Source organism: Borostomias antarcticus (genome assembly GCF_949987555.1).
Source record: "Borostomias antarcticus genome assembly, chromosome: 32".
Taxonomy (NCBI): domain Eukaryota; kingdom Metazoa; phylum Chordata; class Actinopteri; order Stomiiformes; family Stomiidae; genus Borostomias; species Borostomias antarcticus.
The window spans coordinates 4,496,757-4,568,845 of record NC_140265.1 but is presented as its reverse complement, the minus strand read 5'-3'; the positions used below and the strand labels follow the sequence as shown (position 1 = coordinate 4,568,845).

The 72,089-nt window shown below is 48.4% G+C and overlaps 1 protein-coding gene across 1 annotated transcript; it reads left to right on the top strand.

Moving 5' to 3' along the window:
* Positions 1-41,662: 41,662 nt before the first annotated feature.
* Positions 41,663-54,023, top strand: LOC311327435 (3-hydroxyacyl-CoA dehydrogenase type-2-like; the record flags this gene model as incomplete). Its single annotated transcript, XM_084460472.1, is given in 7 exon segments — positions 41,663-41,686; positions 43,830-43,994; positions 44,355-44,483; positions 52,254-52,362; positions 53,828-53,853; positions 53,855-53,905; positions 53,907-54,023. Coding segments are annotated over 7 exon segments (621 nt in total).
* Between the last annotated feature and the right edge of the window lie 18,066 nt (positions 54,024-72,089).

The window sequence follows — 72,089 nt, the reverse complement described above, 5'->3', positions numbered from 1 at the left end:
GAGGGAAGATATGTAATCAGAGATGATAATAATGATATTATATCGATGGGGAATGCCAGAATGACCATCATTACCCATCCTGATGTGAAGTGCAAAACCAGGAAGTTAGCTCAGTCTCTGATACCAGCTGAAAAGAAGAAGAAGTAGATGAACAAAAAGGGAAAGTGTGGAAGCGACAGTGACTCTTCTGTAGATGAAGGAGTGGATATTGGAGGATATGATGAAAGTATTAGAAAGATTATGACAGGTGCTGTATAGAAAGGAAGCGTTGCTAATGAAACAGACTAGTAGTAGTAGTGAAGAAGTGAATGAGGAGTCTGACTTGAATGAAGATGATACAACATGGACCAAGGATGTACCAGTGGAAGTAGAATTGAAGAAGAATTGAAGGAATTTAGGAAGTAGTTGAAGGAAATTGGGAAGTAGTTGAAGGAAATTAGAAAGTAGCTGAAGGAACAAGATGCTGAGCTGAAGAGGAAACTCACTCAAAGTCAGTTATTGGATGGAAAATGGAAAGTAATGGAGGAGAAACAAGTTGTTTTGCAGAACAACAACGACAACAACAACCAATGATGTAATCTTCACTCCCGTTCCCTGTTTTCCAACAGCCTCAGACAGGGGGAGATTATTAATTCTGAAGAATTAAAAAAAAAAAAAGGGGTGAAGAGGAAGTTGGACATGTCATTGGCTAGATGTCATCAGCAATTTACAATACAATAAGTATTTCTTACATTTTTAGAATCAATTTTTTAGAAGAATGATAGCGGTGATAACCTACGTTGTCACCTCTGAGCCTGAGTTCATTACTGAAGTTGAAGTGATGAGGAATATTTTTTTATTACATCTGTGACATTCTGGAGAAACACTTGTCTCCAGAAGATTATTATAGAAGCAAACTAGTTGAATATAGACTCTGGAGTATGAACCATCTTTTTGTTCAGAAAAACAAAAACAAAAAGTCATGTGTGTTGAATGGTTATCAATGATTTGATGCTAAGTTCAGTTTATTACAGGAATTCATAATAGTAGGAGTATTCAGTTATGGTTTCATATAACATCAGTTTAGATAATTGGTTTACAAGGTTGTTTAGTCAATTCAAATAGGTTATGTTTCTCACTTTGATTTAGGAGTTTGTGTTTCAATAGTCAATGAATGGCCATAAGCTGTTCGTTTATGCATTCTACTGTATGAATTTCATTCACATAATGATGATGTGTTTGTGAGGAGTTGGCTTTAGGCCTTCTCCTCTGCTATTTGACCCCAGTCTGTGTTGAGTGTTGTCTTTCAGGTGCTGTGGACCCTGGACGGCAGGTCTTTGAGGAGCCTGGATCGTGCCTTCCTGGGGACTGCCTGAAACCTGTTGTTTGTCTGTTGACTATTGTTTGTCTTGTCTATCTCTTTCTGATATGTGTTGGAACATGAGGTTACTGAATGTTTAGCATTATATGTCATTTCTGTTTAGGGTTTCTTGTTCAATCAAGCTTGAGGATGTCGCCTACATTTCACCTGTGTTTTTGATTCAGGTGTGTGTACGCGTCTCCTTGGTTGGATTGTTCTGTTTTGTAGTAATTTAGGTTTAGTCTATGTCTATAGGATGTTCTGTGTTTTGTGTAGTTCTGTGTTGATGTTTTCAGACTATCCTGGAGTGCATTGTGTGGGCTACCAAGGAGTGGTTGCCCCTCACCAGCATGAAGCTATGAACTGTGCGGAGTCACGAATGTCTTGAGGTCATTCTTGGACATTCCTGGAGTGTTCTCCCTGTTTCGAACGGGGTGAGCTTACCATCTTGCTACGGACATTGTTCTCTGGGTGTCAGAGAGGATTGCGACACCTGGGGGTTTGATGTCTGAAGATTGCTCCAGCATGGGACGAGGAGATGAGACAGCGCTGAGGGCTGTTCTCTTTCGGTGGGGCTAAGTGCTATTAACCTCTGGCCCCCGATTTGCTTTGTTGCTGTGTGATGATTTGGTTGTATGTGTTTTGGGGATTGTTTGTTATGTTTAATGTTGTTTTGTGTCGAGGCGTTAGGACGCCTCGAAGGGGGGATATGTAGTATATTTTTATACGGTATTACATCAATACATTTGGATTACTCTCATGTAGTAATCCATTTACTAAGAATAATGAATAAACTTCATTTCAGTAGGAACTTTGTTAACTTAAGTAGTTTAACATGTAGATGACAACAGATGCCCTGTCCTGAGTAAACATTCCTTTGTCCCTGAGTCAATAAAGATAACACCTCTGAAGAAGAAGTCTACAGTTGTAACGTGACACAGGAAGAACCCCAAATTGCCCCATGTCCGGAGGGGGGCAGAGCCCAGTGACCTATTGACCAATTACAAGACTAGTTGACCAGATCTGTGTTAAATGTACATCCCTTGTATGCAAATTTGTTTGTCATGTGAAACCTGGCCTGAAGCCAGGACATATAAACTCGGATACCACCTTGTGAACTTTAGTACTGCCGAAATTCTGACCTGTTTGGCGTGCTCAATAAATTTGGTTTAACTGCATTTTGCTCCTGAAGATTCTTTCACATTTTTCTGCCCAAAAGTCAAGACGAGAAGAAACGACATACTCCTTATCGTCTTAACCAATCAAAGACCCCCCACCTTACTATAAAGGTGGCTACACCCCAGCAATCTCCTCTTCCGTTTTTAGACGAGCTATCAAGCACCTGAAGACCTTTCTGAAGTATGAAGAGAATGCATAAGAGCGAGAAGAACGGCGGCGGTGACCTACCTCCGAGGGACTCCGGCGCCGCTGGATCCCCGATGGACGTCCCCGATGGACGTCCCCGCCCCTCCTCTCCTGGAAGATGCTCCGCGGGTCGAAGACTGCGGAACCAAGACTGGTTCCTTGGACCCGGATGACCGCCACGACCGGTGTGTGGCGTGCCTGGGGAAGAGCCACGCTGAAGAGGGAGTCTCTCCCAACCTGCCGTGCTCCCAGTGCGCGCTGCTTCCCTCTGAATTCAGGCGTGCCCGCCTCGCCTTCTGGCGCGCACGGAGCACCGTCCCCTGTCCTCTCCCCTCTTACGAGTCCGAGTCTGCCGACGACGACTCTGGGGATGGAAGTGACTCGGAGGACAGTGGGGAGTTGCCCGCCTCCCAGGGTGCCTCCCCACGCACGGGCTCATCCGTGTCTGATTCCGAGCCCCCCTTTTGGCCCTGTTTTAAGGTTACTTATGATCATATACAATGGTTCAGATCAAAACGTTGACAAAACTAGCACTTTTGAGAAAGTCTGATAATTGCTTTACCACCGTTTTGGTCATACAATGGATGTGGGTGGGCACCGTGAAAAATCATCCAAAAAACATGTTAGGCAAAGGACAGAAATTAAACCACTAAGGTTACTGCTGGACTTAAAACAATTGTGCTAGCCTCGTTCCATATGAGAACACTCCTGTGTCCAATTTGTACAGTAGATCAGCCTGTGTCCACATAGTTGCTAGCTAACTGGTACAGTAGTTAGCTAGCTAGCTGACCCCTGACGTCAGACCCCTGTGTCACGTGGATGGTGTTTGTGTACGTTGCATGTCTAGCCTACAATAGAATGCCTAAGCGGAAGCAGGAAAAGACGTCCCATGGATGGGACCTTAATTCGGAAAAAATATGTACGGTAGTCAATGGCGATAAACAAATAATTTCTTGATTTCTTGATGTATAATGTAATACTGATTCTGGTTACATACAAACTTAAGTTCAAGATATTACAGAAAAGGTAATTCCTAATCCTACTAACATGACAGTTTGAAATACAACTGAGAAAGATGAACTGCATGTTACCTATAGTTTTTTAACTTTCTTTTTTCCTGGCAAGATAGTCGGCTCTTGCTGCAGGGTCTGCGTTGACCCGCTGCCTGTAGCGAGCAGTCTTCTGTTTGCTTGTTTGTGGTGCCATCTAGAAAATAGGTTAAACTAGTTAAATATGACTAATACATGTACAATTACCTACATGGAATGTCATGCTATACAGTTTTAAAATTTCTCTCATGAGATTGTACAATAATCAAAAAGAAACGTTCATTCCTAAATAGGAATGGAAAATGACTGAAATTTAGAAAAATATATCTTAAAGTATACAAAGAGTAATGCTAAAACAAAGAACCTTATGTATACATCATGAACACAATATAAATATATAGAAACTACAAATACAGGACATATATCTATCATGTAAAACACTCAGCAGTGGTCGCCCCACACGATACTCGGTCACCCCAGATGATATTTTCAAGTTCAGTCAAATATTACAGGCTAACAGTTAGCTACAGAAACCAAACTTGCTACTTCTTACCACATGTCACTATCAAATTTATCATCAAAATATAGATTTGCAGATAAAAGTTATTATTCACAGTTTTGGGGAGGTCGTCCCACATGATATCCAAAAGTGGCAAGTACATTACAGCAGTTATAAAAGAGATGTATTTGCAAATATGAGAGAGACTTACTAACCTGCCAGTTGTTTGTCTGGGTCTCTCACATGTGGCTGGCTGATGCACCATCTGTCCTTGAGGTGGTTTCAAAATAAAAGTCCCACAATTGAGTTTTCTTGATGGTCGCCCCCGATGATATTTCATAAAGTGAACATATTCGGACAACATTCGTTTGTATATTATGATGGAAATATATGTCCAAATGCTTCATAATTGTGTCAATGAATGCAAAACATGTTTGAAATTATGCCAAATAGGGCAAGGGATATATTTAAATCAATTTAAAGTGATTTTAAACCGGTTGTCCAAATAGAAGTCAAGGCTGGACGGTCGCCCCACATGATGTTTTGACACTTCAGATAGCAGAAAAATGACCAATAACTAAAATGTTTGGAGAGGTTAGAGTGGGTATGTATATGGGGAAGGTATTAGAAATACATGTTATCTTTTTAAGTATTCTGATGTTTTTTTTAAGGTAAAAAATTCAGTTGGACAGAAAAAGTAGGTGTCACGTCATTGACCCATTAGGGGTTTCCGCAATAAAGAGCATATTCCTGTGTACACCACTTGTGTCCTTTCCATGTTCGACAGTCTGATGCTATGGTTAATGTGTCTCTGGGTTCTGGTTCTGAGCTGGTTGCCCCTCCACTCTCTGCCGAGAGAATCAAGTCTGTGGAGGGTAGCGCTACGGGCCAGTTCATCCACTCAGTTAGCTAGCGCTAGCCTGGCTACTCGTCCTACCCTGGCGGGGATATCAAGGAAAGTTGTCGGGCAGCCTTCCCCCTCCACGGGTCAGCTTTCGGCAGCTAAACTTTCTGTTTCCAAGAGAAATGCTCGCCAGAGAGTTAATCCTGTGTCTCGCTTGGTGTGTAATACTGGGAAGGCGTATCTCGGCTACTTCTACGGTGAGCGCCGGTGTTCGTGTACCGCGCCATCATGAACGACTGGGAAATGAAGCCTCTGTGTCTCGTTCGACTAAGGTACTCTCGCCCGAGAGACGGTTGATGTCGTTAAGACCGTTAAGCGAACTTCGTTTGAAGTTGAGCGCTCGCTCTGCTATACTTCAAATTTGAATGATCGTACGTGATTGGTTCCCTCCGTTGCGCTGCATCGGTATGGGTCGTCTGCCTCATTTGCATATGGGAGCAAGATTCGCGGCAAGTTCAAAGGCGTTTGCCTCCACACAGACTGAGGCAGCGGCCTCATTTGCATACAATGACTGGGCTCCGCTACTTCAGTCGTCTGCCTCATTTGCATATGAGGACGATGCTACTTTTCCTTGCATTGTGAGCAATACGAGGGCTACCGCTACACAGGTTGGGTTGGTGGCCTCTTCATGTGCTTACACTGACGCGGCCCCACTGTCTACAGACATGAAAGTTCCTTTTCACAACAGCTCTCGGGCTACTTACAAGCTTACGTCTCCATGCTCAGGAGGACGTTTACACTGTTCTGACATTGATCTCGCCCGCACTTCAAGTAAGTCGGTGTGTGATGAGTGTCTGTGGTTCGTTTCTGGCGCACGGCGGCGGGCCCTCTCTCACGATGCAGAGTGGCGTGATAGCAGTTGCCATGCCTCCCTCGCTGGCTGTTTCGCATCCTGACATCTGGGTATGCGATTCAGTTTGGTGCGCGGTGGCCTCCTGCACATGCGTGGCTTACGTTGGTTCGCACGTCTTCGTCTTAAGGTCAAGGTCAACTTTATTTATAAAGCACGTTTAAAATCAACCGAAGTTGCACCAAAGTGCTGTACAATATATAAACTATATATACAACTAAAACAAAAAACAGAATAAAGTGCACATAATCACAGAATAATAAAAGGACAGGACACAAAACAGGACACAGGATGTAGGCTATCATCGGCCCTTACCAAAAAAAAGTGTAGTTAAGTGTACTATTAGTATTGTTGTGGTCCCAGCCCAGGCCCCGCCTCACCCAGGGCCGGGGCGAACGAGCGCTGGGTCACTCCCGGGAACAAGCCCGAGACCACGGCAGGTGCAGCCTGTTACCAATCAGGCTCACCTGCCGCAATCATCACGGTCGGCTACAAGAAGCCAGCAGCCCCGCCGCTCAGTGCTTGGTTATACTGAGATCTTGGGTAATTATTTTGCAAAGCTCCCAGCTGAAAGAACGTCCTTTGTTGTTTTCCTTTTGCCTGTTAACTCCTCGTTTCCCTCTCTCCGTTTTCCCCTCCAAGACCCCGTCTTCGTCCCGCGCCTCCCTCTGCGACTCTGCTCTCCCGGCTCCCCTGCGCGCCTCCCTCCCGCTTCGCGATTCGCCCTGCCTACCGCCTCAGCGCCGGCGCCCGCGTCACCAACGCAGCTCCCGGACTACCCCTCTCCACCGGCTCCCTTCCTCGCTCGCCTCGTGCCCCTCGGACCTGACCTTAGTTATCCCCCTTTTTGTACCTTTTGTTTATCACATTTATTAAAACCGCCTTCGGGCTTATTTGAGTTTACACTGGTGTCCGTCTGCTTCTCTGGGTCTGCTGCCCTGGTCCGGTTCTCTATTCAGGGGTCCCCCCCCTTCCCTGGGGCATAATAGAATAACCAAGCCATTATGGACCAAAGCAGACCCGGTGGGCAGGCGGATGCAGCTAAGCCCGCAGTATCCCCACCCCCAAGTCCCTCGGTCCTGGAGACCGTAGTCCGTAGCCACACCGTTCAGCTTAACAAGCTAACCTCAGAGCTCGACAACGCTTTTGCCCGAGTCACATTGGAGATGGGGGAACTGCGGACGGCCTCCCATGCCACGGCGGGCGTGCTCACCTCCCTCAGGTCTCCAGCCTGGTGGAGATGGTGGCCAGACTCACTCATCTGCCACCCCCCGAGTCCGGTCCTCCCCCGGAGCCACGCTCTTCCCTGCCCGGCCTAAACGACCCGGCTCCCCCTGCCCCAGGCCATTCTCCGGGGAGTTTGATCTGTGTCGAGGCTTCCTGGGGCAGTGTGAACTACTTTTTGCCACCAGCCCTCAAGATACCGGTCAGACGCCGCCAAGGTGGCGTTGGTAATGTCACTGCTCTCAGGGCGGGCCTTAGCTTGGGCCATGGCGATGACGAACCACAACAACGGGCTCTCTGCTGACTACCAGAGTTTTGTCACAGAATTCAAGCTGGCGTTCGACCACCCGGCAGAGGGGGCAGACGCGGCCGGGCGGCTACACACCATCCAACAGGGGTCGCGGTCAATGGCGGACTACACACTGGAGGTCCGCATGCTTGGCGCCGACAGCGGGTGGGATGACGTGGCGCTCCGGAGTGCTTACAGGCGGGCCCTCAGCGAGACCGTTCAAGACATGATCATCCGAGACCGTCCCGCCACCTTCGCTGAGCTGGCCACCCTTGCCCTTCAGGTAGACGAGAGGCTGCGGGAGCGGCGTCTGGAGCGCGCCAACCGTCCGGGGCCACCCCACAAGCCGTTCGCAAACCGGGTGCCCCCCAGGGATCCTGCCCATCCCTTCCGGGACCCCTCGCCCCCTTCTACGGCCTCTGGGGCCCGTCACCTGTCCCCCCCTGGGGCCGAAGAGGAGGCCATGCAGCTGGGCCGGTCACGCCTGTCCCCGGAGGAAAGAGAACAGCGGATGCGTGACAGGCTCTGCCTCTACTGCGGTAAGGCGGGCCACGTCATCCGCGCCTGCCCCTCTCGATCAAAAGCCCCGGCCCACTAGATGGGGGCGTTCTAGTGAGCCTAACCACCCTGCCCCAATCCCGGAGGGAGCCTAACCATCTGTTCCCAGCCACTCTTTCATGGGGAAAGGAGTCGCTCTCTGCAGAGATTCTTCTGGACTCGGGCGCCGACGAGTGCCTAATCGACTGAACCCTGGCCCAGCAGTCAGGCATCCCCCTCGTCCCCCTTGATACCACCCTCTCGGCGCAGGCGCTAGATGGTCACTCTCTGGGTAAGATCACCCATTGCACCGCACCACTCACGTTAACCCTGTCTGGCAATCACATAGAGACGGCACGGTTTATGGTACTGAACGCACCCACAGCTCCGTTGGTCCTGGGAAGACCTTGGTTAGACAGACACGACCCGCACATTTCATGGTCCTCTGGACGGATTTTGGGCTGGAGCGTGGCCTGTCATGCCAACTGCTTACGCTCCGCCCACTCTCTGTCCAGTGAGATCAAACGCAAACCCTCACCCCCTGACCTCACTGGTGTACCACCCGCGTACCACGATTTGGCACCCGTTTTCAGTAAGGACAGTGCATTCACTCTCTCCTCACCGCCCATATGATTGCGCCATAGACCTCCTTCCCGGGGCAACCCTTCCCGTCGGCCGGTTGTACAACCTCTCAGTCCCGGAGAAGGAGGCTATGCGCAATTATATCACTGAGTCTTTGGCCTCAGGAGTCATAAGGCCGTCGTCCTCCCCAGTTGCCGGGGGCTTCTTTTTCGTCTCGAAGAAGGACGGCAGCCTGAGGCCTTGTATTGATTACCGCCAGCTTAATGACATCACCATTAAAAATAAGTATCCACTGCCACTCCTTAGTTCCATGTTTGAGCCACTGTCCCACGCCACGGTATTCACCAAACTTGATCTACGCAATGCATACCACTTGGTTCGTATCCGTGAGGGGGATGAATGGAAGACAGCATTAAATACCCACCTGGGGCATTTTGAGTACCGTGTGATGCCCTTTGGCTTAACCAACGCCCCAGCTGTCTTCCAGGCTCTGGTAAACGATGTACTCCGGGACATGCTTAACATCATGGTCGTCGTTTACCTGGACTATATCCTGGTCTTCTCCAGGACGGAGCAGGAGCACATCCAACACGTCCGCCTGGTCCTCAACCAACTGCTGGAGAACAGGCTCTTCGTCAAGGCGGAGAAGTGCGTTTTCCACTCCGCCTCCGTGGAGTTCCTGGGCCACATCGTGGAGAGCGGGCAGGTGCGAGCCGATCCCAAGAAGGTGAGCGCGGTGGTGGAGTGGGCACGCCCAGTCGACCGGACTCAACTCAGGCGTTTTCTCGGGTTTGCCAACTTCTACCGCAGGTTTATCTGAGGATTCAGCCGAGTTGCTGCGCCCCTCACCGCGCTCACCTCTACCCTCAGCCCCTTCTTCTGGACCCCGGAGGCGGAGAGGGCATTCTCAGCCCTTAAGGGCCTGTTCGCGACAGCTCCGGTACTCATCCTCCCCGACTCCTCTGGACAATTCATTATAGAGGTGGACGCCTCGGATTTGGGTATCGGGGCCGTCCTGTCCCAGCGGTCGGAAGAGGACCAGTGTCTCCACCCAGTGGCGTTCTTCTCCCGACGCTTTTCGCCTGCGGAAGGAACTATGACGTGGGGAACAGGGAGCTCCTTGCCGTTCATGCCGCCTTGGAAGAATGGAGGCACTGGCTGGAGGGGGCCAAGCTACCCTTTGTGGTCTGGACCGACCACAAAAACCTCCTGTATATACGAACGGCTAAGAGGCTCAGCCCTAGGCAGGCGCGCTGGGCCCTTTTCTTCAGCCGGTTTGACTTTACCCTCACCTACCGCCCGGGCTCCAAGAACATCAAGGCCGATGCCCTTTCCCGACTCTTCCCCGAGAGTGCCCCCAGCACCACAGAACGCCCTGATGCCATCCTCCCCCCGGCCCGGGTGGTGGGTGTGGTCACTTGGGGAGTCGAATCGGTGGTCCGGGCTGCCCAGCGCGCCCAGCCCGACCCAGGCGGTGGGCCCCGGCATCGCCTCTTCGTCCCGTCCGCCGTCCGGAGCAAGGTCCTGGAGTGGGGCCATGCCAGTCGGTTGGCCTGTCACCCTGGGGCCCATCGGACGGCGGAGTTCATTCGGCGGCGGTTCTGGTGGCCCACCTTGGGAGCCGACACTCGGGAATACGTGGCCGCTTGTGACATCTGCTCCCGTAGCAAGGCCTCCCACCGCCCTCCAAACGGCCTCCTCCGCCCCTTGTCCATCCCCGGTCGACCATGGTCACGTATCGCCCTGGACTTTGTGACTGGCCTTCCGACATCCCAAGGCAACAACACCATCCTGACCGTGGTTGACCGGTTCTCCAAGGCGGTCCACTTCATCGCTCTCCCGGGACTCCTGTCCGCGGCTGAAACGGCAGACCTCCTCACCACCCATGTGGTCCGGTTGCATGGCATCCCCCAGGATGTCGTCTCGGACCGGGGACCCCAGTTCACCTCGAAGGTATGGCGGGCTTTCTGTCGGGGAATTGGGGCCACAGCTAGCCTCTCTTCAGGATACCACCCCCAGACCAACGGGCAGGCGGAACGGGCCAACCAGGCCTTGGAAATGACCCTCCGCTGCATAACGACAAGCAACCCCGCCACCTGGAGTCGTTACCTGCCCTGGGCTGAATATTCCCTCAACGCCATGGTGAGTTTGGCTACTGGTTTGTCCCCGTTTGAGTGTTCCCTGGGCTACCAGCCACCCCTCTTCCCCTCACAAGAACAGGAAGTTGTGGTGCCGTCCACCAGGGCTCACCTCCGTCGGTGCCGGCGCATCTGGAAGAACGCCCGCACCGCCATGCTTCGAGCCAGAGACCGTGCCCAGCGTAGCGCCAATCGGCGGAGGGTGCCGGCCCCTGCCTACCACCTGGGGCAGAGAGTGTGGTTGCTGGCCAGGAACCTCCCCGTCCCTGGCGTCTCCCGGAAACTGGCTCCTCGGTATGTCGGGCCCTACACTGTGGAGAGGATCATCAACCCCTCGGCTCTCCGGCTGCATCTCCCGGCCTCCCTCAAGGTCCACCCAGTTTTCCACGTTTCCCAGGTCAAACCAGTAGCTAACTCAGCCCTGTCTCCGCCTGCCCCTGCGCCGCCACCGCCCCGGGTCCTCGAGGGTGGCGACCTGGTCTGGGAGGTCAACCGGATCCTCTCGGTCCGCCGCCGTGGACGGGGGTTCCAATACCTGGTGGACTGGGTGGGGTATGGGCCGGAGGACCGCAGCTGGGTCCCCCGCTCCTATCTGGCCGACCCTGGCCTGCTGCGGGAGTTCTACCGGGTCCATCCTGACGCCATCGGTCGGTCGCCCGGTGTCTCCCGTGGGGAGGGGGGTCCTGTTGTGGTCCCAGCCCAGGCTCCGCTTCACCCAGGGCCGGGGCGAACGAGCGCTGGGTCACTCCCGGGAACAAGCCCGAGACCACGGCAGGTGCAGCCTGTTACCAATCAGGCTCACCTGCCGCAATCATCACGGTCGGCTACAAGAAGCCAGCAGCCCCGCCGCTCAGTGCTTGGTTATACTGAGATCTTGGTAATTCTTTTGCGAAGCTCCCAGCTGAAAGAACGTCCTTTGTTGTTTTCCTTTTGCCTGTTAACTCCTCGTTTCCCTCTCTCCGTTTTCCCCTCCAAGACCCCGTCTTCGTCCCGCGCCTCCCTCCCTCCCCCCTCGGCTCTCCCGGCTCCCCTGCGCGCCTCCCTCCCGCTCCGCAATTTCCCCTGCCTACCGCCTCAGCGCCGGCGCCCGCACCACCAACGCAGCTCCCGGACTACCCCTCTCCACCGGCTCCCTTCCTCGCTCGCCTCGTGCCCCTCGGACCTGACCTCTCCCCCTGACGCTCCTCCACAGGGATCTCTCCGGCTCGCCAGTCCCCGCGGTAGCCTAACGCACGCACACTGACAACATCCCTCCACATAGCCATTTGCTCTCACGCATCCATTCACTTAATTTCACATCCCATTCACACGCACACGAACGCACACATACATTCCCCCCACCTTAAAGTGGCAGTCCGTCTGTGTTTTTGTGTTTATTTTTTCTCCCGGTGTGGTCACCGCAGTACCTTAGTTATCCCCCTTTTTGTACCTTTTGTTTATAACATTTATTAAAACCGCCTTCGGGCTTATTTGAGTTTACACTGGTGTCCGTCTGCTTCTCTGGGTGTGCTGCCCTGGTCCGGTTCTCTGTTCAGGGGTGCCCCCCCTTCCCTGGGGCATAACAATGAGGTCATTTTAAGATCAATCAAACATTCAGTTCCGAGTCCGGGTCCAGAACCAGGGCTACAGCCAACAGCAGGAGGAGGCGGACTGGACTGGGAAGGTGTTTGCATAGTCCTTGAACTCTGCTCCCTTCTTTTCTCCTCCAGATCAAGGTACCTAAGAAGACAGTTTCAATTGCTGGCGATTTAGACTGTTGGCACTTATAGTTAGAATGAGGAGGCCTTCAGGTTTTCAATAGCGCTGAAGATGGAGAGCAGAGACATTCACACTTGGGAACCATCTAGTCTACGTATTGTCTGGCTGAAGTGGTCGTCAGTAGTCTTGTGTTCACACCTCTCATATTAGAATGAATGGAAAGAAGTAGCCCTGATCCAGGTCCAGGACTAAAGAACAAGAAGAGACTGCACCTTTTTATCTTTGGAAAACAAGGAGGAACATGGTCAGCAGTGGACATTCAATATAAGACCTCACATAAATGAAGAGGTCACGCATAATGCATGTTAGAATAATAATGTCATAGTAATGTCAGAACTGGTCACTACCATTACTGTACTATATGCTATGGTTGGGTTATGTGTTCCTAACAATGTCCAGTAGGTGGCAACAGAGGTTCACCTAAGCACTACTACTTGTTAATCACCTAGGTAGATATAGCAGTGCAGTGTCAGTTAGTCAGTGATGGCCATGCCCTGTAATGCACTTCTCCAAAGTATATCAGTGAACGTCAGTAAATGGTTACGCCGCTGTCCGACCTTGATTATGTAATATAGTACAAGATATTACAATTACATATCCAGAAAAGGGCGTCAGGTAGTTTCCCGTCTCAGGAGGCGGGCTCTAGACCGGGTCTGAACAGTGAAACGCGTCATTGTTCCCGGCTTTCACCGATTGGTTAAGAGCATTGAAAAGACTAGCAGTCACGACCAAAAGTGTATATAAATTGTGTTCGTAATTTGTGTCTCTCTCTACCTTGGAAACTTTTCGCAATGGAAACTTTTCACAGTTGAACATTGTTTGTCACGCCTGTAAAGATTCCCCATTGCAAAGATTTTTTCATCCATCTGAAGAAAACAAGAGACAAGCTCTTTATTATTTTTGAGTAAACAAACGTTTCCATCACAACCTACTCACTAGCCTTTCACTGTAGGCTACGACAATCCTCAATTCGGTAAGTTGTATGTTATTTTTTATTTTTGAAAGATTAGAGCGAAGCCGTTTGGGGCTTCGGTTTAGGAAGTGAACTTCGAATGTCCAAGGGAGGGTTAGACGACTGTTTTTGAATTTCAGTCCAGGAGAGGGTTACTGTTGTTTTGTTTGTTTGTTTTTTAGTCCAGGGGATCATATACACATTTGAATAGAAAACAGAATAGTTTATTCATCTTTTCGGAATTCAGCAAGCTGTTTTGTATGACCATGTTGAGAGGGAAGCGCGTGAAGCGAACATACCATCATGCGGTCTGTTTTCAGTGAATTTCGCTGTTGCTGGTCGTTGCTGCGTGCGTTCACTTCTTTTATTCGCTGGTGACATTAAGTGGAGAGCATGGCCGTATAACGTAATTCATAAGCAAATCTAGAGGCCACCACCTGTGCTGACTCAAAAAAAATAGCTGATGTGACCGGTCTGGTCTTGTAGCCTACGCATGTGTTTCTGCATTGTGTATTAAATAGCTGGACCACTTCTTGCTGCTGAAGGCTGATTTATTCTGGATAGAATAAACACACACATAGTTATACATTTGCACTGAGGCTAGTCAGGCATCAGATGGACCGCCAGCAACTGAGGTTTACATGTTGCTATACAATTACTGTAATAAAGTCAAGGATGATACACTCTCAAAGTTATTTGGGTCATTGACGGATAAGACTTTTGAATAGGCCAATTTTAAAATACTAAGAATAAGGATATATTTGGCCATTGTTCAAACATTTGGAATGTAGTGTACACATGCATTTATGCAAAGACACCAAATTAAGAGATTTTAGTGTTTTTAAAGTTGAATTAATAGCACACGGCTTGAAAAAAAGTCATTTGGGGCAACCGTAATTTATCTCAAAATTAAAGATATTTCCTTAACATTACTAATATTTTAACAAGTATCAGTAATTAAATAAACAGTTTAAGAAAGACAGGCTTGTGTATCCTTTCATTTTTTGTAAACCATGATTTTATAAGTTTATTCTATAGTGGCAGTGTCTACCTTGTAATGCAGTTACAATACCAATTTTTACTCTAAAAGCCATAAAACTGATTTAAAATGTGTACAGATAGTATCTACTTAAGCATAGTATACCATTGATTCATATTTCAGTTTAAACTGATGGATATTCTATTTTGAATTTAGTACAGATATTGCCAATCGCTGGTTACCCTGTTGAAACAGTGTAAATGATTGATTAACATGTAGGGCGCGCCTGTTGTAGGTTCCCCATTTCACAGCAGAAAGTTACCAAGTTCCTATTTCACTGGAAACCACCTGACAGCCCGGACGGGGAGGTGAAGGGGGGTCATGACATGAAGTAATCTTAACTGGAAATCATGTGATATGTTGTTGACTTGTACCTTATAAGCTTGTGATGTATGGTTTAAGGCCCCATGGGCCCATGGGGCCGTCTCAGTCAGAAAGAGAGGCCAGCCTCTCTGACCCTGACCCCGAGACGGCCACAACCCCACATGACAGATGGTCGCCCCAAATGATGAGAAAACCGCAGGTAGTTAAAAGTCTATTTAAAATGTACACAATACAGCTTCTTGTCTTTGAAATCGAGAGTTTAACATGTTTTTGAAAGATTTTTCAAGGTGCCCACCTACATCCATTGTATGACCAAAACGGTGGTAGAGCAATTATCAGACTTTCTCAAAAGTGCTAGTTTTGTCAACGTTTTGATCTGAACCATTGTATATGATCATAAGTAACCTTAAAAAAGGGCTAAACATGCATTTTCTCTTTACTACTCCTTTAAAAACATTAAACATTTCAAAAGTTAAAGTGTAATGCACATTACATGCTTCAAGAACAAACATGTCACAAAGGTCCATTTTCGTGTCCTTATCATACCATCATTGGTTTTGTCAATGTATGATAAAGAGAAGGAGGGTTAAGCACAGCGGTCCATGTAGCCTACTCTAACCATACAGTACATTTCCATCTCAGTTTGCATTACATGGCTGGTGCGCATTCCCCTTGTTATGCTTAAATTATGCTAGCCAGCAAGTTCACAAGCAGGACTGGCTTTATCCAAAGTGACTGTAATACCACTCTACTCACTACTACTAATAGCACGAGTGCACCTCCTTTCTAAACAAATTCCCTACATTCTTTCGATTGGGAATTAGGGAAATTATCAGATTAGAAATTCATTAGAAATTAGAAAATCATTATTTTTGATCATTGACTTAACAAATCAATTCGTTGTTCAATTATCATACAGATCTGATAATAGGCCTAAATCATGTTTGCCCATATCTGTGGTTAGGTTTAAAATAGTAAGCCTATTTATCTCTTGAATGTGACAGTGACAACATACGGGACGGGGACAGCCTATTTATTCACAAGTAGGCCTACAAACTTCTGCGTCATTACTGAAACCTGTTCAATACGTCTCGTCATATTCAAGTCTCGTTATAATATGGGAGCTATAGCCTAATGTAAGGGAATGGATGAAGGACTTAAAACGAACTGATTATAAGGACTATATATTGGAACATTTGGCCTGAATTAGATTATTGAATTAATAATATTATTAAAAAAGAAAAGTGCAGATGCCCGGAAATTCAGGAATGTGACATGGACCCCTACTCAACAGTAGCAGGCTATTTGGTAGTAGTACTAGTGCACTACTGATACACGTTTGGCTTTGTATTGTGTATCTATTTTGATGGGTGTATAGAGTCTTTTTTTGCAAAAACAAAAACACAACATTGACCAACGGCATCTTATTTCAAAATATTGTGCCTGTATCATTGTATTGCCTCTGTGTCTGAAATGAATGAATGAATGAAGCTGGTCAATTCACCCTGACAAGAATAGCCAGGCGAAGGACAGAAATTAAACCACTAAGGTTTCTGCTGGACTTAAAACAATTGTGCTAGCCTCGTTCCATATGAGAACACTCCTGTGTCCAATTTGTACAGTAGATCAGCCTGTGTCCACATAGTTGTTAGCTAACTGGTACAGTAGTTAGCTAGCTAGCTGACCCCTGACGTCTGACCCCTGTGTCACGTGGATGGTGTTTGTGTACTTTGCATGTCTAGCCTACAATAGAGTGCCTAAGCGGAAGCAGGAAAAGACGTCCCATGGATGGGACCTTAATTCGGAAAAAATATGTACGGTAGTCAATGGCGATAAACAAATAATTTCTTGATTTCTTGATGTATAATGTGATACTGATTCTGGTGGCCTAACTTGCATACAAACTTAAGTTCAAGATATTACAGAAAAGGTCATTCCTAATCCTACTAACATGACAGTTTGAAATACAACTGAGAAAGATGTACTGCATGTTACCTATAGTTTTTTAACTTTCTTTTTTCCTGGCAAGATAGTCGGCTCTTGCTGCAGGGTCTGCATTGACCCGCTGCCTGAAGCGAGCAGTCTTCTGTTTGCTTGTTTGTGGTGCCATCTAGAAAATAGGTTAAACTAGTTAAACATGACTAATACATGTACAATTACCTACATGGAATGTCATGCTATACAGTTTTAAAATTTCTCTCATGAGATTGTACAATAATCAAAAAGAAACGTTCATTCCTAAATAGGAATGGAAAATGACTGAGATTTAGAAAAATATATCTTAAAGTATACAAAGAGTAATGCTAAAACAAAGAACCTTATGTATACATCATGAACACAATATAAATATATAGAAACTACAAATACAGGACATATATCTATCATGTAAAACACTCAGCAGTGGTCGCCCCACACGATACTCGGTCACCCCAGATGATATTTTCAAGTTCAGTCAAATATTACAGGCTAACAGTTAGCTACAGAAACCAAACTTGCTACTTCTTACCACATGTCACTATCAAATTTATCATCAAAATATAGATTTGCAGATAAAACTTATTATTCACAGTTTTGGGGCGGTCGTCCCACATGATATCCAAAAGTGGCAAGTACATTAAAGCAGTTATAAAAGAGATGTATTTGCAAATATGAGACTTACAGGCAGGTTAGCCAGTTGTTTGTCTGGGTCTCTCACATGTGGCTGGCTGATGCACCACCTGTCATTGAGGTGGTTTCAAAATAAAAGTCCCACATTTGAGTTTTCTTGATGGTCGCCCCCGATGATATTTCATAAAGTGAACCTATTCGGACAACATTCGTTTGTATATTATGATGGAAATATATGTCCAAATGCTTCATAATTGTGTCAATGAATGCAAAACATGTTTGAAATTATGCCAAATAGGGCAAGGGATATATTTAAATCAATTTAAAGTGATTTTAAACCGGTTGTCCAAATAGAAGTCAAGGCTGGACGGTCGCCCCACATGATGTTTTGACACTTCAGATAGCAGAAAAATGACCAATAACTAAAATGTTTGGATAGGTTAGAGTGGGTATGTATATGGGGAAGGTATTAGAAATACATGTTATCTTTTTAAGTATTTTGATGTTTTTTTTAAGGTAAAAAATTCAGTTGGACAGAAAAAGTAGGCGTCACGTCATTGACCCATTAGGGGTTTCCGCAATAAAGAGCATATTCCTGTGTACACCACTTGTGTCCTTTCCATGCTCGGCAGTCTGATGCTATGGTTAATGTGTCTCTGGGTTCTGGTTCTGAGCTGGTTGCGCCTGCCCCTCCACTCTCTGCCGAGAGAATCAAGTCTGTGGAGGGTAGCGCTGTTCTGCCCCGTTATCATGTCTCAAGTATACTACGGGCCAGTTCATCCACTCAGTTATAACTATATTAACTATATAACTAACTAGCTATAACTATAGCTAGCGCTAGCCTGGCTACTCTTCCTACCCTGGCGGGGATATCAAGGAAGGTTGTCGGGAAGCCTTCCCCCTCCACGGGTCAGCTTTCAGCAGCTAAACTTTCCGTTTCCAAGAGAAATGCTCGCCAGAGAGTTAATCCAATGTCTAGTGTGTAATACTGGGAAGGCGTTCTCTGTGTGAAGCCTGTCTCGTTCGACTAAGCTACTCTCGCCCGAGAGACGGTTGATGTCGTTAGGACCGTTAAGCGAACTTCGTTTGAAGTTGAGCGCTCGCTCTGCTATACTTCGAATTTGAATGATCGTACCTGATTGGTTCCCTCCGTTGCGCTGCATCGGTATGGGTCGTCTGCCTCATTTGCATATGGGAGCAAGATTCGCGGCAAGTTCAAAGGCGTTTGCCTCCACACAGACTGAGGAAGCGGCCTCATTTGCATACAATGACTGGGCTCCACTACTTCAGTCGTCTGCCTCATTTGCATATGAGGACGATGCTACTTTTCCTTGCATTGTGAGCAATACGAGGGCTACTGCTACACAGGTTGGGTCGGTGGCCTCTTCATGTGCTTACACTGACGCGGCCCCACTGTCTACAGACATGAAAGTTCCTTTTCACAACAGCTCTCGGGCTACTTACAAGCTTACGTCTCCATGCTCAGGAGGACGTTTACACTGTTCTGACATTGATCTCGCCCGCACTTCAAGTAAGTCGGTGTGTGATGAGTGTCTGCGGTTCGTTTCTGGCGCACGGCGGCGGGCCCTCTCTCGCGATGCAGAGTGGCGTGGATGCAGTTGCCATGCCTCCCTCGCTGGCTGTTTCGCATCCTGACATCTGGGTATGCGATTCAGTTTGGTGCGCGCTGGCCTCCTGCACATGCGTGGCTTACGTTGGTTTGCACGTCTTCGTCTTAAGGTCAAGGTCAACTTTATTTATAAAGCACGTTTAAAATCAACCGAAGTTGCACCAATGTGCTGTACAATATATAAAATAAACTAAAACAAAAAACAGAATAAAGTGCACATAATCACAGAATAATAAAAGGACAGGACACAATACAGGACACAGGATGTAGGCTATCATCAGCCCTTACCAAAAAGAAGTGTAGTTAAGTGTACTATTAGTATTGTTGTGGTCCCAGCCCAGGCCCCGCCTCACCCAGGGCCGGGGCGAACGAGCGCTGGGTCCCCCCCTGGGAACAAGCCCGAGACCACGGCAGGTGCAGTCTGTTACCAATCAGGCTCACCTGCCGCAATCATCACGGTCGGCTACAAGAAGCCAGCAGCCCTGCCGCTCAGTGCTTGGTTATACTGAGATCTTGGTAATTCTTTTGCAAAGCTCCCAGCTGAAAGAACGTCCTTTGTTGTTTTCCTTTTGCCTGTTAACTCCTCGTTTCCCTCTCTCCGTTTTCCCCTCCAAGACCCTGTCTTCGTCCCGCGCCTCCCTCTGCGACTCTGCTCTCCCGGCTCCCCTGCGCGCCTCCCTCCCGCTTCGCGATTCGCCCTGCCTACCGCCTCAGCGCCGGCGCCCGCGTCACCAACGCAGCTCCCGGACTACCCCTCTCCACCGGCTCCCTTCCTCGCTCGCCTCGTGCCCCTCGGACCTGACCTCTCCCCCTGACGCTCCTCCACGGGGATCTCTCCGGCTCGCCAGTCCCCGCGGTAGCCTAACGCACGCACACTGACAACATCCCTCCACATAGCCATTTGCTCTCACGCATCCATTCACTTAATTTCACATCCCATTCACACGCACACGCACGCACACATACATTCCCCCCACCTTAAAGTAGCAGTCCGTCTGTGTTTTTGTGTTTATTTTTTCTCCCGGTGTGGTCACCGCAGTACCTTAGTTATCCCCCTTTTTGTACCTTTTGTTTATCACATTTATTAAAACCGCCTTCGGGCTTATTTGAGTTTACACTGGTGTCCGTCTGCTTCTCTGGGTCTGCTGCCCTGGTCCGGTTCTCTGTTCAGGGGTGCCCCCCCTTCCCTGGGGCATAACAATGAGGTCATTTTAAGATCAATCAAACATTCAGTTCCGAGTCCGGGTCCAGAACCAGGGCTAGAGCCAACAGCAGGAGGAGGCGGACTGGACTGGGAAGGTGTTTGCATAGTCCTTGAACCCTGCTCCCTTCTTTTCTCCTCCAGATCCAGGTTCCTAAGAAGACAGTTTCAATTGCTGGCGATTTAGACTGTTGGCACTTATAGTTAGAATGAGGAGGCCTTCAGGTTTTCAATAGCGCTGAAGATGGAGAGCAGAGACATTCACACTTGGGAACCATCTAGTCTACGTATTGTCTGGCTGAAGTGGTCGTCAGTAGTCTTGTGTTCACACCTCTCATATTCAAATGAATGGAAAGAAGTAGCCCTGATCCAGTTCCAGGACTAAAGAACAAGAAGAGACTGCACCTTTTTATCTTTGGAAAACAAGGAGGAACATGGTCAGCAGTGGACATTCAATATAAGACCTCACATAAATGAAGAGGTCACGCATAATGCATGTTAGAATAATAATGTCATAGTAATGTCAGAACTGGTCACTACCATTACTGTACTATATGCTATGGTTGGGTTATGTGTTCTTAACAATGTCCAGTAGGTGGCAACAGAGGTTCACCTAAGCACTACTACTTGTTAATCACCTAGGTAGATATAGCAGTGCAGTGTCAGTTAGTCAGTGATGGCCATGCCCTGTAATGCACTTCTCCAAAGTATATCAGTTAATGTCAGTAAATGGTTACGCCGCTGTCCGATCTTGATTAAGTAATATAGTACAAGATATTACAATAGAGGCGTCAGGTAGTTTCCGGTCTCAGGAGGCGGGCTCTAGACCGGGTCTGAACAGTGAAACGCGTCCTTGTTCCCGGCTTTCACCGATTGGTTAAGAGCATTGAAAAGACTAGCAGTCACGACCAAAAGTGTATATAAATTGTGTTCGTAGTTTGTCTCTCTCTCTACATTGGAAACTTTTCACAGTTGAACATTGTTCGTCACGCCTGTAAAGATTCCCCATTGCAAAGATTTTTTCATCCATCTGAAGAAAACAAGAGACAAGCTCTTTATTCTTTTTGAGTAAACAAACGTTTCCATCACAACCTACTCACTAGCCTTTCACTGTAGGCTACGACAATCCTCAATTCGGTAAGTTGTATGTTATTTTTTATTTTTGAAAGATTAGAGCGAAGCCGTTTGGGGCTTCGGTTTAGGAAGTGAACTTCGAATGTCCAAGGGAGGGTTAGACGACTGTTTTTGAATTTGAGTCCAGGAGAGGGTTACTGTTCTTTTTAATTTGAGTCCAGGGGAGGGTCATATAGCTACACATTTGAATCGAAAACAGAATAGTTTATTCATCTTTTTGGAATTCAGCAAGCTGTTTTGTATGACCATGTTGAGAGGGAAGCGCGTGAAGCGAACATACCGACATGCGGTCTGTTTTCAGTGAATTTCGCTGTTGCTGGTCGTTGCTGCGTGCGTTCACTTCTTTTATTCGCTGGTGATATTAAGTGGAGAGCATGGCCGTATATAGACCTGGACCAGGGCGATATCCAACAGATACCCAACGCCCTGTTACGCTCAAAGCAATTGACCTATGAATGCGCTTCCTCGGCCCGCTCGTCCGAGTCTACAGACAAAACCGTTTCGTTACTCACCAAAGTAAAAACATCGTTGGAAAGATGACAGCCTTTTCTCCTAGGTGGCTACAGTTTGTAGGCCCCCACCTTTCAAATAAAAGGCAAATTTGTACACTTAAATGGCTAATATCCACAGCGCATCGACTGTCTTCTTCTACCGGCGATTTGGCACTCTCCCCTTTGTTTAGCCTACCCACTGCTGCTGCCCATGTTGGGGATGATGCATGACATTACATTATTAACATGTTTTATTTACATGTTTTAAAGTTTAAAATTTCCCATAGTAATAATAACTCAGCGTAAATGTTCTCTCGCCAATCAGATACATCAACGCGAGTCTCTCAACACCATTTAAGATGTAATGCATCATCCTGCTTTCACTCTCCCTCTCTCTCTCTCAGCCAGAGGAATCTCTTGCATATCTTTCTCTCTCCTGTCCTCAATCTGAAGTTCTGGTGTCGTTGTGTTTCCCCCCAACTAGCTACATATAAACACACTATACAGTATTTGCACTTGTAATACAGGTGTGAGAATCCTTTTTAATGTTTGTCTCTTTTTCATTCACTCTCCCAGGAATGATGTCAGACTTGTCACAGACTCAGGTGTTCTCCTGCTCTGAGTGCCCATTCACCTACACCGCCCAGATCTACCTCCACACGCACCTCAAGAGGAGCCATGACAACCTCTACGTCTCTCTCTCTCGTCTCTCGAACAGACAGATCAGACCAGATATTCTCTCCTCCTCCTCATCTCAATCACTCCCTATCACCACCTCCAACACCCCCCTCACCCCAGCTCCCGCCCAGAGACAGAGAGACACAGACAAGCCAAGACCGTACCACTGTGACCAGTGTGGAAAGAACTTCACTACGTCAGGAGAGTTAAAGACACATCAGCATGTTCATACAAGAGAGAAGCCATACCACTGTGACCAGTGTGGAAAGAACTTCACTACGTCAGAACATTTAAAGATACACCAGCGTGTTCATACAGGAGAGAAGCCATACCACTGTGACCAGTGTGGAAAGAACTTCACTACGTCAGGACATTTAAAGACACACCAGCGTGTTCATACAGGAGAGAAGCCATACCACTGTGCCCAGTGTGGAAAGAACTTCACTAAGTCAGAACATTTAAAGACACACCAGCGTGTTCATACAGGAGAGAAGCCACACCACTGTGTCCAGTGTGGAAAGAACTTCACTACTTCAGAACATTTGAAGATACACCAGCGTGTTCATACAGGAGAGAAGCCATACCACTGTGACCAGTGTGGAAAGAACTTCACTACATCAGGAGATTTAAAGACACACCAGCGTGTTCATACAGGAGAGAAGCCATACCACTGTGCCCAGTGTGGAAAGAACTTCACTACGTCGGGAGAGTTAAAGACACATCAGCGTGTTCATACAGGAGAGAAGCCATACCACTGTGACCAGTGTGGAAAGAAATTCACTACATCGGGAGAGTTAAAGACACATCAGCGTGTTCATACAGGAGAGAAGCCATACCACTGTGACCAGTGTGGAAAGAACTTCACTACGTCAGAACATTTAAAGATACACCAGCGTGTTCATACAGGAGAGAAGCCATACCACTGTGACCAGTGTGGAAAGAACTTTACTACGTCAGGAAATCTAAAGAAACACCAGCGTGTTCATACAGGAGAGAAGCCATACCACTGTGACCAGTGTGGAAAGAACTTCACTACGTCAGAACATTTAAAGATACACCAGCGTGTTCATACAGGAGACAAGCCATACCACTGTGACCAGTGTGGAAAGAACTTCACTACGTCAGGATATTTAAAGACACACCAGCGTTTTCATACAGGGGAGAAGCCATACCACTGTGTCCAGTGTGGAAAGAACTTCACTACGTCAAGAGAGTTAAAGACACACCAGTGTGTTCATACAGGAGAGAAGTCATAGCCATAGCCTTAGGACTGGATTACACTACTGAGAGATCGATACGTCCGGGGCCACGTTTTGGTGCTTGAAATCCGGAGATGCGTTCTAGTGTAATAGGAAGATCCGGAGGCCTTTGAGAGAAAAAAACTATAGGATTAGGGTTACATTGTAACTGTTAACTTCACCTTATAACAATCAAACAGATGATTTACGAGTTTGAGCTACATAGTGTCTTACTGTATACTATAGTTAATCACAGAAGCGATAATATCGTAGGAGGAATTTCACTGTATTCCATGTTTACATGTTCCCCCCCAAAAAAGTAGACACTTCAAATCATAACCTACATAAGAATAGACACCTCAAATAATAATATTCTCTTGTTCAAAGAAAAGTAACTAGCAAAAAGTTGCAATATTTTTATTGAGCTATAGCTATATAAGATATATATTGAGGTATGCTGCTACACGTGTGGGTAGACTCCCCAGCTCAGCCTTTTCTGTTCCTGACCAAATATCACCTTGATCACACCTGTCTGAACTTCCCAGCACTCCTGCCCTTTTCTTTTTCAATGATATCTCTATTCAGTACTCAAATACAGTCCAAATGTTCCGATATATAGTCCTTACAATCATTTAGTTTTAAGTCCTTCATCCATTCCCTCACGATATCTCCCGTATTATGATGAGACTTGATAATAATAATTAATATCTATCAGGGTATGTGAATGTTTTTACGAATATGCCAACTGTCTGTCCCGCATGGTGTCGTTCTAAAACATCACCATCAAGAGATGAATAAGCCTACTATTTTAAACCGCACCACAGATATGAGCAAACATGATTTAGGTTACCTATTAGGCCAGTAAAAGGAGATGTTTGCTTTTGCAAAAGAACCCCTCAAATATGTTATACAGTTTAATCTGGAATAATATTCTGAAATCAGATCTGTAATCATTCTACAAGCAATTGGTTTATTCAGGTGTGAGCCAATGATCAAAATAGGAATTGGATATGGAGTTTGGATTACTGGAGAAAATTAAAAGAGGAACTTGAGGAAGATCCTTGGTGAACTGAATAATACGGCAGGCCTTATTCTATAGGCCTATGGAATGCTGTTCAGGAAGTTGGGTGAATGAATGGATTTAATTTCGTCCTCTTGGTCAAAGTCGATTTAAAAACATGAAAGAATAAAACAAAAAATATTGCAACACAAAGTAGATGAAATGGTGATTGCAAAGGGACTGTTTAAATGAATTCCAATATACCTGGTTGAGTTCATGGCTTACAACTGTATCTCTTTGGAAGATTGGATCTAGATTGGAATAAGTAGCCTAACTTTTTGGATTTGAGATTATTTTAAAAGCAGTGGATGCGCACCAGATATGGAACACAAACTGGGATGGAAATGTATTTGTTGTGACGGTTGGCATTGGTTGGATGGCTGGACAGCTGCATTTTAAACTCTAACCCTAACTTTTCAGAATGTTTTTTTTTTCATTAGCCTTTTTAATAAACATTGTGTAACCTGAGAGAGGTACTGTAGAGAGTGTGTTCATTTGTGTGCCTGCCTCAGTATCCAACTCTGGACTGACCCCCCCTCAGTATCCAACCCTGGACTGACCCCCCCTCAGTATCCAACCCTGGACTGACCCTGCCTCAGTATCCAACCCTGGACTGACCCCCCCTCAGTATCCAACCCTGGACTGACCCCCCCTCAGTATCCAACCCTGGACTGACCCTGCCTCAGTATCCAACCCTGGACTGACCCCCCCTCAGTATCCAACTCTGGACTGACCCCCCCTCAGTATCCAACCCTGGACTGACCCCCCCTCAGTATCCAACCCTGGACTGACCCTGCCTCAGTATCCAACCCTGGACTGACCCCCCCTCAGTATCCAACTCTGGACTTACCCCACCTCAGCATCCAACCCTGGACTGACCCCCCATCAGTATCGAAACCTGGACTGACCCCCCCTCAGTATCCAACCCTTGACTGACCCCCCCTCAGTATCCAACCCTGGACTGACCCACCCTCAGCATCCAACCCTGGACTGACCCCCCCTCAGTATCCAACCCTTGACTGACCCCCCCTCAGCATCCAACCCTTGACTGACCCCCCCTCAGTATCCAACCCTGTACTGACCCCACCTCAGCATCCAACCCTGGACTGACCCCCCCCCCCCTCAGTATCCAACCCTGGACTGACCCCACCTCAGTATCCAACCCTGGACTGACCCCACCTTAGTATCCAACCCTGGACTGACCCCCCCTCAGTATCCAACCCTGGACTGACCCCCCCTCAGTATCCAACCCTGGACTGACCCCACCTCAGTATCCAACCCTGGACTGACCCCCCCTCAGTATCTCTGCATGCCTCTTCCATTGCTCCCAGGGAGAGTCATGCGGGTATATGGTTGGTGTGCATAAACCTTCCAACGCCAAAGTGAAAAGAATTCCTCAATGGGACTGAGGAATGGGGAGTAAGGGGGTAACGGTGTATCCACCTGTGAAGTTATGTATGGTGGTTGTTGAACCAGTCCCAGACCAGAGCAGCCCGGTGGAAACTAACATTATCCCACATGACAACAAACCTGGGCTGCTCTGCTCCATCCTGTACAACTGCATTATATAGAGCACCAGATATGTCATTGTGAGTGGAGTGCACTTCTAAAGCATAGAGCGCTTTACAATATCTTCTCTCATTCACTCACCAATGGTGGCCAGCTGGTGTTAGCCTGCTCTTTGGGATAAATTAGTGACTTACTCAAGAACACGTCAACGAAGCAGAGGAGATAGCTGGAATTGAACTGGAGGCTCCCAGACGGCTACTCTACCTCCTGAGCTGCTGCCGCCCCCTCAGAACGTGATCATGTGTGCAGTACTGGATGGACCTAGGGTGGCATGGTGATGGAGAACTCCTTGCAGATGTAGGAACCTCTTGAAAATGTTTTCAGCCCTCAAAGGCCATATCTATGTTTTTGCAGGTTGATAATCAATCTAGTAATTATATTCCGTAAACTAAGGCATGTTTAAATGATTTTATTGTGAGCTCACAAGGTATGTCTGATCTCCAGAGCAGGGATATCAGAGTACAAATGTGTGGTCAGAAAACAATGAGTCTCATACTTCAGCCAAAATGACCTCATCTTAAGACCTCCTCCTCCTTATCTCTCTGGGCTAGTGGAAAGGGCTCCCCCCCTCCCCCAACTTAACATTCTTGAAGCTCACAGACCTGCTCCCACACACCACAAAACACTGTTTCTTCTTCCAGGAACACAAGGTGATATTTCCACCACGCTGCCCAGGGACATTCACAACTGCTCTTTGTCCTGTAACATCTGGGCCCCGACGCCTTTTAGATAGATTGAATCCAGCTTCATCAATGAAAATGAACTCATGACGCAGTGTAGCTGCGCCAAATACCACCAATAGGCCGTTCACACCTCTCATATTGAAATGAATGGAATGCACAAGAACAAGAGCCCTGGATCAGGTCCACATCCAGCCAGCTTGCTAATAACACCAGCTAACATTAACTAGCCAACTTCAGATAGAAATCTAACCAGGTAGATATGAATAGGCTATTGCAGGATCTTGACTAGTCGTAACGTTAGAAGACCATAAACGCAAATGAAAACGCAAGTGCTCATTTTACCATACTTTGGACAATAAGTACCCTAACACACCCTATAGAACATGTAATCTATGGGCTGCAGCTATTGAGTCTGAGAGGAATAATAATAGGCACAAATCCTTATTAAATCCATTTTAATTCATTGCTTTTATCTAGCAAGATTGATTATGCTCTCCTAAAGCTATAATCAAAGTTTTGATGACTGAGGCCCAATTTAGGGACCCAAATAAGATTGAGTCCACCCAAGAAAAAGCAAAACGAATAATTCCCTTTATTTGACAAACCAATCATAGTCTACCTACCAGTGACTATACCAATATGAGGTCATTTTAAGATCAATCAACCATTCAGTTCCGAGTCCAGGTCCAGAACCAGGGCTACAGCCAACAGCAGGAGGAGGCGGACTGGACTGGGAAGGTGTTTGCATATAGTCCTTGAACTCTGCTCCCTTCTTTTCTCCTCCAGATCCAGGTACCTATAGCCGTCACAATGTGGCTAGCTAATTGTAGGCTATTCTTGACCCACTTTAACATTAGCAAAGCGGTGTACCTGCGCACATGCACAAACAGAGCAGTGCTACAAAGAAATCTATCATATTTATTTTCTCATACACTGGGCGTTTGGTGTTGCCAAGCAATAGGCTCTTTGCTTTGCACAAGTTCCACTACTTCCGGAAATTCTACAGGCATCCTTATTTCCTGTCCTATACCATTGTGCCGCACACCTGATTAATCACTTCCATCCAATAGTACAGGACAGGAAATAAATATGCCTGTAGAATTTCAGGAAGTAGTAGAGCTTGTGCAAAGAGCCTATTGTCAGACAGTACTTCAGGAACAGTGTAAATCACACAAGTCAACTGCTGGCACGTTGCATGTCTGTGACTGATAAATCGTCAATCACGTGTAAATGGTTGAAATTCATGTTGAAATGAAGCCCCCTCTTTTTCATTGCAACTATAGCAGAGGCCGTAATTCACATAACAGTTGACCATGTTTGCTTTCTTTACTGACAGAGAGAGAGAGGGGCAAAGAGAGGGAGAAGATGAAAAGATTTCATCAAACAGCTCAGCTTTGGAAAGCGAACTGTTGAAGACAAGATCAAAAAGAAAGAGGTGATGATGGTGGTACACTGCCTACTCTTTACTTAACATGATGGGAAAAGTACATTGACGGGATAAATTGTTTGTCTGTATATAGATAAACAAATAGACAGGTATGTAGGTGTGTATAAATATACACAGTATGCATGATTATGTTCAGTTAAAAATATATAATTTGTTGACAGGAAACCAAGAGGTACAAGAGAGTTGAAGAGAGGGGACAGGAGGAGAGGACATAGAGATGAGAGGTGAGATACCTGATGTTAGCCAAAGAGACACTACATTAATTAGATCCTGGCAAGATTAAAAAATAATGTGGATGGATGGATGGATGGATGGATGGATGGATGGATGGATGGATGGATGATGGATGGATGGATGGATGGATGGATGGATGGATGGATGGATGGATGGATGGATGGATGGGTGGGTGGGTGGGTGGGTAGGTGGGTGTGTGTTTATAGCTTATGTTTATGTTTTGTTAATTTGTGGACAGGAGATGAAAATGGACACCACAGTGGAGGAGAGGTGACGGGAGGAGACCAACATGGACAAAAGACAGGAGGAGAGGTGACGGGAGGAGACCAACATGGACAAAAGACAGGAGGAGAGGTGACAGGAGGAGACCAGCATTGACATCAGAGTGGAGGAGGCCAGGCTGGGAGAGAGGTGACAGGAGGAGCTAGTCTCATGTTTCTAATAGATGGTTTGTTCTCATCAACATTCACTTAAGTTGTGTCCTCTCAGGATGACCTCCACTGCTCTCAGTTAAAGATGATATTAATCCAATATGATGCGTGTTGTTCTTTATAGATCTAGCCTCTTCATTCTGCTCTCAAAGTGCACCAGATTGAAGCACCACAACTAAATGACCTCTGTATTACAAAAATCCTGCGTACGGCCCTGGTCCTGAATGTTTCAGAGGGCAGATGATAACCTCCTTCTAAGCAAGGAGCAGGTGTTCATAACTCTGTCTGCATCTGCATGGTTGTACCGTCTGATCACAACACTAACTGTTCTAATGTTTAACCTTTCTGTCTACATATCTATCTGTCTGCCTGTCTCTCTCTATCTTTCATTGTCTGCCCCTGTTTTATTATTGTATCCGAGGCTTCACGTTTGGTGATGGGACCTCAGTGGGTGAGAACAGACATGCTGAATAGACATAAAGATCTAGGCATGGGCAGCATCTTTCCATCCATTTAAAAATAAATATGTATTATTTTATGCCAACCTACATTCAGTCTAGCCCTAACCTCTTAGAGTGCAGGAAGTGTCGGCCAGCTGTGTCATGTGTGTGTGTCTCCATTCTCAGCGTCAGTACATCCAGTTTGATAGTTCACCTGGGCCAGCAGACTAAGCAGAGCCTCGATCCAAACAAGGTGTCCTGAATGGTCTCCCAGGTCCGCCTTGTACAACTGAACTGTCAGCCCAGTGTTTCAGTGTGGTCTACAAGCTATTCAATAAAACCTGGAGAAAATGATCTGTATCTTGTCTTTACACTTACAGCACACATGCTGCACAAATGATGACCTTAATTGTATGACACTTGTTTTGTAAAATGCACAAGGGTATCTCTAACTTGGCTAGACTGTGGATGTGGTGACTAGTCCAGGCCAGTCAGCATGGTATAAGCTGCATACAGGTGAGCAGAAGCTGAAACGCTTGTTCCTTGGCTAGGCCCAAGGCAGCTTGCCAGCAGGGTCAGGCCTGTGCCGGGAGGTCAGTACATTAGAACCCCCTTAGGCGGGCTGTATGTATCCTAGGTTCTTAAACTTATATTTGTGGTATAGAAAGGTAGAACTTGCTTGGTTGGTTATGCAAGTGTGTGTGTGTGTGTGGTACTGTTGATTTTCCTCCACACTCCTCTCTCAGCCATATGTTTCCCCTATGTGGATTTGAAAACAGTGATAGGGATTAAATTAGGTTGCTAAGAGAACTGCTAGTTACCAGAAGCATTCAAGAACATAACCCGTGCTGGAATACTAGTGTATGAACAAATCAATACAAGTAGAGCACATCTACTGACAGGCTGGCTGAATGACTGGAAGACTGACTTGGGACCTCCACTGAGGGCATCCCAGTCCTGGCTATGGATCAGTAGGCTAGTGATGCTCCCCTGCCCCTGGGCTAGTGTAGACCATTGCTAGCCTCTACCCACAAGCCATTACATTGATCATAGGCCTACTAAGAGAATACCAAGGGGAGTCTTGGTAAGGCTTTTATCAGATGGATTACGTCTTTCAAGCTACATGATTTGCATAAAAAATATAATCTCTCTCACACACAGTCATGTAATCCAGTCAATCTAACTCCATAACAAATTGCATTAGGCCTACGTAACTAGCAGGCTAGCAAACTAAGTCAATGTGGACAGCTAGCTAACTAGCTAGCGTCATTTCCACCATGCCCCTTCTCCTAAGAGAAAGGCGATTCGCCAAATTAAAAAGTGATTGACAACCGTTTCAGGGGAAATTAGTTTTTGATTGACAAGACGATTGTCAGTCTCTGATTGGCCAAAGTAGAAATTGATTGACAGTTGACCCGCCCCCTGGAAGTCTCTGGGCCTGCAGAGATACACACTTGGAAAATTGAGGGGTCTTCTACAGGGCAATAAAGTGGGATCTCGGTATAAAAACGCCTAATGAGAAGCAGGGGGCTTGATACCACAAGGGAACATGCATAATGGGTGGGGGACAACATGTTTACATGTGTACAGTACTTGTTGTTGGCAACCCCGCCCCAATAGCGGACCTAGGACTACAACTGGCTAAATTGGCTCTGATTGAGAGACCTGTGCCACTGATTGTTTGATTGGTTTCCATCTGCCTCGTTAGTATGTGTACAGTATTTCTAGCCTACATGTACAGTAGCTCCCATCTTGTTCTTTGTCTGTTCCATTTGCTGTAGCTGTGCATAGTCCCTGGTGTTTCTGGTGCCATCTTGTAAGTCTGTAAGTTTATAAGCTCTGTCTTTTCTTCTTCACTTGTCGAGTGTATACCTTGGTTTTATTGTTTGGTCTTTGGTTTTGTGAAAACTACTGAAACCTCAATGCACCTGTGACAGTTACATGCAGCCCTTGTGATTGCTTAAGTCAGTATGAAACCATCTACCGGCAAACACCGCCTCTTTATATGTGCACGCGCTCATAGCTAGATTAGATCAGCTGGGTTGAGTTAACGAGTTGATAACCACCTTCGTGGTTCCGTTTATCCGTGATTGCGGTTGTCTCGTTTACTCGAGAAGTTTAACTGGATGTGTTGAACTAGTTTCGCGCGTGCACATATAAAGAGGCGGGGTTTGCCGGTATGGCCAATCACAAACATGGAGCGATCTAGATCCGCCTACTTCACACAAGAGGAGCAGACGCTCATTCAAAAATATGAAGACTACAAACATTATTATTCTGGCCAAGAGTAACACGGTGCAACTAAAGCGAGGAAGGAAAGCTGTCTGACTGCGTAAGTTAATAGGCTTATCAATATTACATTTAATTAATATAGCTGTTTGGTCAATAGCCATATCACTTGCTACATGCCCCATGATGAACGCACTATGCTGGCCTAGATGTGACGTTTGCATGCCTTAACATGAATGAGTTGCATAGATGTAACGTTAGGACTATTCTTATATATACCTTCAGTGCAAACCCTGGCAATGGAAAACGTTCATGGGAGCAAGTGAAGAACAAACATAAAAACATAATCCAAACCGGTAAGTAGCCTAGGCATAGGCCTACCCTACTAACACAATCAGGTTGCAGCAATGTTGCAGAAACGTGCAATTTAGACTTTTGTATGGTCCACTCAACGTCAAGTTAAACGTGCATGCAACGCAAACGCGGTATCTGCACACAAGTTGCTGCAACGTGCAGGTCCAACGTGTCTGCAACGTGCCTGCAATGTGTACACAACGTTGTGATTTCCGCGATGATTTCGGTGTATATTGCTGCAACGATGTATACACGTTTATATATTACTTTGTTACGTTGCTGCAACGTGGTCTACACTTCCGTTGGCTACATTTATAATTTGCATTACAAAACAAATCAGCTCCTTGCACAAGCTCCACTACTTCCTGAAACTCTACAGGCATATTTCTTTACCGTCCTATACTATTGGATAGCAATAGCGATGAATCCGGTGTTCAGCACACCTGATCAATCACTTCCATCCACTAGTATAGGACAGGAAAGAAATACGCCTGTAGAGTGTCAGGAAGTAGTGGAGCTTGTGCAAAGAGCCTATTAATGCTATAGTCAATGCAGCAAGCAAAATTATGGTACAAAAGTTATGACAACACCATTAACAGTTAAGAACAATTTATTTTATTAAAAAAGTACACACAATGTCTGGCCTGCAACATGATAAACAAGTTTTACAAAGAAAAAGGATTTAAAAAAAAAAAAAAAAAAAGTTATTTACAAAAAAAAGTTACTTACAAAAAAAATTACAGGCTGTGCTCAGATAGGCTGGGGGAGGGGGGGGCTGTGCTCAGATGGGCTGCGGGTGGGCGTCAGATGGGCTGGGGGGCAGCTAGGAAGGGAAGTCTTCCTCATCAGAATGCTGGGGAGTGCTCAGATGGACTGTTCTTGGATGGGCTGTGCTCAGGCGGACTTCTGCAGATACCTAAAGACACAATGAAATGGCCGTAAATACACAACGCACATACATGCACAAAAAAGTGGTACACAATCTTTGGAACCATGCAGTGTCACTGGGTAGGAGAAACCAAAGGACATCACTTACCCTTCTGCATTTAGCAGGGGCATGTTTCAATGTCTCCTGCAGCTGGGCGGCCACCTCCGCCATCGTAGCCTTTGGCATGGAGACCATCACTGCACCTTTAAGTTATCAAGAAAGGTAATGGTTTCAATTCACATCGGTCATGGAACAAAGACGATGTATTAAAAAATATTCAAAATATGAACCATTTCTTACGTGTTAGAACATTGAAGAGTGTCACTCTTCAGTGGCTTCTTCCCCTTCTTCCCGTGATTTCTTTATGACGAGAGGTTTCCTCCATGAGTCTGGATACGCACCCCCGCCCCGCCCCCCCGCCCATCTGGGCCCATCCTGGTGGTCTGCATGGTGTGTCTATCTGTTGTGTTCCACAGTGTGAATCAGGGCACACACACAGACGTCTACCCCCCCCCCCCCCCCCACACACACACACACACACGGTTACAGCATCCGGAGGGGGCGGGGCCGCAAGGTTGCCATGGTTAACGGCGTCCGGGTCGAGGTCAGGGTTAGGTTGCCATGGCAAGGTCAGGGTTAGGTTGCCACGGTTTCGCGGCGCATGGTGTGAGGTGAGGTCAGGGTTTCCACGGTCGGGTTCTTCTCAGGAGTGAATGTGTGTCTGTTGTTGTTGTTTTTGAGTTTGGGCTCCGGATGCGTGGTCGGTGGAGGATGTTGAAATGAGAGAGAGGGAGGGTTAGGGTCCCTACACTGTAACGCTGCAGGATTCCACCAGCGTCAGCCACAATTCTACATCGCCCAGAGACCTAGCATGCCCGCTAGCTGGAGCTAAGCCCAGAGAGCTAGCATGCCCGCTAGCTGGAGCTAAGCCCAGAGAGCTAGCACGCCTGCTAGCTGGAGCTAAGCCCAGAGAGCTAGCACGCCCGCTAGCTGGAGCTAAGCCCAGAGAGCTAGCACGCCTGCTAGCTGGAGCTAAGCCCAGAGAGCTAGCACGCCCGCTAGCTGGAGCTAAGCCCAGAGAGCTAGCACGCCTGCTAGCTGGAGCTAAGCCCAGTACAGCGCACACACACATTGTCGTGCCACCATGCTAACTTAGCCCAACATGGTACAGCCTAGCGCCCCGCTAAGATAAGAGACCACACGAATGATGCACCTTAAGCCCCAAAGTATGCAAGGTCTTACCTTACCCCCCCCCCCCCCCCCCCCCCCCCAAGTGCATTACTGTATATAATCTCCCCCCCCCCCCAGAAGCTTTGATTGATTGTATAACCCAACAGAGAGCACTTATTGTTGTATTAATTGTGGTGATGATCATTTAAGGAGCTTGCGCAGATTGACGTCGTCTGCGAGCGTTTCCCTGCCGGAGGAGGAGCTGAAGGGGTTTCATCTACGGACGAATGTCAGAATGTCAACAGAGTGGTTTAAGACTAACAAAGCACTTTGTTTAAATTTAAATAAAATAAACTAAAAGGTGAATCCACACTGGACTGTCCTCCACCAGGATAAAGAGTCGGAGGAGATGTTAGGCCAAAAAACGCTGTCCAGACAGAAGACAGGACAGGATGGGACCACCCTAGGGTTAAGGTTAAAGGTCAGTCCCTGTCTGAGTCTGATGGAGACTGCCCTGGGTGGTCATCTGAGATGAGCATGTAGTAATTCCCAAAGCGTAGCACTTGGAACAATGCAGTCCTCTGGCCAATGAGAGGGAAGGGGTGTGGCACCCGTGTGTCACGATGCCCTGCAGGTGGCGATTGGCTCGCTGTCGCCACGGCGATGTAACCCAGCGTCCTCGAGCACCGCATAGCGGAAAAGCAAGCGCACCTTTTAGATGAACAGGAAGCCCCCATCCCAAGCTGCCCAGCCAATCAGCAGCTGTCTGGGGCCGGTACCCTGGTCACGTGACCTCACCGTGAACTTGTGTTCCGCTTGCAATCTAAGATTCTTTTATCAGAGCACTTGGCGTGTCGTCAATGTAGAGGACGAAATAAGAGCCCCGGAGAGAGGCTTTCTTTTGGGCAAAAGGAATCAGATGATTGATTTCTTATTGTCTGTAGTCTGGTTGAGAGAAGAGTGCAGCGTCGCCCTCTGCTGGCCAGTCACCCACTCTGTCTGAGCAAGCCTGAGAGGAACTGTGTGGAAGGAAGGCAAGTCAACAAGAAGCACCTTATTTTCTTACTTTGTTGATGACTTATGCTCTTATTGTGTGCCACAAAACCGAACATGGAAAATGGCTCTTATGAAATGACTTTTGAAGGAAATCCTGACCATATATGGAGTGTTTTTATAGTCAGACGCCCGCTAGCTCCGTTACCCCAGGTTACAGTGGAATGATGTCAGATCTAGGGGAGCCTAAACCTCCCATCCACACCAGATCAAGTCCAGAGAGGGATGATGTACTATGAGAGGGATGATGTACCAGGACAGGGATGATGTACTAGGAGAGGGATGATGTACCAGGACAGGGATGATGTACCAGGAGAGGGATGATGTACTAGGAGAGGGATGATGTACTAGGAGAGGGATGATGTACTAGGAGAGGGATGATGTACTAGGAGAGGGAGGATGTACTAGGAGAGGGATGATGTACTAGGAGAGGGATGATGTACTAGGAGAGGGATGATGTACCAGGAGAGGGATGATGTCCTAGGAGAGGGATGATGTCCTAGGAGAGGGATGATGTACTAGGAGAGGGATGATTCAGGGTCAGAGTTCACAGAGAGCAGGAAGGTGGGTGGTGGTGTTTTTTAGGCGGGAGCTGAACGGACTCTGAAGTGTGATGTCATGAGCGGCCGACGCCTGCGTAGTGTTGTGTTGCTTGACCCGCGTCAGAACAGTGAGGTTCTAGTGTTCCCCACCAGCGCGTCAGAACAGTGAGGTTCTAGTGTTCCCCACCAGCGCGTCAGAACAGTGAGGTTCTAGTGTTCCCCACCAGCGCGTCAGAACAGTGAGGTTCTAGTGTTCCCCACCAGCGCGTCAGAACAGTGAGGTTCTAGTGTTCCCCACCAGCGCGTCAGAACAGTGAGGTTCTAGTGTTCCCCACCAGCGCGTCAGAACAGTGAGGTTCTAGTGTTCCCCACCAGCGCGTCAGAACAGTGAGGTTCTAGTGTTCCCCACCAGCGCGTCAGAACAGTGAGGTTCTAGTGTTCCCCACCAGCGCGTCAGAACAGTGAGGTTCTAGTGTTCCCCACCAGCGCGTCAGAACAGTGAGGTTCTAGTGTTCCCCACCAGCGCGTCAGAACAGTGAGGTTCTAGTGTTCCCCACCAGCGCGTCAAAACAGTGAGGTTCTAGTGTTCCCCACAGCGCAGCACGTTGATCCCCCCGTCTGGTCCCTCGCTGGGAGCTCTGGGCTCTGGAGGAGGTAACGGTCAGGCTCTGCTGGACTGGCTAACACACCCAGACTAGGCTAGAGAATATAGACCCACACACCCAGACTAGGCTAGAGAATATAGACCCACACACCCAGACTAGGCTAGAGAATATAGACCCACACACCCAGACTAGGCTAGAGAATATAGACCCACACACCCAGACTAGGCTAGAGAATATAGACCCACACACCCAGACTAGGCTAGAGAATATAGACCCACACACCCAGACTAGGCTAGAGAATATAGACCCACACACCCAGACTAGGCTAGAGAATATAGACCCACTGGCCGAAATACTAGAATATTAGGACTCATATACTTAACTGCTTTCAACTTGGATATTAGTACAGCAGTATATCGCTACGGATTATTTTGTGTGTGTGGAAAACACCGCTACCAAGGTTACACTAATGCTAATGATGTCTGGCTTGGTAAGCTCACCAGAGCAAATACACACACACACACACCGACACACGCTGACTCACACACACTTTCAGCCTGGTTTGTTACCATCAGCGTTCTCTGTAGTGACGTGCGTCTCCGTTCCCAGTGAGTGGTTGTAGGTTTGTCAGATTATTTGGTAACATTCTACTGATCGTTCCCACAATGAGTTTGCATGGACAGTCACACACACACACACACACACACACACACACACACACACACAGTCTTTCATACACAGACACACACATGGATACATTAGTGTCATACCCTGAGTTACACACTAGCTAGTACGGAAGAGTCCAAACACACACCCACACACACACACACACTAGCTAGTACGGAAGAGTCCAAACACACACCCACACACACACTAGCTAGTACGGAAGAGTCCAAACACACACACACACACCCACACACACACTAGCTAGTACGGAAGAGTCCAAACAGAACATGATGATGTGACCCTTGTGTGTTTTAGTTACTTTAGGTATTTGATCAGTGATTTTTATGCTTGTTATCCTAATATCCCTCTATGCCTGTTTCTCCCTCTCCTCCTCCTCCTCCCTCTCCTCCCTCTCCTCCTCCTCCTCCCTCTCTCTTCCCCGCTGTCCTCTCCTCTTTTCTCCCCCCACTCCTTCCCCCTCTCCCTAGTCCCCTGTCTACACACACACCCTGAGCAAACACAACACACACACCCTGAGCACACACAAACACAACACACACACTCAGAGCACACACAAACACAACACATACACACTCAGAGCTCACAAACACACACTCAGAGCACACACAAACACATAGCACGTTGAAAATAGCACATGGTGATGATACACACTAAAGAAAACAGACTGGCGCACTGATGGAGACACACACTCACACACACTCACACACTCACACACACACACTCACACACACCCTCACAGCTCCGCTCCTCACCCCCTCGCTGTGCCGGTCCTTCCCCCTCAGGTCTGTTTCTATTGGCCGTTCTCTCTCTCTTTGGGCTGCCCCGCCCTCTTTGGGCTGCCCCGCCCTCTAATCAACCCAACTAACAGTAAAGGTTATATTAACGTTGATAATCAGTTTCTGTATGTATCTAGTCAGAGTCTGGAAAAAAGTGGAAAAAATCTAACTCTGTTTTATTCAATTGTGCAGATGTGTTTTCTTACTATTTTTTATGTTATTACATCTTCTAATCTAATCCTTCTACCATTGCTACAGTTAGTAACGAAATACGCTTAGCCAACCTAGAGATTTGAACTGTAACGATTGCAATTTTCCTTACCTGTATTTTATATATGGCATCTTAGGACCACTTCACCATGATATCTCAGTATGTACCGGAGTTATGAGTGTTGCCCGTCTCAGATTGAAAAAGAACATGGTCTGTCTGCGCTGCGTTTGATTCCCTTCCTGTCCCTGAAACATGTTTTCATTGGTCGACTCACGATGTCATCTGTCCAACCAGAACATGTCATCTGTCCAACCTGACAACCAAAGTACTCACGTTTATCCCTGCCCCCCCCCCCCCCCCCCCCCAGAACTGCTAGTCTCCCCCTCCCCCCCCCCCCCCCCCCCCAGGTGAGGAGTGATCAGCTGATCAGGGCCCAGCGGACAGTAGGAAGTCTGTTTGTAGTCGTAGTGAGTGAACGCGTGCCTGTGATTGGTCGGGTCAAACGGCGGCGTTGATGACGGCGATGATGATGTATGAGTGGAGGTGATGTGAGTGGAGGTGGTGATGTGAATGGAGGTGATGGATGAGGTGATGGATGAGGAGGTGTTGGTTGCTGGAGTGTTGGTGCAACTGTTCGTTCTGTCTGCTCACAAGGCCTTGAGGAGTGTGAAACTGCACACACACACACACGCACACCTACACACACACACACACACTCAAACCAAGCACACACAAACAGGTTACACTAAGCCAAGATGTGTTTAAGGGACAGTTTTGACCCTTTTTTCCATTCCAACAGAAGTGTGTTTGAGTTCACCCCCCCCACACGCACACACACACACACACACACACACACACAAACACACACCCAGGCCTGTGTGGACGAGACGTCTGGCCTGATGGTGATACTAATGATGATGCTAATGATAAACCTGTGTGTGTTGATTATGTGAATATGCCCCGAGGTGCAGATCCAGGATCAGTCTGCTCTTCTTCACTGCCCCCCCTCCCCCCGTACCTGAACTATACAGGACCAGGAGGTCAAACTGACCAGAGACCAGCGTCTCGGGGCCCATTCCATCCTCCCATCATGTCAGTGTTGTGGTGGTTCAGGAACATGGAAGGAAGGAGACGTTAATAGAGAGGGCGTGTCTTCTGACCTCACCTCCGATCCAGAACTACTGCTCAGCTGAAATACCACAGAGCTCCGCCCCCTAACCCCTCCCCCTTACTCCCCAACCCCTCCCCCTTAACCTCCGCCACCCCGTCACCCGCCGAGCGTCTGGAGCGTCTTCCTTCTTCCCATGTTCCCCGGCGTCCCAGAGACAGAGCTGTCAGTAGAACCTGGACTGATGTGTAAGTGTGTCATGCAGAATATGGAACGGTCAATACTTAAGTAAAGAAAACCTATTTACAACATTTTAAATGTTGCCCCCACCCCACCACCCCTGTCAAATAAGCCTCCGCTGTCTACTAACCCCCGACCCCTCCCCGTTAACCCCCGACCCCTCCCTGTTAACCCCCAACCCTCCCCCTTAACCCCCAACCCTCCCCCTTAACCCCCAACCCTCCGACTTAACCCCCAACTCCTCCCTGTTAACCCCCGACCCCTCCCCCTTAACCCCCAACTCCTCCCCGTTAACCCCCAAACCTCCCCACCACCCCCGACCCCTCCCCCTTAACCCCCGACCCCTCCACAACAACCCCCAACCCTCCCACTTAAACCCCCAACTCCTCCCCGTTAACCCCCAACTCCTCCCCGTTAACCCCCAAACCTCCCGACCCCTCCCTGTTAACCCCCAACCCCTCCCCAACAACCCTCCCCCGTTAACCCCCAACCCTCCCCCTTAACCAGAGTCCATGTCCCGGTGAGGTCCAGTGTTGGTTCTGAACCCGCTGCCTCACTCCCAGTACCCAGGCCTCCCAAAACAACCTGAGCAGCGAAGGGTTGAAAATGTAGTCCTTACTTTTATTACTAGTAGTATTATTATTATTATTATTATTATCATCATCATTATTGCTGTTTTGATTATTATGGTTGGTATACTTTGTCATTGTTAGCATAATGGAAGCACCGACTGTGGGAAGAAAGCTTTTTTTTATTGGTGTGGCTGTCTGGTCTGTCTGAGGAGGGAGGGAGGAGGCTGGGGAGGGACAGAGGAGGGAGGCTGGGGGAGGGACAGAGGAGGGAGGCTGGGGGAGGGACAGAGGAGGGAGGCTGGGGGAGGGACAGAGGAGGGAGGCTGGGGGAGGGACAGAGGAGGGAGGCTGGGGGAGGGACAGAGATGGCAGTCATGTTTGTACTGGTTGGGAAATGACTTACAGTGCTGAAATAAAATGTATTCTTTTAGTAAAAAAAAATGAATGGGTTGTCCCTGCCTGGTTTATTTATTTGGTCTTTTTTTATTTTTTTAGGTATAAAGCAACCAGTGAGTCAGTTACAGACGTAACGTTGACGGTGTCATGTAGCCTACATGTGCTCTCTCTATGTCTCTCTCTCTCTATATATATCTCTCTATGTCTCTCTCTCTATATATATATCTCTATGTCTCTCTCTCTATATATATCTCTGTCTGTCTCTCTCTATATATATATCTCTGTCTCTCTCTAGCTCTCTAGATCTCTCTCTAGCTCTCTCTCTCTCTCTAGCTCTCTCTCTCTAGCTCTCTCTCTCTCTCTCTAGCTCTCTCTCTCTAGCTCTCTCTCTCTCTCTCTCTCTCTCTCTCTAGCTCTCTCTCTCTAGCTCTCTCTCTCTAGCTCTCTCTCTCTCTCTCTCTCTCTCTCTCTAGCTCTCTCTCTCTCTCTCTCTCTCTCTCACACACACACACACACACATTGATCAGGTCAGTAGGCCTACACACCTGCACCCCCCTCCTACCAGCAGGCCAGTGATCCATGCCCTGGAAAGAGTCCCTGAGTTCATCTGCTGTTTATGAATAAAACTCAGTTACTATCTGCATGTGAACGTGTCAGAAGATTCCCTGGCACTGTTGGACACTTGTCAAATAATCTCATAATATTTGCGTAGGCCTACTATTGTTGGCTATGCAAGTGCCACTGAAATGTATTTTGGCGATGTGTTCTGTGTAATAAAAATGCAGACAGATGCAACAATGCGAAAAGATGCAGTCGTTGCATTTATTGTATTTTGATCAGGCTAAGACAACGGCTACTATGTCCCACGGGGTCCTCAGGTCGGCTTTTAACCCCAAACAACTTCTGCTTGGTGAGACCAGTCGGCCGTTCTGAATGGGCAGCATTGTACCCCTTCGTTACAGTAAGCCAATCATTCGACGGGGCGTTTTCCGGAGTATGCTCTGATTGGTCCAAACCGCGAGACTGGGCGGAGCGGATTCGTGTTCTTCCGAGGTTGCCCTGCTGGAGTCCTGGCGCATGCGCAGCGCCGTCTCTGAACATGGCGAACATCCGGAGTATCAAGGTGAGAAAGAGGAAAGAGAACCGCCGATAAACGCACTCTCTTCCCCGGGAGTCATGAAGCCGCACATGGGACTCTGCCCTCAGCTGAACCCTTATGAGCTGCGTTCCCAGACATGGAGGAGTTTCTGTGTGCATGCATGGGAGCCAGAGTGGAGAAGTTTGCTGCTTTGCTCCACTATTGCTTGGTGTTGGTGTGACGTTAACGTGACTATCAGCCTGGAGTTGCAGTGCTTGGGATTGCCTGGGACCAGTAGCCCTGCCTGGACCAGAGTAGCCCTGCCTGGACCAGTAGCCCTGCCTGGGATGAGTAGCCCTGCCTGGACCAGTAGCCCTGCCTGGGATGAGTAGCCCTGCCTGGGATGAGTAGCCCTGCCTGGACCAGTAGCCCTGCCTGGGATGAGTAGCCCTGCCTGGGACCAGTAGCCCTGCCTGGGACCAGTAGCCCTGCCTGGGATGAGTAGCCCTGCCTGGACCAGTAGCCCTGCCTGGGATGAGTAGCCCTGCCTGGGATGAGTAGCCCTGCCTGGGACCAGTAGCCCTGCCTGGGATGAGTAGCCCTGCCTGGGATGAGTAGCTCTGCCTGGGACCCAGGAAGCCCCTCCCCCTGGTCCTGGGCCACGCCCTCCGGGCTCTAGCGGTAGATGTCTGGGTTCCGACGCTGATGCCTGTTTAAACATCCAACGCTGGCGCTAATGAGCGATGGTGTGTCGTCTGCTCCTGACTGCTCATTGGCTAGTCTTCTGCTCCTGACTGCTCATTGGCTAGTCCGACAGAGTTTTGTCAGTACTACTGTCCACCAGCGGAAGTGACCCCATTTCTCTCTGTCACTGTTTCTCTCTCTCTCTCTCTCTCTCTCTCTCTCTCTCTCTCTTCCTCTCTCTTTCTCTCTCTCTCTCTCTCTCTCTCTCTCTCTTTCTCTCTTTCTCTCTCTTTCTCTCTCTCTCTCTCTCTCTCTCTCTCTCTAACCCTTTCAGGAATCTGTAATGCCTCTATTCCCCTCTAGAGGGCACAGCCTTACAAACAAAGACCCTCTGGCCTTCAATGCCACTAGTCCTCACATTCGATTTTGTAGTAATATTGAGATCCACCCTAACTCACCCCTACTCGCAGTATTGAGACCCACCCTAACTCACCCCTACTCGCAGTATTGAGATCCACCCTAACTCACCCCTACTCGCAGTATTGAGATCCACCCTAACTCACCCCTACTCGCAGTATTGAGATCCACCCTAACTCACCCCTACTCGCAGTATTGAGATCCACCCTAACTCACCCCTACTCGCAGTATTGAGATCCACCCTAACTCACCCCTACTCGCAGTATTGAGATCCACCCTAACTCACCCCTACTCGCAGTATTGAGATCCACCCTAACTCACCCCTACTCGCAGTATTGAGATCCACCCTAACTCACCCCTACTCGCAGTATTGAGATCCACCCTAACTCACCCCTACCCGCAGTATTGAGATCCACCCTAACTCACCCCTACCCGCAGTATTGAGATCCACCCTAACTCACCCCTACTCGCAGTATTGAGATCCACCCTAACTCACCCCTACTCGCAGTATTGAGATCCACCCTAACTCACCCCTACTCGCAGTATTGAGATCCACCCTAACTCACCCCTACTCGCAGTATTGAGATCCACCCTAACTCACCCCTACTCGCAGTATTGAGATCCACCCTAACTCACCCCTACTCGCAGTATTGAGATCCACCCTAACTCACCCCTACTCGCAGTATTGAGACCCACCCTAACTCACCCCTACCCGCAGTATTGAGACCCACCCTAACTGCTACTCGCAGTATTGAGATCCACCCTAACTCACCCCTACTCGCAGTATTGAGACCCACCCTAACTCACCCCTACCCGCAGTATTTAGACCCACCCTAACTGCTACTTGCAGTATTGAGACCCACCCTAACTGCTACTTGCAGTATTGAGATCCACCCAAACACCCTGCAGGTAGTGAGTTAGGGTAGAGATAGTGAGACCTGCAGTATTGAGACCCACCCTAACTCACTACCTCCAGTATGGAGACCCACCCACTACCATCTCACACCAGGTCACCTCTCCGACCCTCTGGTGACCTGGTGTGGTTGAGCCTGGCCCAGGTGACCTGGTGTGGTGGTGCCTCGCCCAGGTGACGTCGGAGGCGGAGGTGGCGTCGGCAGTGGCGTTGGCCAGAGAGCGCTTCGGGAGGCTGGATCTGGCCGTGAACTGCGCCGGCATCGCCGTGGCCGTGAAGACCTACAACTTCAAGAAGGATGTTACTCACAGTCTGGAGGACTTCACACGCGTCATCACTGTGAGAGACACACACACACACACACACACACACACATTCACACACACTACTCACAGTCTGGAGGACTTCACACACGTCATCACTGTGAGACACATCCACACTTACACTCTCTCTCTCTCTCTCTCTCTCTCTCTCTCTGTGTGTGTGTGTGTGTGTGTGTGTGTGTGTGTGTGCGTGTGTGTGTGTGTGTGTGTGTGTGTGTGTGAGAGAGTGTGTGTGTGTGTGTGTGTGTGTGTGTGTGTGCGTGTGTGTGTGTGTGTGTGCGTGTGTGTGTGTGTGTGTGTGTGAGAGAGAGTGTGTGCGTGTGTGTGTGTGTGTGTGTGTGTGTGTGTGTGAGAGAGAGTGTGTGTGTGTGTGTAGGTGAACATCGCGGGGACGTTCAACGTGATCCGTCTGGCGGTGGGGGAGATGGGGAAGAACGAGCCCGACGCAGACGGACACAGAGGCTGCATCATCAACACCGCTAGCGTGGCTGCCTTCGACGGACAGGTACACACACACACACACACACACACACACACACACACACACTCACACACACACTGTGACGGCCCCGCCTACCCCATTTGCCTGTCTGTGTGTGTGTGTTCACAGTCTTGTTCAGTTTGTCCTAGCAGGTTCCTGGGGTGGGCGTGGCCGTCATCAGCAGCTAACCTGGCACTCCTGGGCCAGGTGTGTCAGGGCTCTACAAGAAGAGCTGGGAGCTCAGTTGCTGGCTGGCTCTACTCCTCCCGGGGACACCGAGTGCTTTGCTTTGCTTTATAGTTTGAACTTGGTTTCGCACTACTCAACACTGCATTCATACACCCTTCACTCACTCATGCACTCACTTACACCACTGATAACTGACTGCACATCCCATGTTTGATTTATGTACTTTATGTCTTGTTTGAGCTTAGTTTAATTAAATCTTATTGTTAAATCCTTAGTTTGGTGTGCGTCCCCCTCCTTTGTCGCGGCCATACACGGCTTGGTTTGTGACAAATGGGGGCTCGTCCGCTTTTTTGTTTGTGGGGCTGGTTTGGCCCGTTTGGTTCCCTTGTTAGGGTTTGGTTGTCTTTTGTTTGGTCTGCTTTTGTGTTTGGCTCGCCCTGTGTTTGGGGGGGGATGCTTTTGGTTGCTGTGGTTGCTTTGGTTGCTTTGGTTTCTTTGGTCATTTTGTTTCTTTGATTGATTAATTGGTTTTTTGGTTCTGTGGTCCGGGTGGGGCTGATTGGTGGTGATTGCATGGTGGCGTTCTGGTGTGTGGCCTGGTCTGTTGGTGGGATTTCCCCTGGTAGGTGTAGCAACGTGTCCTGTTGGTCGCGTTGGTTTGTTTTTTTAGTTTCTTATTTTTGTGTGGTGTGCGGTTGGTAGCAGTTGTCTCGGGGACACTTCCATAGCTGTTAGGTGGGTAACCAGCTTGCTGGGGGCTTGGCCAGGCTATTGGGTTTGTGTTTAAAGAGCCCGCCGCTAATCCACACGAAGACTAGGGGCTAGAGTGGTTAGCTTAGTCTGTGGCGGGCAGTCTAGGTAGTGGGGACTTTCCGCTTTCGTTGGTACGCACCAGATTGGCCTGCCTTTGCGACACTTGTGGTTCTGCTATAGTTTGTTTTTCTCCTTGGTTGGTTTGTTCAGCTGGTCCGTGATGGCGGCGGTTGATGCGTTTGTGGCTGCTCCGAGTGAGAGCCTTTTGGAGGGTTGTACGCTTGACCAGTTATTTAGGATTGCTGATCGGTATGAGGTGGATCTGAGTGGTCTGGCCGATAGGCGGAAGGGGTCCGTGAAGGCGCGCATCATTCTCCGGCTGGTGGAGCAGGGGGTGCTGGGTGCTATATTGGAGGCCCCTGGGCTTTCTGTGCCTCCGCCGTTGGTCGGGGCAGGTCCGTTTGATGTTGGCGCTCTGTCCTTTGAGCAGCAGAAGGAGTTGCTGTTGCTCCAGTTGGCTCATGATAAGCACAAACTACAGCTGGAGTTGGATCAGAGGATGGCTGTTGAGCGGCTGCGTCGGGAGACGGAGCAGGCTAAATTGGATCTACAGTCTGATAGATTGAGCTTGGTCAGGGACGGTAGGCTCTCCGGGGAGTTCTTGGGGGGGGAGGAGCGTTCGGTTAGGTCGTCTGATCTGGTCGGTAACTTGCGTCTTGTGCCTAAATTTAATGAACGTGACCCGGATGTGTTTTTTGCTATGTTTGAGCGGGTTGCGGTGACGCGATGCTGGTCCGATGCGGAGCGGATATTGCTGCTGCAGTCGGTGTTGACTGGGAAGGCGCAGGAGGCGTATGTATCTTTGCACGGTGACGATATTACATACGAGGCTGTTAAGGCTGCTATTCTCAGAGCGTTTGAGTTGGTCCCTGAGGCTTATCGCCAGCGCTTTCGGTCCTGGGAGAAGGGGGCTTCTCAGTCGCATATGGAATTCGCAAGGGAGCTCTCTAGTCATTTTGAGCGCTGGTGTGTGTCCTCAAGCGTGGACGATTTTGAGAGTTTGTGTGGCCTGATAGTCCTGGAACAGTTTAAAAACTCCCTGCCCACTGGGGTTGCTGCTTATTTGGCAGAACATCAGGTTACGTCCGTTACTGTGGCCGCGGGGTTGGCCGATGAGTATGTGCTCATTCATAAGAAGCGGCCTGGTGGGCATGTGAAAGAGCCCGTGCGTCAGGAGTGGGGCGACAAGGCATCTGTTGGTTTTGGGGGGTTTTCGGGTAAGGGCTCCCGGGGACCACCAAAGAGTGGTGATAATGTATGCCACTATTGCCATGAGGTGGGCCATTGGAAGTCTGATTGCCCAGTGCTTAGGTCAAGGTCGCAGCGTTCTGGGGTGTACCCTACTGCTTTGGCTGCCACCGTTTCTACTCCTGTGGTGGGGGAGGGGAACAGTTGGCGGGTGCAGGCTGGTGGGATAGGCAGGCCCAGTGATTCATACCGGCCATTTATCACCAGTGGGTTTGTGTCTCGGGTGGGTAGTGACATTAAAGTGCCCGTTAGGATTCTGAGGGATACAGGGGCTGCTAACTCCTATGTACTGGACTCTGTTTTGCCATTTTCTGAGGAGTCTGACTGTGGGGATAGGATACTTATGCGAGGGATGGGATTAGAGGTGTTGCCTGTCCCAGTACATGGGCTGAGACTGGAGTGTGACTTGTGGAACGGGGAGGTGTCTGTTGGGGTGAGACCAGCGTTACCGGTGGAGGGGGTAGATTTAATTTTGGGAAATGACTTGGCTGGCAGTCGTGTTTGGGCTGGTGTTTCCCCTCCTCCAGTCGTCACTCCGTCGCCGTTGCCGTCGGAACAGCCTGATGACTGCGCTGAGCAGTTTCCTGACGTTTTTCCTGCATGTGTGGTAACGCGTGCGATGGCTCGGGCTGAGACTGGTGGGAAGGTGGATAAGACTGCGCCATGCTTACCGGACATACCTTTGCCTATACCTCACGATGAGCTGCGGTGTGAGCAGAGAGCTGATCCCTCTATACAGGTGCTGTTTGGGTTGGTGCCGTCGGCTGACGAGGTGAACAGTGCTGCCAGTGGTTTCCTCATTCAGAACGACCTCCTGGTGAGAAAGTGGATGCCTCATGGAGAGGGTTTTGTGGGAGATCCTATTTGTCAGGTTGTCATTCCATCTAAGCTGCGTGGGGAGGTGTTAACGCTTGCTCATGATGGGGCGGGGCACTTGGGTGTCAGGAAAACATATGACAGGATTCTACGTCATTGCTTTTGGCCACGTCTGAAACGAGATGTTTCCCTGCACATTAGGAACTGTCATACGTGTCAATTGACTGGTAAGCCCAACCAGGCTATGAAATTGGCTCCGTTGCAACCAATACCAGCGATTGATGAGCCATTTGGCTATTTACTAATTGACTGTGTGGGGCCGCTGCCCCGTGCGAAGTCGGGCTGTCAGTACCTGCTTACGGTCATGTGCCAACGCACCAGGTACCCGGCAGCGTTTCCGTTGCGTACAATTACAGCTCGGTCAGTGGTCAAGGCCCTGACGCAGTTTATATCTGTGTTTGGCATTCCCAGAGTCATCCAGAGCGACCAGGGATCCAATTTTACCTCCCATTTGATGGGACAGGTGTTGAGGTTCCTCGGCATTAGGCATAACCAGTCGTCAGCCTACCATGCTCAGAGCCAAGGGGCTTTGGAACGATTTCACCAGACGCTGAAATCCCTTCTGCGGGCGTACTGTACTAAGATGAGTGGGGACTGGGAGGAGGGGCTTCCGTGGTTGCTCTTGGCGGCGCGGGAGGTGATACAGGAAAGCACTGGGTTTAGCCCGAATGACCTGGTGTTTGGTCACACTGTCCGCGGCCCGTTGGCTGTGTTAAGTGATGGGTGGAAAGAGACGAGTCCGCCCTCCAACTTGATTGACTACGTGAATGGGTTCAGGCATCGGCTGTATGTTGCAGGGGAGTTGGCGAAGCAAAAGCTGGCTGAATCACAGGTACGGATGAAAAGAGTGTACGACCGCCAGGCTGAGTTACGGGAGTTCAGTGTAGGAGATCAGGTTCTGGCTCTCTGTCCTTTGGTGAGTTCGCCCTTCCAGGCTAAGTTTGGTGGTCCGTATACTGTGGTCAAACGTGTTTCAGACCGGAACTATTTGATCGACACCCCTGGGCGTAGAAAGTCAGTGAAGCTGTTCCATGTGAACTTGCTTAAGCCCTACTATAGTGCAGTACCCGGCACTGACCAGCAGGGGTCGCCAGTGGTGAGCCCTGCCTTGGGGGCTGGTATGGCGGGGGTGGTGTCGGGGGAGGATACGGACGAGGCTGGTATTGAGCCTGATGGGGGGTTGTTGTCTGGTAGGCTTAATAATTCAGCAGCCCTCAAGCGTCTGAGGGGGCTGCTTAGCCATTTGACTGAGGGGCAGGCGGTGGAATTTGAGGCGCTTATTCTTCAGTATCCAAGCTTATTTGGTGATGTGCCTTCTTGTACTGACTGGATTGTGCACGACATTGACGTTGGGGATGCACAGCCTATCCGTCAGCATTTCTATAGGGTTTCTCCGGTGAAACGGCAGTGTTTAGATGCTGAGGTTAGATATATGGTAGATAACTCCCTTGCTGTGCCATCCGCGTCTAGTTGGGCGTCTCCTTGTCTCTTGGTGCCTAAAAGTGACAGGTCCCTGAGGTTTTGCTCCGATTTCCGGCGGGTCAACAAGGTGACTAAGCCCGACTCTTTCCCGCTGCCTCGTATGGAGGACTGCATTGACCTGGTGGGGGCTGCGAAGTATGTCAGCAAGTTCGATCTCCTGAAGGGCTACTGGCAGGTCCCTCTGTCCAGACGTGCACAGGAAGTGTCAGCATTTATTACGCCATCTGGGCTGTACTCTTATACCGTTATGCCGTTTGGACTGCGGAACGCACCTGCCACCTTCCAGCGGCTGATGAACCGTGTGGTGGAGGGGTTGGTCGGCTGTGCGGTTTATCTAGATGACCTTGTTGTTTGCAGTGACACTTGGGCTACGCACATGCAGCGGGTTAGAGCTTTGTTTGACCGGTTGGCGGCTGCCCGGCTTACGGTAAATCTTGCCAAATGTGAGTTTGCTTGTGCTACTGTAACCTACCTGGGCAAGGTGGTGGGCCAGGGGCAGGTGGCCCCGGTGCAGGCCAAAGTGGAGGCAGTGGAACGGTTCCCGCAGCCTGCCACTAAAAAGGAACTTATGAGGTTCCTTGGGATGGTGGGGTACTACCGTTGTTTTTGCAGAAACTTCTCCACTGTGGTGGCGCCTCTGACCAGCTTGTTAAAGGAAAATGCTCGTTTTTGACAACCTGGACCTTATTTACGACATATTATAAGAAGTTTGACTCACCCAGATCACTTTTGTGTTGTTCGGAGGCCTGTAGAAGAAATTTAAAATCCAGCGCGAGCCAGTATATCCATGTAATGGCGGCGCACGGGGCATAGGGAATGCAGTTTCTCAAAATCCATTTTCGGCCGCTAAACGGTTGTTTTCATCAATCACATTGCATGAATCGACAGTTGATATTCCTCTACGCGAGCCATTCTTTCGGTTTTCAAATACGTGGTCTGTAGCCACTGTAATATGATCTTTACAAGCCTCTCCCCCACTTGCTCCAGCACGCATGCGCACAGGCCAGCGCGCAGCCTGCTATTCTCCGGCTCACATTCTCTGCGCTACGATCGTAGTTGGTGCCGAGAATATTGTCGTCGTCATTCGTCAGCAACAATCCGATCGTAGCGCAGAGAATGTGAGGGAGCATAGCCAGTGTAAAGATCATATTACAGTGGCTACAGACCACGTATTTGAAAACCGAAAGAATGGCTCGCGTAGAGGAATATCAACTGTCGATTCATGCAATGTGATTGATGAAAACAACCGTTTAGCGGCCGAAAATGGATTTTTAGAAGCTGCATTCTCTTTGCCCCGTGCGCCGCCATTACATGGATATACTGGCTCGCGCTGGATTTTAAATTTCTTCTACAGGCCTCCGAACAACACAAAAGTGATCTGGGTGAGTCAAACTTCTTATAATATGTCGTAAATAAGGTCCAGGTTGTCAAAAACGAGCATTTTCCTTTAAGGGCCGCGGCTAAGTTTGTCTGGTCAACTGAGTGCCAGGAGGCCTTCTGCAACGTAAAGTCTCTGCTATGTTCTGCTCCTGTTTTGGCTGCCCCTCGTTTTGATCGACCTTTTGTCTTGCAGGTGGACGCGAGTCATGTGGGGGCGGGGGCTGTGCTGATGCAGGCCGATGTCACCGAGGTTTCCAGGCCGGTTTGTTTCTTTTCCCGAAAGTTTAATCGCCACCAGTTAAATTATTCGGTGATCGAAAAGGAGGCACTGGCGTTAATCTGGGCCCTGCAGTATTTTGCGGTTTATGTGGAGTCGGGGATGACTCCGGTTGTGGTCTATACGGACCATAACCCCCTGACCTTCATCCACTCCTTGCGGTGCCCGAACCAGCGGCTGGTGAGGTGGTGTCTATTTTTGCAGTCCCATGATTTGGACATTCGCCACATCAGGGGCCGTGACAATGTGGTGGCAGACGCATTGTCACGGGCTCCTGTGTTGGGCTAGCTGTGTTTGTTTTTTGTACGTTTTCTTTCGTTTTGCGCTTGGGTTGCTCTGGTGACAGTGGTCTTGTAGAGTCCCTGTCTTATGGGGGGAGGTGTGACGGCCCCGCCTACCCCATTTGCCTGTCTGTGTGTGTGTGTTCACAGTCTTGTTCAGTTTGTCCTAGCAGGTTCCTGGGGTGGGCGTGGCCGTCATCAGCAGCTAACCTGGCACACCTGGGCCAGGTGTGTCAGGGCTCTACAAGAAGAGCTGGGAGCTCAGTTGCTGGCTGGCTCTACTCCTCCCGGGGACACCGAGTGCTTTGCTTTGCTTTATAGTTTGAACTTGGTTTCGCACTACTCAACACTGCATTCATACACCCTTCACTCACTCATGCACTCACTTACACCACTGATAACTGACTGCACATCCCATGTTTGATTTATGTACTTTATGTCTTGTTTGAGCTTAGTTTAATTAAATCTTATTGTTAAATCCTTAGTTTGGTGTGCGTCCCCCTCCTTTGTCGCGGCCATACACGGCTTGGTTTGTGACACACACACACACACACACTCACACACACACACACTCACACACACACTCACACACTCACGCTCACTCACACACACACACACACTCACACTCACACTCACACACACACTCACACACTCACACACACACACACACACACTCACACACACACACTCACTCACACACACACACTCACACTCTCTCACACACACACACACACTCTCTTCTCACACATCTCTCTCTCTCTCTCTCACACATCTCTCTCTGTCTGTCTGTGTGTCTCTCTCTCTGTGTCTCTCTGTAGTTGGGCCTCTAAAGGTCTCTCTCTGTGTGTGTCTGTAGGTGGACCTCTAAAGGTCTCTCTCTGTGTGTGTGTGTGTGTGTGTGTGTGTGTGTGTGTGTGTGTGTGTGTGTGTGTGTGTGTGTGTGTGTGTGTGTGTATGTGGGCCTCTAAAGGTCTCTCTCTCTCTGTGTGTGTGTCTGTAGGTGGACCTCTAAAGGTCTCTCTCTGTGTGTGTGTGTGTGTGTGTGTGTGTGTGTGTGTGTGTGTGTGTGTGTGTGTGGGCCTCTAAAGGTCTCTCTCTGTGTGTGTGTCTGTAGGTGGACCTCTAAAGGTCTCTCTCTCTGTGTGTGTGTGTGTGTGTGTGTGTGTGTGTATGTGGGCCTCTAAAGGTCTCTATCTCTGTGTGTAGGTGGGCCTCTAAAGGTCTCTCTCTGTGTGTGTCTCTCTGTAGGTGGGCCAGGCAGCGTACTCGGCCTCTAAGGGGGGCATCGTGGGGATGACCCTCCCCATCGCCAGGGACCTGGCGCCCATGGGCATCCGAGTGGTTACCATAGCACCCGGTCAGTAGCACACCAGGAACTGAAACACTGCCCCTACTAGACACCTCTACCCTGAAACACTGCCCCTACTAGACACCTCTACCCTGAAACACTGCCCCTACTAGACACCTCTACCCTGAAACACTGCCCCTACTAGACACCTCTACCCTGAAACACTGCCCCTACTAGACACCTCTACCCTGAAACACTGCCCCTACTAGACACCTCTACCCTGAAACACTGCCCCTACTAGACACCTCTACCCTGAAACACTGCCCCTACTAGACACCTCTACCCTGAAACACTGCCCCTACTAGACACCTCTACCCTGAAACACTGCCCCTACTAGACACCTCTACCCTGAAACGCCCCCTCTGTGCGTGCGTGCTGGAGCAAGTGAGGAAGCTATTTCGTTTCTAAAGATCATATTACAGAAGCATGTGAAAAACCACAACAAGCCCTCGCTCTATGGAAGCACAACTAGCGATTCATAAAAACAGATTGATGAAAACAACCGTTTCGCGGCAGAACATAGATTTTTAAGAAGCTGCATTCTCAGTGCCCCGTCCGCCGCCATTACATGGATATACTTGGCTCGCGCTGGATTTAAAATTTCTTCTACAGGCCTCCGAATTACACCAAAGTTATCTCGGTGAGTCAAACGTCTTATAATATGCCGTAACTAAGGTCCAGGTTGTCAAAAACAAGCATTCACCTTTAATGTCTCATGTAAAGCACTTTGAATTGCCTTGTTGCTGAAATGTGCTATGTAAGCGCATTGTGTTGCCTCTGGGTATGAAATGCGCTATATAAATAAAGCTTTGATTGATTGATTGATTGATGTAAATAAACTAGCCTTGCCCAAAGACTACTACTGGCAGTAAGCTAAGTGACTTGATATCATTAAATCAAAAATCAGTAGCCTATAGTCTGGATTGGAAGTCAATGACTGCAAACGTGAATCAGTAGCCTAACAGGTAAAATTAGGCTAAAGTTAAAAGCTAAAAGACTATAAAGCTAACGTTAGCCTGTATTTCGAGTCGATGTGATCAAAAGATCAGATGAGTTAAACAAATTAGCTGTAAAACGTCCATATTCAAATGCTTAATGAATTCCCTTTTGAAAAGGTCATTCTGTTTATGCTTGCTGTTTAATTTGCGGTTGTCGCGTGAGAAGACACATGATATTTTGACCTTACAATCACATGATATTTTGACCTTACAATCACATGATATTTTGACCTTACAATCACATGATATTTTGACCTTACAATCACATGATATTTTGACTTTACAATCACATGATATTTTGACCTTACAATAACTGATATGAGAAAGAAAGAAAAAGCCAGGACTAACCGTTTTTCAATGGGTTAATGCTAACGGCTAGCAGGCTAACAGCCTTATTCCCCCCCCTCATCTGGATCTGGCTTGTTTTCTATCAACGAGCCCCATGTGACTCTGCTCCCACCCCTGTCCCTCCCCAGGGCTGTTCTCCACGCCGCTCCTGGCCGGCCGGCCTGCCTGAGAAGGTGCGCTCCTTCCTGGCGCGCCAGGTACCCTTCCCCCCCCCGCCTGGGGGACCCGGCGGAGTTCGCCCACCTGGTCACGGCGCTGGCCGAGAACCCCATGATCAACAGAGAGGTCATCCGGCTGGACGGAGCTATCCGCATGCAGCCCTGAGAGGGTGTGTGTGTGTGTGTGTGTGTGTGTGTGTGTGTATGGTGTGCACTGTCAATGATGGCCTGGTCATCAGATTGAAGTAATAAAGTATGATAAGAACTTGAGAGAAACTTGCTGTCTGATTGGTTTGCTTGTGTTGAGTAGTTAGGGGATGGAATGTAACTGAAGGTCTAGGCTGACCACTAGGACATCTTGTGTGTGTGTGTTATCTAGGCTGACCACTAGGACATCTTGTGTGTGTGTGTTATCTAGGCCGACCACTAGGACATCTTGTGTGTGTGTGTGTGTGTTATCTAGGCCGACCACTAGGACAGCTTGTGTGTGTGTGTTATCTAGGCTGACCACTAGGACAGCTTGTGTGTGTGTGTGTTATCTAGGCTGACCACTAGGACATCTTGTGTGTGTGTTATCTAGGCTGACCACTAGGACATCTTGTGTGTGTGTGTTATCTAGGCTGACCACTAGGACATCTTGTGTGTGTGTGTTATCTAGGCCGACCACTAGGACAGCTTGTGTGTGTGTGTTATCTAGGCTGACCACTAGGACAGCTTGTGTGTGTGTGTTATCTAGGCTGACCACTAGGACATCTTGTGTGTGTGTGTTATCTAGGCCGACCACTAGGACAGCTTGTGTGTGTGTGTGTGTGTGTTATCTAGGCCGACCACTAGGACAGCTTGTGTGTGTGTGTTATCTAGGCTGACCACTAGGACAGCTTGTGTGTGTGTGTGTGTGTTATCTAGGCCGACCACTAGGACAGCTTGTGTGTGTGTGTTATCTAGGCCGACCACTAGGACAGCTTGTGTGTGTGTGTGTGTGTTATCTAGGCCGACCACTAGGACAGCTTGTGTGTGTGTGTTATCTAGGCCGACCACTAGGACAGCTTGTGTGTGTGTGTTATCTAGGCTGACCACTAGGACAGCTTGTGTGTGTGTGTGTTATCTAGGCCGACCACTAGGACAGCTTGTGTGTGTGTGTTATCTAGGCCGACCACTAGGACAGCTTGTGTGTGTGTGTGTTATCTAGGCCGACCACTAGGACAGCTTGTGTGTGTGTGTTATCTAGGCCGACCACTAGGACAGCTTGTGTGTGTGTGTGTTATCTAGGCCGACCACTAGGACAGCTTGTGTGTGTGTGTTATCTAGGCCGACCACTAGGACAGCTTGTGTGTGTGTGTTATCTAGGCCGACCACTAGGACAGCTTGTGTGTGTGTGTTATCTAGGCCGACCACTAGGATAGCTCCGAGAACAGCTGGACATGTGCACTCAGTGAGACTGTTTTGTAAACTAATCCAGTAATAAACTCTTTTTCTCTGCTCTTGTGTATACTGTACCAATGTTGCAAAGGTGAATTTTGTACTTGCAGGCTGAAATTGATGCACAAACAGATCTTTATGGAGAGTATCCAGACTGATTTGCGAAAGAAACAGAATGATTGCGCCAAAATTGAGTATGAAGCTCGTGCACTGTTATATGCATGTGCAGAAGAAACCACATAATTGCATCTCCTGTAGTTTCTGAGAAAATGCGCGTTACTTTCGCCCTCTGTTACTTTGGTCCCAGCTCTCCCCTCCTGAGATGGTGTTAACCAGGGTAACCAAGTCAGAATCACCACACTGAGACACTCATCAAACTGAGACACTCATCAAACTCCTCGTCTCTCTCGTCATCTGACTCCCCAAGATCAAAGTCAGGTTCTGGATCATCCTGCAGTGTTTGCTTACTGCAGGTCTGTAACCTGCAAACGTCTGCATGTCAGTCCATCTGACATGTATGTGCAGCTCGGCATGGACGGACACACCTGCATGTTAGCGGCTCTCCAGAGGCAAGCGACCCAAGGCTAGATCGACTAAAGGCACCAGGTGACCACTTCAAGAGCGACTTGATCAAGAAAGACGCAAAACAAAGCCGTAGTATTTATAGGTTTGGGATGTGATGCTGACCTGGTTATAGGTGTGGGATGTGATGCTGACCTGGTTATAGGTTTGGGATGTGATCCTGACCTGGTTATAGGTTTGGGATGTGATGCTGACCTGGTTATAGGTGTGGGATGTGATGCTGACCTGGTTATAGGTTTGGGATGTGATCCTGACCTGGTTATAGGTTTGGGATGTGATGCTGACCTGGTTATAGGTGTGGGATGTGATCCTGACCTGGTTATAGGTGTGGGATGTGATGCTGACCTGGTTATAGGTGTGGGATGTGATGCTGACCTGGTTATAGGTGTGGGATGTGATGCTGACCTGGTTATAGGTGTGGGATGTGATGCTGACCTGGTTATAGGTTTGGGATGTGATGCTGACCTGGTTATAGGTTTGGGATGTGATCCTGACCTGGTTATAGGTTTGGGCTGTGATCCTGACCTGGTTATAGGTGTGGGATGTGATCCTGACCTGGTTATAGGTTTGGGATGTGATGCTGACCTGGTTATAGGTTTGGGATGTGATGCTGACCTGGTTATAGGTGTGGGATGTGATGCTGACCTGGTTATAGGTTTGGGATGTGATGCTGACCTGGTTATAGGTTTGGGATGTGATGCTGACCTGGTTATAGGTGTGGGATGTGATGCTGACCTGGTTATAGGTTTGGGATGTGATACTGACCTGGTTATAGGTTTGGGATGTGATGCTGACCTGGTTATAGGTTTGGGATGTGATGCTGACCTGGTTATAGGTTTGGGATGTGATGCTGACCTGGTTATAGGTGTGGGATGTGATGCTGACCTGGTTATAGGTGTGGGATGTGATCCTGACCTGGTTATAGGTTTGGGATGTGATCCTGACCTGGTTATAGGTTTGGGATGTGATACTGACCTGGTTATAGGTTTGGGATGTGATACTGACCTGGTTATAGGTTTGGGATGTGATGCTGACCTGGTTATAGGTTTGGGATGTGATGCTTACCTGGTTATAGGTTTGGGATGTGATCCTGACCTGGTTATAGGTGTGGGATGTGATCCGGACCTGGTTATAGGTTTGGGATGTGATCCGGACCTGGTTATAGGTTTGGGATGTGATGCTGACCTGGTTATAGGTTTGGGATGTGATGCTGACCTGGTTATAGGTTTGGGATGTGATGCTGACCTGGTTATAGGTGTGGGATGTGATGCTGACCTGGTTATAGGTTTGGGATGTGATGCTGACCTGGTTATAGGTATGGGATGTGATGCTGACCTGGTTATAGGTTTGGGATGTGATGCTGACCTGGTTATAGGTTTGGGATGTGATGCTGACCTGGTTATAGGTGTGGGATGTGATGCTGACCTGGTTATAGGTTTGGGATGTGATGCTGACCTGGTTATAGGTGTGGGATGTGATGCTGACCTGGTTATAGGTTTGGGATGTGATCCTGACCTGGTTATAGGTTTGGGATGTGATCCTGACCTGGTTATAGGTGTGGGATGTGATGCTGACCTGGTTATAGGTTTGGGATGTGATCCTGACCTGGTTATAGGTTTGGGATGTGATGCTGACCTGGTTATAGGTTTGGGATGTGATGCTGACCTGGTTATAGGTTTGGGATGTGATACTGACCTGGTTATAGGTTTGGGATGTGATGCTGACCTGGTTATAGGTGTGGGATGTGATGCTGACCTGGTTATAGGTGTGGGATGTGATGCTGACCTGGTTATAGGTGTGGGATGTGATGCTGACCTGGTTATAGGTGTGGGATGTGATGCTGACCTGGTTATAGGTTTGGGATGTGATGCTGACCTGGTTATAGGTTTGGGATGTGATCCTGACCTGGTTATAGGTTTGGGCTGTGATCCTGACCTGGTTATAGGTGTGGGATGTGATCCTGAGCTGGTTATAGGTTTGGGATGTGATGCTGACCTGGTTATAGGTTTGGGATGTGATGCTGACCTGGTTATAGGTGTGGGATGTGATGCTGACCTGGTTATAGGTTTGGGATGTGATGCTGACCTGGTTATAGGTTTGGGATGTGATGCTGACCTGGTTATAGGTGTGGGATGTGATGCTGACCTGGTTATAGGTGTGGGATATGATCCTGACCTGGTTATAGGTGTGGGATGTGATCCTGACCTGGTTATAGGTGTGGGATGTGATGCTGACCTGGTTATAGGTTTGGGATGTGATCCTGACCTGGTTATAGGTGTGGGATGTGATCCTGACCTGGTTATAGGTTTGGGATGTGATGCTGACCTGGTTATAGGTTTGGGATGTGATGCTGACCTGGTTATAGGTGTGGGATGTGATCCTGACCTGGTAATAGGTTTGGGATGTGATGCTGACCTGGTTATAGGTTTGGGATGTGATGCTGACCTGGTTATAGGTGTGGGATGTGATGCTGACCTGGTTATAGGTTTGGGATGTGATGCTGACCTGGTTATAGGTTTGGGATGTGATGCTGACCTGGTTATAGGTGTGGGATGTGATGCTGACCTGGTTATAGGTTTGGGATGTGATACTGACCTGGTTATAGGTTTGGGATGTGATGCTGACCTGGTTATAGGTTTGGGATGTGATGCTGACCTGGTTATAGGTTTGGGATTTGATACTGACCTGGTTATAGGTTTGGGATGTGATGCTGACCTGGTTATAGGTTTGGGATGTGATGCTGACCTGGTTATAGGTGTGGGATGTGATCCTGACCTGGTTATAGGTGTGGGATGTGATCCTGACCTGGTTATAGGTGTGGGATGTGATCCTGACCTGGTTATAGGTGTGGGATGTGATGCTGACCTGGTTATAGGTGTGGGATGTGATGCTGACCTGGTTATAGGTTTGGGATGTGATGCTGACCTGGTTATAGGTTTGGGATGTGATCCTGACCTGGTTATAGGTTTGGGCTGTGATCCTGACCTGGTTATAGGTGTGGGATGTGATCCTGACCTGGTTATAGGTTTGGGATGTGATGCTGACCTGGTTATAGGTTTGGGATGTGATGCTGACCTGGTTATAGGTGTGGGATGTGATGCTGACCTGGTTATAGGTTTGGGATGTGATCCTGACCTGGTTATAGGTTTGGGATGTGATCCTGACCTGGTTATAGGTTTGGGATGTGATGCTGACCTGGTTATAGGTTTGGGATGTGATGCTGACCTGGTTATAGGTGTGGGATGTGTTCCTGACCTGGTTATAGGTTTGAGATGTGATCCTGACCTGGTTATAGGTGTGGGATGTGATGCTGACCTGGTTATAGGTTTGGGATGTGATCCTGACCTGGTTATAGGTGTGGGATGTGATCCTGACCTGGTTATAGGTTTGGGATGTGATCCTGACCTGGTTATAGGTTTGGGATGTGATGCTGACCTGGTTATAGGTTTGGGATGTGATGCTGACCTGGTTATAGGTGTGGGATGTGTTCCTGACCTGGTTATAGGTTTGGGATGTGATCCTGACCTGGTTATAGGTGTGGGATGTGATGCTGACCTGGTTATAGGTTTGGGATGTGATCCTGACCTGGTTATAGGTGTGGGATGTGATGCTGACCTGGTTATAGGTGTGGGATGTGATGCTGACCTGGTTATAGGTTTGGGATGTGATGCTGACCTGGTTATAGGTTTGGGATGTGATGCTGACCTGGTTATAGGTTTGGGATGTGATACTGACCTGGTTATAGGTTTGGGATGTGATGCTGACCTGGTTATAGGTTTGGGATGTGATCCTGACCTGGTTATAGGTTTGGGATGTGATACTGACCTGGTTATAGGTTTGGGATGTGATACTGACCTGGTTATAGGTTTGGGATGTGATGCTGACCTGGTTATAGGTTTGGGATGTGATGCTTACCTGGTTATAGGTTTGGGATGTGATCCTGACCTGGTTATAGGTGTGGGATGTGATCCGGACCTGGTTATAGGTTTGGGATGTGATCCTGACCTGGTTATAGGTTTGGGATGTGATGCTGACCTGGTTATAGGTTTGGGATGTGATGCTGACCTGGTTATAGGTTTGGGATGTGATGCTGACCTGGTTATAGGTGTGGGATGTGATGCTGACCTGGTTATAGGTTTGGGATGTGATGCTGACCTGGTTATAGGTATGGGATGTGATGCTGACCTGGTTATAGGTTTGGGATGTGATGCTGACCTGGTTATAGGTTTGGGATGTGATGCTGACCTGGTTATAGGTGTGGGATGTGATGCTGACCTGGTTATAGGTGTGGGATGTGATCCTGACCTGGTTATAGGTGTGGGATGTGATCCTGACCTGGTTATAGGTGTGGGATGTGATGCTGACCTGGTTATAGGTGTGGGATGTGATGCTGACCTGGTTATAGGTGTGGGATGTGATGCTGACCTGGTTATAGGTTTGGGATGTGATGCTGACCTGGTTATAGGTTTGGGATGTGATCCTGACCTGGTTATAGGTTTGGGCTGTGATCCTGACCTGGTTATAGGTGTGGGATGTGATCCTGACCTGGTTATAGGTTTGGGATGTGATGCTGACCTGGTTATAGGTTTGGGATGTGATGCTGACCTGGTTATAGGTGTGGGATGTGATGCTGACCTGGTTATAGGTTTGGGATGTGATGCTGACCTGGTTATAGGTGTGGGATGTGATGCTGACCTGGTTATAGGTTTGGGATGTGATCCTGACCTGGTTATAGGTTTGGGATGTGATCCTGACCTGGTTATAGGTGTGGGATGTGATCCTGACCTGGTTATAGGTGTGGGATGTGATGCTGACCTGGTTATAGGTGTGGGATGTGATGCTGACCTGGTTATAGGTTTGGGATGTGATGCTGACCTGGTTATAGGTTTGGGATGTGATCCTGACCTGGTTATAGGTTTGGGCTGTGATCCTGACCTGGTTATAGGTGTGGGATGTGATCCTGACCTGGTTATAGGTTTGGGATGTGATGCTGACCTGGTTATAGGTTTGGGATGTGATGCTGACCTGGTTATAGGTGTGGGATGTGATGCTGACCTGGTTATAGGTTTGGGATGTGATCCTGACCTGGTTATAGGTTTGGGATGTGATCCTGACCTGGTTATAGGTTTGGGATGTGATGCTGACCTGGTTATAGGTTTGGGATGTGATGCTGACCTGGTTATAGGTGTGGGATGTGTTCCTGACCTGGTTATAGGTTTGAGATGTGATCCTGACCTGGTTATAGGTGTGGGATGTGATGCTGACCTGGTTATAGGTTTGGGATGTGATCCTGACCTGGTTATAGGTGTGGGATGTGATCCTGACCTGGTTATAGGTTTGGGATGTGATCCTGACCTGGTTATAGGTTTGGGATGTGATGCTGACCTGGTTATAGGTTTGGGATGTGATGCTGACCTGGTTATAGGTGTGGGATGTGTTCCTGACCTGGTTATAGGTTTGGGATGTGATCCTGACCTGGTTATAGGTGTGGGATGTGATGCTGACCTGGTTATAGGTTTGGGATGTGATGCTGACCTGGTTATAGGTTTGGGATGTGATGCTGACCTGGTTATAGGTTTGGGATGTGATGCTGACCTGGTTATAGGTTTGGGATGTGATACTGACCTGGTTATAGGTTTGGGATGTGATGCTGACCTGGTTATAGGTTTGGGATGTGATCCTGACCTGGTTATAGGTTTGGGATGTGATACTGACCTGGTTATAGGTTTGGGATGTGATACTGACCTGGTTATAGGTTTGGGATGTGATGCTGACCTGGTTATAGGTTTGGGATGTGATGCTTACCTGGTTATAGGTTTGGGATGTGATCCTGACCTGGTTATAGGTGTGGGATGTGATCCGGACCTGGTTATAGGTTTGGGATGTGATCCTGACCTGGTTATAGGTTTGGGATGTGATGCTGACCTGGTTATAGGTTTGGGATGTGATGCTGACCTGGTTATAGGTTTGGGATGTGATGCTGACCTGGTTATAGGTGTGGGATGTGATGCTGACCTGGTTATAGGTTTGGGATGTGATGCTGACCTGGTTATAGGTATGGGATGTGATGCTGACCTGGTTATAGGTTTGGGATGTGATGCTGACCTGGTTATAGGTTTGGGATGTGATGCTGACCTGGTTATAGGTGTGGGATGTGATGCTGACCTGGTTATAGGTGTGGGATGTGATCCTGACCTGGTTATAGGTGTGGGATGTGATGCTGACCTGGTTATAGGTGTGGGATGTGATCCTGACCTGGTTATAGGTGTGGGATGTGATCCTGACCTGGTTATAGGTGTGGGATGTGATCCTGACCTGGTTATAGGTGTGGGATGTGATGCTGACCTGGTTATAGGTGTGGGATGTGATGCTGACCTGGTTATAGGTGTGGGATGTGATGCTGACCTGGTTATAGGTTTGGGATGTGATGCTGACCTGGTTATAGGTTTGGGATGTGATCCTGACCTGGTTATAGGTTTGGGCTGTGATCCTGACCTGGTTATAGGTGTGGGATGTGATCCTGACCTGGTTATAGGTTTGGGATGTGATGCTGACCTGGTTATAGGTTTGGGATGTGATGCTGACCTGGTTATAGGTGTGGGATGTGATGCTGACCTGGTTATAGGTTTGGGATGTGATGCTGACCTGGTTATAGGTGTGGGATGTGATGCTGACCTGGTTATAGGTTTGGGATGTGATCCTGACCTGGTTATAGGTTTGGGATGTGATCCTGACCTGGTTATAGGTTTGGGATGTGATGCTGACCTGGTTATAGGTTTGGGATGTGATGCTGACCTGGTTATAGGTGTGGGATGTGTTCCTGACCTGGTTATAGGTTTGGGATGTGATCCTGACCTGGTTATAGGTGTGGGATGTGATGCTGACCTGGTTATAGGTTTGGGATGTGATCCTGACCTGGTTATAGGTGTGGGATGTGATGCTGACCTGGTTATAGGTGTGGGATGTGATGCTGACCTGGTTATAGGTGTGGGATGTGATGCTGACCTGGTTATAGGTTTGGGATGTGATCCTGACCTGGTTATAGGTTTGGGATGTGATGCTGACCTGGTTATAGGTTTGGGATGTGATGCTGACCTGGTTATAGGTTTGGGATGTGATACTGACCTGGTTATAGGTTTGGGATGTGATGCTGACCTGGTTATAGGTTTGGGATGTGATCCTGACCTGGTTATAGGTTTGGGATGTGATACTGACCTGGTTATAGGTTTGGGATGTGATACTGACCTGGTTATAGGTTTGGGATGTGATGCTGACCTGGTTATAGGTTTGGGATGTGATGCTTACCTGGTTATAGGTTTGGGATGTGATCCTGACCTGGTTATAGGTGTGGGATGTGATCCGGACCTGGTTATAGGTTTGGGATGTGATCCTGACCTGGTTATAGGTTTGGGATGTGATGCTGACCTGGTTATAGGTTTGGGATGTGATGCTGACCTGGTTATAGGTTTGGGATGTGATGCTGACCTGGTTATAGGTGTGGGATGTGATGCTGACCTGGTTATAGGTTTGGGATGTGATGCTGACCTGGTTATAGGTATGGGATGTGATGCTGACCTGGTTATAGGTTTGGGATGTGATGCTGACCTGGTTATAGGTTTGGGATGTGATGCTGACCTGGTTATAGGTGTGGGATGTGATGCTGACCTGGTTATAGGTGTGGGATGTGATCCTGACCTGGTTATAGGTGTGGGATGTGATCCTGACCTGGTTATAGGTGTGGGATGTGATGCTGACCTGGTTATAGGTGTGGGATGTGATGCTGACCTGGTTATAGGTGTGGGATGTGATGCTGACCTGGTTATAGGTTTGGGATGTGATGCTGACCTGGTTATAGGTTTGGGATGTGATCCTGACCTGGTTATAGGTTTGGGCTGTGATCCTGACCTGGTTATAGGTGTGGGATGTGATCCTGACCTGGTTATAGGTTTGGGATGTGATGCTGACCTGGTTATAGGTTTGGGATGTGATGCTGACCTGGTTATAGGTGTGGGATGTGATGCTGACCTGGTTATAGGTTTGGGATGTGATGCTGACCTGGTTATAGGTGTGGGATGTGATGCTGACCTGGTTATAGGTTTGGGATGTGATCCTGACCTGGTTATAGGTTTGGGATGTGATCCTGACCTGGTTATAGGTTTGGGATGTGATGCTGACCTGGTTATAGGTTTGGGATGTGATGCTGACCTGGTTATAGGTGTGGGATGTGTTCCTGACCTGGTTATAGGTTTGGGATGTGATCCTGACCTGGTTATAGGTGTGGGATGTGATGCTGACCTGGTTATAGGTTTGGGATGTGATCCTGACCTGGTTATAGGTGTGGGATGTGATGCTGACCTGGTTATAGGTGTGGGATGTGATGCTGACCTGGTTATAGGTTTGGGATGTGATGCTGACCTGGTTATAGGTGTGGGATGTGATGCTGACCTGGTTATAGGTGTGGGATGTGATGCTGACCTGGTTATAGGTGTGGGATGTGATGCTGACCTGGTTATAGGTTTGGGATGTGATCCTGACCTGGTTATAGGTTTGGGATGTGATGCTGACCTGGTTATAGGTTTGGGATGTGATGCTGACCTGGTTATAGGTTTGGGATGTGATGCTGACCTGGTTATAGGTTTGGGATGTGATGCTGACCTGGTTATAGGTGTGGGATGTGATCCTGACCTGGTTATAGGTGTGGGATGTGATGCTGACCTGGTTATAGGTGTGGGATGTGATGCTGACCTGGTTATAGGTGTGGGATGTGATGCTGACCTGGTTATAGGTGTGGGATGTGATGCTGACCTGGTTATAGGTTTGGGATGTGATGCTGACCTGGTTATAGGTTTGGGATGTGATCCTGACCTGGTTATAGGTTTGGGCTGTGATCCTGACCTGGTTATAGGTGTGGGATGTGATCCTGACCTGGTTATAGGTTTGGGATGTGATGCTGACCTGGTTATAGGTGTGGGATGTGATGCTGACATGGTTATAGGTGTGGGATGTGATGCTGACCTGGTTATAGGTTTGGGATGTGATACTGACCTGGTTATAGGTTTGGGATGTGATGCTGACCTGGTTATAGGTTTGGGATGTGATGCTGACCTGGTTATAGGTGTGGGATGTGATGCTGACCTGGTTATAGGTGTGGGATGTGATCCTGACCTGGTTATAGGTTTGGGATGTGATCCTGACCTGGTTATAGGTGTGGGATGTGATGCTGACCTGGTTATAGGTGTGGGATGTGATGCTGACCTGGTTATAGGTGTGGGATGTGATGCTGACCTGGTTATAGGTGTGGGATGTGATGCTGACCTGGTTATAGGTGTGGGATGTGATGCTGACCTGGTTATAGGTTTGGGATGTGATGCTGACCTGGTTATAGGTTTGGGATGTGATCCTGACCTGGTTATAGGTTTGGGCTGTGATCCTGACCTGGTTATAGGTGTGGGATGTGATCCTGACCTGGTTATAGGTTTGGGATGTGATGCTGACCTGGTTATAGGTTTGGGATGTGATGCTGACCTGGTTATAGGTTTGGGATGTGATGCTGACCTGGTTATAGGTGTGGGATGTGATGCTGACCTGGTTATAGGTTTGGGATGTGATGCTGACCTGGTTATAGGTATGGGATGTGATGCTGACCTGGTTATAGGTTTGGGATGTGATGCTGACCTGGTTATAGGTTTGGGATGTGATGCTGACCTGGTTATAGGTGTGGGATGTGATGCTGACCTGGTTATAGGTTTGGGATGTGATGCTGACCTGGTTATAGGTGTGGGATGTGATGCTGACCTGGTTATAGGTTTGGGATGTGATCCTGACCTGGTTATAGGTTTGGGATGTGATCCTGACCTGGTTATAGGTGTGGGATGTGATGCTGACCTGGTTATAGGTTTGGGATGTGATCCTGACCTGGTTATAGGTTTGGGATGTGATGATGACCTGGTTATAGGTTTGGGATGTGATGCTGACCTGGTTATAGGTTTGGGATGTGATACTGACCTGGTTATAGGTTTGGGATGTGATGCTGACCTGGTTATAGGTGTGGGATGTGATGCTGACCTGGTTATAGGTGTGGGATGTGATGCTGACCTGGTTATAGGTGTGGGATGTGATGCTGACCTGGTTATAGGTGTGGGATGTGATGCTGACCTGGTTATAGGTTTGGGATGTGATGCTGACCTGGTTATAGGTTTGGGATGTGATCCTGACCTGGTTATAGGTTTGGGCTGTGATCCTGACCTGGTTATAGGTGTGGGATGTGATCCTGAGCTGGTTATAGGTTTGGGATGTGATGCTGACCTGGTTATAGGTTTGGGATGTGATGCTGACCTGGTTATAGGTGTGGGATGTGATGCTGACCTGGTTATAGGTTTGGGATGTGATGCTGACCTGGTTATAGGTTTGGGATGTGATGCTGACCTGGTTATAGGTGTGGGATGTGATGCTGACCTGGTTATAGGTGTGGGATATGATCCTGACCTGGTTATAGGTGTGGGATGTGATCCTGACCTGGTTATAGGTGTGGGATGTGATGCTGACCTGGTTATAGGTTTGGGATGTGATCCTGACCTGGTTATAGGTGTGGGATGTGATCCTGACCTGGTTATAGGTTTGGGATGTGATGCTGACCTGGTTATAGGTTTGGGATGTGATGCTGACCTGGTTATAGGTGTGGGATGTGATCCTGACCTGGTAATAGGTTTGGGATGTGATGCTGACCTGGTTATAGGTTTGGGATGTGATGCTGACCTGGTTATAGGTGTGGGATGTGATGCTGACCTGGTTATAGGTTTGGGATGTGATGCTGACCTGGTTATAGGTTTGGGATGTGATGCTGACCTGGTTATAGGTGTGGGATGTGATGCTGACCTGGTTATAGGTTTGGGATGTGATACTGACCTGGTTATAGGTTTGGGATGTGATGCTGACCTGGTTATAGGTTTGGGATGTGATGCTGACCTGGTTATAGGTTTGGGATTTGATACTGACCTGGTTATAGGTTTGGGATGTGATGCTGACCTGGTTATAGGTTTGGGATGTGATGCTGACCTGGTTATAGGTGTGGGATGTGATCCTGACCTGGTTATAGGTGTGGGATGTGATCCTGACCTGGTTATAGGTGTGGGATGTGATCCTGACCTGGTTATAGGTGTGGGATGTGATGCTGACCTGGTTATAGGTGTGGGATGTGATGCTGACCTGGTTATAGGTTTGGGATGTGATGCTGACCTGGTTATAGGTTTGGGATGTGATCCTGACCTGGTTATAGGTTTGGGCTGTGATCCTGACCTGGTTATAGGTGTGGGATGTGATCCTGACCTGGTTATAGGTTTGGGATGTGATGCTGACCTGGTTATAGGTTTGGGATGTGATGCTGACCTGGTTATAGGTGTGGGATGTGATGCTGACCTGGTTATAGGTTTGGGATGTGATCCTGACCTGGTTATAGGTTTGGGATGTGATCCTGACCTGGTTATAGGTTTGGGATGTGATGCTGACCTGGTTATAGGTTTGGGATGTGATGCTGACCTGGTTATAGGTGTGGGATGTGTTCCTGACCTGGTTATAGGTTTGAGATGTGATCCTGACCTGGTTATAGGTGTGGGATGTGATGCTGACCTGGTTATAGGTTTGGGATGTGATCCTGACCTGGTTATAGGTGTGGGATGTGATCCTGACCTGGTTATAGGTTTGGGATGTGATCCTGACCTGGTTATAGGTTTGGGATGTGATGCTGACCTGGTTATAGGTTTGGGATGTGATGCTGACCTGGTTATAGGTGTGGGATGTGTTCCTGACCTGGTTATAGGTTTGGGATGTGATCCTGACCTGGTTATAGGTGTGGGATGTGATGCTGACCTGGTTATAGGTTTGGGATGTGATCCTGACCTGGTTATAGGTGTGGGATGTGATGCTGACCTGGTAATAGGTGTGGGATGTGATGCTGACCTGGTTATAGGTTTGGGATGTGATGCTGACCTGGTTATAGGTTTGGGATGTGATGCTGACCTGGTTATAGGTTTGGGATGTGATACTGACCTGGTTATAGGTTTGGGATGTGATGCTGACCTGGTTATAGGTTTGGGATGTGATCCTGACCTGGTTATAGGTTTGGGATGTGATACTGACCTGGTTATAGGTTTGGGATGTGATACTGACCTGGTTATAGGTTTGGGATGTGATGCTGACCTGGTTATAGGTTTGGGATGTGATGCTTACCTGGTTATAGGTTTGGGATGTGATCCTGACCTGGTTATAGGTGTGGGATGTGATCCGGACCTGGTTATAGGTTTGGGATGTGATCCTGACCTGGTTATAGGTTTGGGATGTGATGCTGACCTGGTTATAGGTTTGGGATGTGATGCTGACCTGGTTATAGGTTTGGGATGTGATGCTGACCTGGTTATAGGTGTGGGATGTGATGCTGACCTGGTTATAGGTTTGGGATGTGATGCTGACCTGGTTATAGGTATGGGATGTGATGCTGACCTGGTTATAGGTTTGGGATGTGATGCTGACCTGGTTATAGGTTTGGGATGTGATGCTGACCTGGTTATAGGTGTGGGATGTGATGCTGACCTGGTTATAGGTGTGGGATGTGATCCTGACCTGGTTATAGGTGTGGGATGTGATCCTGACCTGGTTATAGGTGTGGGATGTGATGCTGACCTGGTTATAGGTGTGGGATGTGATGCTGACCTGGTTATAGGTGTGGGATGTGATGCTGACCTGGTTATAGGTTTGGGATGTGATGCTGACCTGGTTATAGGTTTGGGATGTGATCCTGACCTGGTTATAGGTTTGGGCTGTGATCCTGACCTGGTTATAGGTGTGGGATGTGATCCTGACCTGGTTATAGGTTTGGGATGTGATGCTGACCTGGTTATAGGTTTGGGATGTGATGCTGACCTGGTTATAGGTGTGGGATGTGATGCTGACCTGGTTATAGGTTTGGGATGTGATGCTGACCTGGTTATAGGTGTGGGATGTGATGCTGACCTGGTTATAGGTTTGGGATGTGATCCTGACCTGGTTATAGGTTTGGGATGTGATCCTGACCTGGTTATAGGTGTGGGATGTGATCCTGACCTGGTTATAGGTGTGGGATGTGATGCTGACCTGGTTATAGGTGTGGGATGTGATGCTGACCTGGTTATAGGTTTGGGATGTGATGCTGACCTGGTTATAGGTTTGGGATGTGATCCTGACCTGGTTATAGGTTTGGGCTGTGATCCTGACCTGGTTATAGGTGTGGGATGTGATCCTGACCTGGTTATAGGTTTGGGATGTGATGCTGACCTGGTTATAGGTTTGGGATGTGATGCTGACCTGGTTATAGGTGTGGGATGTGATGCTGACCTGGTTATAGGTTTGGGATGTGATCCTGACCTGGTTATAGGTTTGGGATGTGATCCTGACCTGGTTATAGGTTTGGGATGTGATGCTGACCTGGTTATAGGTTTGGGATGTGATGCTGACCTGGTTATAGGTGTGGGATGTGTTCCTGACCTGGTTATAGGTTTGAGATGTGATCCTGACCTGGTTATAGGTGTGGGATGTGATGCTGACCTGGTTATAGGTTTGGGATGTGATCCTGACCTGGTTATAGGTGTGGGATGTGATCCTGACCTGGTTATAGGTTTGGGATGTGATCCTGACCTGGTTATAGGTTTGGGATGTGATGCTGACCTGGTTATAGGTTTGGGATGTGATGCTGACCTGGTTATAGGTGTGGGATGTGTTCCTGACCTGGTTATAGGTTTGGGATGTGATCCTGACCTGGTTATAGGTGTGGGATGTGATGCTGACCTGGTTATAGGTTTGGGATGTGATCCTGACCTGGTTATAGGTGTGGGATGTGATGCTGACCTGGTTATAGGTGTGGGATGTGATGCTGACCTGGTTATAGGTTTGGGATGTGATGCTGACCTGGTTATAGGTTTGGGATGTGATGCTGACCTGGTTATAGGTTTGGGATGTGATACTGACCTGGTTATAGGTTTGGGATGTGATGCTGACCTGGTTATAGGTTTGGGATGTGATCCTGACCTGGTTATAGGTTTGGGATGTGATACTGACCTGGTTATAGGTTTGGGATGTGATACTGACCTGGTTATAGGTTTGGGATGTGATGCTGACCTGGTTATAGGTTTGGGATGTGATGCTTACCTGGTTATAGGTTTGGGATGTGATCCTGACCTGGTTATAGGTGTGGGATGTGATCCGGACCTGGTTATAGGTTTGGGATGTGATCCTGACCTGGTTATAGGTTTGGGATGTGATGCTGACCTGGTTATAGGTTTGGGATGTGATGCTGACCTGGTTATAGGTTTGGGATGTGATGCTGACCTGGTTATAGGTGTGGGATGTGATGCTGACCTGGTTATAGGTTTGGGATGTGATGCTGACCTGGTTATAGGTATGGGATGTGATGCTGACCTGGTTATAGGTTTGGGATGTGATGCTGACCTGGTTATAGGTTTGGGATGTGATGCTGACCTGGTTATAGGTGTGGGATGTGATGCTGACCTGGTTATAGGTGTGGGATGTGATCCTGACCTGGTTATAGGTGTGGGATGTGATCCTGACCTGGTTATAGGTGTGGGATGTGATGCTGACCTGGTTATAGGTGTGGGATGTGATGCTGACCTGGTTATAGGTGTGGGATGTGATGCTGACCTGGTTATAGGTTTGGGATGTGATGCTGACCTGGTTATAGGTTTGGGATGTGATCCTGACCTGGTTATAGGTTTGGGCTGTGATCCTGACCTGGTTATAGGTGTGGGATGTGATCCTGACCTGGTTATAGGTTTGGGATGTGATGCTGACCTGGTTATAGGTTTGGGATGTGATGCTGACCTGGTTATAGGTGTGGGATGTGATGCTGACCTGGTTATAGGTTTGGGATGTGATGCTGACCTGGTTATAGGTGTGGGATGTGATGCTGACCTGGTTATAGGTGTGGGATGTGTTCCTGACCTGGTTATAGGTTTGGGATGTGATCCTGACCTGGTTATAGGTGTGGGATGTGATGCTGACCTGGTTATAGGTTTGGGATGTGATCCTGACCTGGTTATAGGTGTGGGATGTGATGCTGACCTGGTTATAGGTGTGGGATGTGATGCTGACCTGGTTATAGGTTTGGGATGTGATGCTGACCTGGTTATAGGTTTGGGATGTGATCCTGACCTGGTTATAGGTGTGGGATGTGATGCTGACCTGGTTATAGGTGTGGGATGTGATGCTGACCTGGTTATAGGTTTGGGATGTGATGCTGACCTGGTTATAGGTGTGGGATGTGATGCTGACCTGGTTATAGGTGTGGGATGTGATGCTGACCTGGTTATAGGTGTGGGATGTGATGCTGACCTGGTTATAGGTTTGGGATGTGATCCTGACCTGGTTATAGGTTTGGGATGTGATGCTGACCTGGTTATAGGTTTGGGATGTGATGCTGACCTGGTTATAGGTTTGGGATGTGATGCTGACCTGGTTATAGGTGTGGGATATGATCCTGACCTGGTTATAGGTGTGGGATGTGATCCTGACCTGGTTATAGGTGTGGGATGTGATGCTGACCTGGTTATAGGTGTGGGATGTGATGCTGACCTGGTTATAGGTGTGGGATGTGATGCTGACCTGGTTATAGGTGTGGGATGTGATGCTGACCTGGTTATAGGTTTGGGATGTGATGCTGACCTGGTTATAGGTTTGGGATGTGATCCTGACCTGGTTATAGGTTTGGGCTGTGATCCTGACCTGGTTATAGGTGTGGGATGTGATCCTGACCTGGTTATAGGTTTGGGATGTGATGCTGACCTGGTTATAGGTGTGGGATGTGATGCTGACATGGTTATAGGTGTGGGATGTGATGCTGACCTGGTTATAGGTTTGGGATGTGATACTGACCTGGTTATAGGTTTGGGATGTGATGCTGACCTGGTTATAGGTTTGGGATGTGATGCTGACCTGGTTATAGGTGTGGGATGTGATGCTGACCTGGTTATAGGTGTGGGATGTGATCCTGACCTGGTTATAGGTTTGGGATGTGATCCTGACCTGGTTATAGGTGTGGGATGTGATGCTGACCTGGTTATAGGTGTGGGATGTGATGCTGACCTGGTTATAGGTGTGGGATGTGATGCTGACCTGGTTATAGGTGTGGGATGTGATGCTGACCTGGTTATAGGTGTGGGATGTGATGCTGACCTGGTTATAGGTTTGG